Below are 72,089 nucleotides of genomic sequence, written 5' to 3' on the forward strand. Positions count from 1 at the left end.
CGGTGTAAATCTTCAATTACTGTCGTGAGCGAGCACGTTGTGTTTGGGACCCCCTACCTGGCCTTCAAACGCTCGTTTCCCCTATTTTAAAGCTGACGTGCTGACGCGACCACGGCCGACGCGAGGAGCACGGTCGCCGGGAGGGTCGAGCGGCCCGACCGGCCCCGCTCGGCAGTTGTAGGAGGAGCCTGCGCTGCTAAAAAACGCGTGACGAGCGGAGCCAATGACTGCGCGCATCTTGAACCTTGCCTTGTTTCTCTAGGTGGTCTTGCGCCCGGTCGGTGACGTCACCGCTTCCACAGTGCTTTGGAGGCGTGATGAGAGGGGAAGAGCTTCAGGCCTTATTGCTGGCGCTTTTTAAAGAACGATAACTCGGCTAACAATCAACGCCTTTAAACCATTTTTTTTTTTGCGGCAGGACGTTCCTTGGACAGTGCTCCAGCTTTTCCGCGCGTAAAATCGCAACCTCTACAACCCTGTTTAGGGCCCCTTTAACTCGCGATGGTTCGGACGCGTGTCGTTCGCTCGGAGGAACAAGAGTGGGATTTGAAGGAGCGTCGGCGCGCACAGAAGCGCGAATGGGCGCGAAAACAACGGAAAGCTGCTGCCGCAGATCGTAAAGCCGCCGCCTCAATTCCACCTCGTCACGTAGTATATGCACGCGAATTGCAACACCGACGTGAGTCAATAACGATAATACAGTGAAAATCCGATCTAACGAAGCCACCGAAAACCGCGAATTATTTCGTTTAATCCAGAACTTCGTAAAATCAGGACTGTCATATTACAAGCAGTTGATTCCATAAATTCGATGTCTGAAGGGAGGCGTGTCCCAGCAGTTAGCATGACATCGCAATTGCGGCGGCCGCGGCGCTCGCCTGCCGATAATTGAGCAATGCAAACAAGACCGCGGTGAAAACAATAAGAAAGCCGTGGCTTGCCCTGAAGTCGTCGCACCCCAGAAGACGCGCGAAACACAGCGCTTTTTTTTGTTTTACCACTTTCCCACTGAGCGGAATGTTCTTGGCTCTCACATCCCTAAGCGTCATAAACAGGGCTTCCTCCAACTTCTTGTGCGGGGTTGTCAAGTTTTTGCTTCGACGCAATTACAGACGAAGCGGCATGGATGATGGAGTCCTTCCCCTTCAATATTGTGGAAAGTGTTCTGGCCAGGATTCCGTGGTCTGCAGCCACGGGGCTACTCAGTCAATACCGTAGAGCTCCGTATAAAAAACGAGACCAGATGCGTCGTTTTGTACCTTACGGAGCGCAATAATCTTCGTAGCGTTCTTACGAAACGCATTCAAAATTGCTGCTTTTTAAATTGTATCTGTTTCTATAAATTATTGGTTAAATCGGGAATGCCGTTGAATATATTTCGTTAATTTGAGTTTATAAAAGCATTGAGCCGCATAGGCTCCTTCGGGGGAGCTCGAATTTGTTCGTCAGATCGAGAAAATCGTAAGATAGCGTTTCATTAGATCGAGTTCTGACAATATATGAATTTACTGAAGCAAGAAAACCCCACCCTACCTACACCTTCTTATTGATAGAGCTAACAGTGAGACGAAAAGTTGAAGAATTCAGGATTGTGCTGCAGAACCGGAATTCGGCTCTAACTGACGGAGTAGAGTTTACGGCACAGGAAGCCAGCGACAATCTTACACGCATTGTCACGGAGTGTGCGGTAGAAGTCGGGGGCACGATCGCTAGACAGGATAAGGGTAGACTTTCCCAGGAGTCGGCAAAACATGACAGGCTCCACCCCAGCTGACCGAATAGAGCTATCTTTAGAAGTTAATCCATAAGCGTAAGACAGCTGACATACGGAAGTAATATAAATGGAGAGGATCGAGCGTGCTGTAGAAGAACGGAGGCAGCCTGAAAGTAGAGAAGAGGCGTCTAAGCATTGGTTAAAATGAGACGTATGCACTTAGAGACAAGCGAGGCAATGTCGTCACAAATGTGGATAAAATTGTCACAGTAGCCGAGGGTTTCTATAGAGATTTGTACATCCACGATAATACCAAGCGAGGATGTAGCTCAGAGGAGGAACACATCCCAACAGTAATGACACACGTAAAGAAGGCTTTGAAAGAAAGCAAGGGGCAAATATCCTGGTGCTGATCAGATAACAGCAGACGGGAGGGCGGGCAAATTATACTAGAAAAACTGGCAAACCTGTATACGCAATGCGTAATGACCGCAAGTGCCCCGGAATCTCGGAAGAACGCGAACATCATCCTAATCCATAAGAAAGGTGACATGAAGGACTTGAAAAATTACAGGCCGATCTGTGAGTCGTGTACAAGGTACCTACCAAGGTAATCGCTAACAGAATTTCTGTCACCTTAGATTTCAGTCAACCCAATGAAAAAGCGGGGTTTCGTAAAGGGTTTCGCAGATGTAACATTGGACCGTATTCACACGATCAATCAGGCGATAGAGAAATGCCCCGAGTATACTCAACCCCTATTTATAGCCTTCATAGATTATGAGAAAGCATTTGACTCGGTCGAAACCTCAGCAGTCATGCAGGCATTGCGGAATCAGGGTGTAGAAGAGCATTACGTCAGAATACTAGAGGGTATCTACAATGGGTCCGCAGCTACCATAGTCCTCCATAGGGAGGTCAGTAAAATACCTATAAGGAAGGGCGTCAGACAAAGCCTCTATCCAATGTTATTCACAGCATGTTCGCAAGAAGTATTGAGAACATTGGATTGGGGACAGGTGGAATACCTCAGGGGGAATACCTCAGTAACCTCAGATTTGCTGATGACGTTGCTTATCTAAGTAACTCGGGGGACTAATCGCAAAGCATGATTACCGCAAGCAGAGCAGAATCGTTGGCCTGAAAATCAATATGCAGAAAACTAAAGTAGTGATCAATAACCTCGGGAGAGCATTTAAGATAGGTGGCAAGTCAGTGGAAGTAGTAAGTAAATATATCTACTTAGGCCAAGTAGTTACCCCGGATCAAACCCAGGAGGCAGATGTGATAAGATTGGGGTGGAGTGCATTCGGCAGGCATTCTCAGATAATGATTGGCAGCCTACCATTGCACCTTAACAAGAAAGTGTATAACAGCTGTATCTTACCGGTACTCAGTACTACTACTCACCTACGGGGCAGAAACTTGGAGGCTCGCTAAAAGGGCTCAACTTAAATTTAGGACGACTCAGCGAACAATGGGTCAGAAAACAAACGCGCGTTAAGGACATATTAGTAGATATTAAGAAATTAAGGGCATGGGCAGGGCATATAATGCGAAGGCAAGATAACCGTTGGTCATTAAGGGCAACAGAGTGGGCAAGGGAAGCGTGGCAGGGGACGGCAGAAAGTTAGATGGGCAGATGAGGTCAAGCAGTTTGCGGGGATAAATTGGTCGCAGTTAGCACAAGACCGGGATAATTGGAGATCTATGGGAGAAGCCTTTTCCCTGCAGTCGGCGCACACAGATTGATGATGATAATGATGACATACACCTTGCCTGGCTTCCATATTTGCAGAGTGGAAGGGCTCTCAATTCTATTTGCCCGTGCATGTACTTGGCGCAGATATTATCATCCGTGCTAGGCAGAGCGGAGGGGGTCAGGCGACCCACGTGTTTGGTTGTGGTTATCAGAGAACTCGAGTCGGGAAGGGCGTTTCTTAACCCATTTAGACGGCAACTAGGTCTCAGTTAGGGAGAGAAAATGCTCGTGGGGAAACAATAGGATAAGCTAGGTGAAGGATGGTGCAATGGAAGGCTGCTGGCCATTGTGGTAGAGTCAGTTGCCCAAAGCACACTGAAGCACTCGACATCCTGCCGTCGGTTGGTAGGCCAGGCCCAGTGGGAACGGCCGTAACGCCGAAAAGACGGAGCTTGCAGTGAAGAGAAGTGGTCCGTGTGAAGCAGGTGAATGACCTGGTTCCTTGAAAGCAAAAAACTTTATCCACCTGAGATGAACGGTTTTCGCGAGAATAGAGCTGCCATCGACAACGTGATTTCACTGGTTTCGTCTCTAGAAGACGAATTACATAACGGATACATCCCCATTGCAGTATTCTTGGACATAAAATCGGCATTCGATTCCGTTTTCCATGATGCAATCCTAGCATCTCTTGCTGCTCTTGGCTTCGGGGGAAAACTTTATGCGTGGATAACAAACTACCTACAGGGGCGAGAACTCTTCGTGTGCACTCCAGAAGGCTCAACGTCCTACTACGCTATACAAAAAGGAGTGCCTCAAGGGGCCGTTTTGAGCCCTCTCCTGTTCAACCTGACACTCATCCACCTAAAGCGAGTCCTCCCGCATGGCGTACATACCACACTCTATGCGGACGACATCTGCATTTAGAGTGCGGCGCGGTCACGTCGCACCACACAACAAAGACTGCAGAAAGCTCTTGCGAAAATATCAGCATACCTTTCCCCAATAGGACTGCATTTATCCTCTGAGAAAAGTGTTTCGATGGCTTTTACTCGCAAGAACATGAAGCAATATCCATTAGTCCTCGGAGGCCGTACCCTGCAATATGTACGTACTCAAAGATTCCTCGGAATCTTAATAGACCGCAATATTTCGTGGGCTCCGGAGGTGAAAAGGCTCCGTACGAGAATATCTGCGATGTGAAAGATCGTCGGGTATCTTGCCGGTAGTCGACGGGGCAGTGACTGCCGTTCCATGATACTACTCTGTAAAGCCTATGTCGACGGCATACTGCGCTACAGTCTCCCTGTCCTCCAAAATCTGTCACCAACAAGCAGGAAACAGCTAGACGCGGCAAGAAACAATTGCCTCCGTATCTGCCTCGGACTTCCCAGAGGGTCGTCGTGCTTGGATACTGTCGCTGAAGCTGGCTGTCTGCCCTTGGACGTGATTAGGCTCCAAGAAACCGTGCGGATACACCTGCGACATCGGATGCACGCCAAAACCAGTACAATAACCCGACTAATAGAAAATGGGAACTCAAGTTTCGGTCGAACATTGAAGTCGTTGCACCTTTCGACTCCCACCCAGGCACCAAATTCAATGCCGTCTCATTTCCCGCCCTGGACCCTATCGCCATTGCATATTAGATGCAACATCCCGGGAATCGACTCTAAAAAGAATATGAATCAAAGCGGCTTGTTACAGTTGACACTCTGCCACATTTGCCGACTATACTCAGGCACAAAACAAATTTTTACAGACGGGTCGTGTACGCCTGGCCGCAGTTCCTCCGGGATCTTCATCTCGTCCACTGGACAGACGTTCTCTTATCGTCTCGAGCGGGCAACGTCATCTATGTCAGCCGAGCTTCACGCCATCAAGGAAGCCATCCGGTACATTCTCCGCCAACCGCTGGGGCAATGGACCATCTTCACAGATTCCAAGGCAGCCCTCCAAAGTCTACTGCGCAACGACTGCTTCAGCATTCACGAACACGCCTCTCGTGAAATAACTTACTTGCACCACCAGGCCAAAGACACTGGGCACCAAGTGACATTTCAGTGGCTACCAGGCCACTGTGGTGTTCCAGGTAATGAAAAGGCAGATGAAGCAGCTCGCAGGGGCCTTTAAATGCATAATATGAGGAAGGTCTTCTTCACCAAACATGATACCTCAGCTATGACGAAGGCACTTGTTTTAATGGAGCGGAACCGTCTCTGGTCTCTTCCAGAGCACCACTATCCGTTCTTGCAATACATAGACCCCGAGCTGAGGATTAAGCTGGCAGAGCGACTTCCGCGCCGACTAGAAACTTTGTATCACCGATTACGACTCAATGCAGCGCTTACAAAAACTTACCTGTTTCGACTTGGCGCCACCTCGAATCCTTACTGCGATAACTGCGGATCGCCAGAAACCGTGGAACACGTACTGCTAGAGTGCCCCGCTTACATGCTCGCAAGGTGCCGTTTGGAGCAGAAGATCGAACACCTACGCCCAGGACCAATCAGCCTACAAGTGCTCCTTGGCCTCTGGCACACTCCTTCAGCACAACGCAAAGCACTAAACGCGTTGTTTGAATACCTGGACGAGATCGGCGTCACTGAACTGATTTAAACTACTGAGAACATGACGTTCGTCGAACTGTTCACACAAACTACATGATGCCCTTTTTTTTACTTCTTCTCTTCTCTTCCTTCTGCCCTGTATCTATAGGGCCTTTTCTACCCTCCCATACCCATTCCCCCGCCGAGTAGCATGTCGGTGGTACGATTCCGGCAAAGCTCTCGGCTTTCTCCTCTAATAAATAGCTTTCTCTCTCTCGTACTTGAATTTTGCTGAGTGCGTGAGATCCCCCTCTGCATCATCATCAGCATCATCATAATCAGCAGCCTACTATAGGTCCACGGCAGGGCGAAGGCCACCTCCAACCGCTCCTCTCCCGCGCCGGGCGAGTCCATGCTTTGTCTCCAAATTTCCTTATTTCGACCCTCCATCGAGTTGGCTTGGCTTGGCTTGGCTTGGCTTGGCATCGGCTTGGCTCTTTTTTAGACCCGTCTCTCGCTGGCCACTCTGTCACGGGGTAGTGCACCGACTGCCATTTCGCCTACTGACATGGCGAGCCCAAGTTCATTTTCATTTCTTTATTTGAGCGATGATATCTTCTACTCTAGTTTTTCCTCTGATCCGGGAAGCTCGTTAACGGTTTCTAAGTGTTACTCCGATCATTATTCGTTCCACGGCCCGTTGAACCGACCTAAGTTTTCCTTTAAAGCTGTTTAGCGGCAAGTTGATCCGCTCCATATGTCATAAGTTTGTTTCCGAACTTCCGGCTGAAAGTTCTCCATGACTGGCAGGCCCGGACCGTTTCGTCCGCAGGCTTTCACATCTCTCCCAAAGAGGACCGCGCGCTGGAACCCGCGGCCAACGCCCCACGTGTACGAACCCAAAGGAAATGCTTTGCGCCCGGAACGCGGTGATATAGCTCAAGCAGATAGACGCCGGTTCCGTAACGCGAGGGACCCGGGTTCGATTCCTACCACGGGAAGCGCCTTTTCATTTCTTTCTACTTGGCTGCCCCAAATTCCTGGGATCTCCCTAACCACATTCTTTTCTTGATGCTTCGGGGTTTGTGTCGGCCTGAACAGCTCTGGCGATGAAATGGCCCAAAGACATCCTGTAAGCGTGTTTAGACCGCGAAGCCATGGTGGATGACCCAAAACACGTTTGGCTGGGGCGCAGTACAAACCCGCGCAAAGAAGAAAACACAATCTGTTTGGTATACGTACGAATTGGTACACTTGTCAGTTAATTAGCTTATCAAACTTGGAACGGCGACAATTCTACCGTAATCGGCAAACAAGGGGATGTCCATTCCACAGTGCACCACGGCTTTGTGATGTTGATGGTTTATAAGCTAATTAGAACTATCACTTGCAGCTACCCGCGATCTGCGCTGAAATAAAACTTGTCACGCTTGTGCAGTCATCTCAGCAGTCCACTGTCACATAATTTGTTTCCAGAGTGTTTAGATAAAGCGAGAGCTGCAGCCGTTTTTAATAACCATGCTCCTCCGGTAGACGCACATGTACTGACAGCAAACGATAGTTCCGGAGCTCTAATGAGAAGTAATGAGTCGTGATAAGAGTCGTTTTATCGGTCATTTGTTATTTAATTTCGTCTAGATAGTTTCCGTAAAACACGTGTTAGAGCCGTTTTCTGCGCCCGCAGGAAGCCCCCGTTTTGAAAGGCAGCGAGAATTTCGAATTTTTGACAATTCCACGGTGGAGTAATTGCATGGCAAGTGAACGAAATTCGGTGTTTTGATGGAGCCGCCATCACGGCCCATCGCGTTAGGATTTCTTTCCCAAGACACAGGCTGAGAGGTACAGGGCATGAGCCATGAAAGTTGGCTTTGCCGAAAATCTTTGTGGTGTGCGTATGCCGGTCACGATTTCCTTTTCTTTCTTTCTCTGTTTTGTGCGCAGCAATTTGGCGGCCGATGCGGTGTTTGACGTCGGCGTCGTAACCGAGCCAACGAAGACCGTAAGAAAACGGCGGAGGAAAATGTGGCGGAAGTGTGAGGGGGAGGGAAGTATGTTGAGCTGGGGCCGAATTCTCTAAAACGACGGGGCGTCGCTTTGAAACGACGGGGTAGCGCCATGCAAATGCATGTGTTCTGGGGTCGGGGCCGTCGCTTTGGGGTGTTTTGCGAAGGGACTGAGCCGCAGAAAAGCAGTGTGGCAAGGGCGCGAAGCGACAAGCGAAACGGCTGGGGGCAGTGGGTGTCACTTCGTGCCCTTGCCACCCCGCGCAGTTCGACGAACATGCGCTCGAGACAGGCGTGCACGAGCGCTCGGCATATTCTTCGCATATTTAACTGCGGAGTCCGTGACACAAACGATTTGCTGTACAGCTTCGCTGTTAAAATTCACCTTGGTTTCTAGATTTCGCCGCAAGTGGAAACAGCGGCGCCACAAGTACATGTCGTGGATACTCCACCACCATTGCATTCTTCATCCGTATGACGCATGTGGCACGTATCCACCCGGGGGAGTTACCACAAGTGGTCAGGCCATTTATTACACCATCAGGCGCGAACCCAAAATGTGCACAAATTGCAGAATAGGAGATATGGTGATTGCATCCGGAAGGTCTAGGACCGTGCAGTGATCGTCCCTTTTTTCTGCATCGATGACGCTGTGATTATGGCGGGTTTGTCTGGCAAGCAGGAACGCCTTCATTACGAATGTTCTGTTTGCTTTGCGAGATGATGATGCACTCGCTTTCGCTAGACGATACTGGCTTTTTGACAAAGCTCAGCCGAAGAGGAAGACGACGTTGCCATTCGCACGCGCGGCCACTTTTTTCTTCGTGTTTCTTACTTCCAATTTTCATGAAATGGTGTTCGTTTTTACTTTTTTTTTTAATTTCTTTCTCTAATCTCCTTACTTTTATTTCTCCAGTAATCCACTGCTTATCCATTCTAATATTTAAATATTTTTCTTTCCCTACAAAAACTACATAATTCCTTTCGGTAAGGCGCCCATTTCCTGGCCAATCCCCCTGAGTGGGTACGCGCCATTTCACTGGAACCACCACCACCACTGAGGGTTAACCCTCAACGAAACCGCTGAAATATTAGCTAAAACAGCTTTGGCTTTACCGATTGTAGAGGTTCTTCCCCCGTTTTCTTGGGTGTGCTGGCAGGTTATCGCCAATACCTGTTGAATCAAGATGCCTCTGATCACGGTCTGAACACTTCTCCTGAACTTGAACGTGTCAGGTTCCGCTGGAAAAGAAGTCTCTGCCAATCTCGCTTGTGCGAAGTATGGCTGACCTCTTTTCGCTCTGGTGTGCCTCCACTTAATCGGTACCTATATCGGGCAAATCTGAAAACCTCCCCGTTGTGCCACTTTTGCCAAGAAATTGAATCCGAAGAACATTTCTTCCTTTTTTGCCGCCGATTTTTTACCAACGGAGAAGGCTGCTGGAGATTCACCTGCGAAGTGTTGGACTGCATTTGACTGTACCGGTGCTTTTGTCGTTTTGGGGGCACTAGGCTGGGCCGGTGCCATGGGAACGTGTGCAACGCCATCTACTTCTTCATTGCGGAGACAGCTCGTCTGCAGTGTTAAAAATATTCCGATTAAGCTGACATTTACCTAGTTTTCCTACTCTTCCCTCTGTTGTTTTCTCGTGTTTTTCTCTCTCTCTTGAACTTAGACTAAATTCTTTCTTCTGCTCCGTTATTTTGCATCGTATGATTGTTTATAATGGAAAAAGAACTCATCTTGGCCAATACCCTTTAGTGGGTATGCGTCATTTTTCGGGCCAACACCGCCATTACCACAGAAGCCACTGCTTCTCTAGAACAAGGTACGTGAGTTCGCCTCCCGACCACTCGTCACGCTCCATCCCAGCTCCACAGGCCTCAGAACCAACGACAACGAGGTGAGCAACGGGCTCACAGATCCTACCGATCTCTGCACCACCGGAGGTGTCCGGGACTCGAACATGGAGTAGGAATTCGACGTCACCATGCCCCTCGTCCAGGAGGACAACTACGTCACAGTGGACACGTAGTTTCTGGGGGTTCTGGTGAGGCCCGCGAACCCTCAACTCCTCAAAACAGCTGTTCACCACTATACCCGTTGGTGAGGGGCAACGTGACTCTGGTGAAGCTCGTCCTGCTGGGGATTTGTTTTTTCGACGAGAAGGACCATCCAGCACCAGGCTGCTGCCTGCTGCGCACGGCAATTTAACTTCAAGGTCAACATTGAAGAGGACGTCCCTGCGGAGGACTCTGTCCGCTTTATTACTGAATCCGGCATGGAATTTTACAGGCACCAGCGAGGTGGCATCGACCCCAACGAGACTGCTGAGATGTGCGCGACACCCGGCATCGTCCTCTCGGACAGTGTCAAGTACCCCGTCTTTCACGGAGCTCACGTCTTCGGCTACCTTCTCAAAATGCTGACCCGGAAGTATTTGCGGCAGAAAGAGTCTCAATTCTTCCAGCTGCTTGGCATTTTTCGTGTATCTACGACATGAAGTGCACCATGAACGACTGCCCGGCATCTCGAGAAGCCTGCAACATGTGGCTAATACCCTGTAGGTTGACAGATTCGGGAGCCAAGACAGTATGCGTATCGGGGTAGTCTTCTTCAGCATGCAGCAAGTGTATTTTTCGGGCATAATAGACAACACATATTTCGGGCAGGTATCCGACGTGGGTGGCTTCAATTTCAGGCTCCACGGCAGCTCATATACACGGCACTGCACAATTGAGCAGCTTGGACTTGCCACCGGATACCGCCGAGGCTGGGCCCGACGCTGAGAACCTACACTTCCGAGAGAATCTAAGGAACACTGACCGCGATCGCAATGACTACATGTGTACCGTACTGGTAGCTTTTCTCGTTCTGGGCATCCCCACCAAAAATGCATGGCTTAGGCTGTGTACGTGCATGGCTATTGCTGCACACTCTGCATCTTCTGCTTCTAAAGTACGCAGCATAAGCCTCGAGCCGTTCCTTATTAATTTTTTTCCTTTCTTAGCGTCGTGCTTAGGTGCCATTATTTTTTCAGCAGTTTCTTTAGCACTTTATATTTATTGAGGTATTGTGTAATATTTTTTGCAATTTTTTCCGCTTTGCGCGAGGTGTGCAATCCGGCATCTTTTATTTTCACCAAGCGAAAATCGCTCGAAGGTTCTGCGCGAGGACTCGGAGGGTTACTCTGTGTCACAACCGGCTTTCTGGACAGCGACCTCCTCCTTGTTGCTCTTTGCGTGGATAGTAGCTTCACTTATCGTCATCATCATCATCAGCAGCAGCATCCCAAGTGGCACCAAAACATTAGAAGAACGTAATTTTTTTGTTTGGTGTTAACGTTAGAGCAATGTTCTTAATGTCATTTTTTTTAATGTTTAACTAATGTTATCAAAAACGTTACAATAATGTTTTGGAAAACATTATTTAAACGTCCACAAAACATTTTTACAGCACATTGTTAATGTTAGTGTTACATTTCCCTAACGTTGCAGCAAACAAGGTAATATCGTTCAAAAAACGTTAAAAACAATGTAAAACGTTGCATCACATTTCGCCAAACGTTATGCGAACAGTAAGAAAGCATTTCTGCAACACAAATACTTTTGAGTTACGTTTACCTAACGTTGCAGAAACACGCTGGAAAAACATTTTAAGAACAACTAAAAACGTTACGGTAACGTTTCGGCAAACATTATTGGAACTGCGAGGAAGCATTTCGACAACATATGAATTATGTTGGATTTACATTTACCTAACGTTGCAGAAAACACGCTTGAAACGATCTTTTAACGTTGCAAAACCTTTCCAGAATGTGGACGAGGAACGTTACATTGACGTTTTGCCATACGTAAGGAATGTATATCGTTTAGCATTGTTACTGTTATCCTCGTATACCGGGTACGATATATTTTAAAGCATTTTCAAAATAACAAGGGAAAGTGAAATTTCAAATAAAATTTTATTTCATTTTGCATGGTTACATATATTTTTTTATTTACACTTCATTCCTGCTGCTGTGCAGGAGAGGCTATGGATAGCACACTTAGGAAGAGGCTCCATCCAGGGGCTGGCTGCGTCTGCGTGGAAAAAGCAAGCAATTCCTACTGCAGTGCGCTGCAGCAGTAGGCTGTTTTTGCGCGAAAAAGTAGTTGCCGCCTAAGGATTTGTTTAGTTAACGAGAGCGCACACACGCACACACTAAATGGAGAGTAAACGAACAAGCAACTCGTGCTAATCATATGAACAGAAGAAAGCAAGCGCACAAAATTTTGGGTGACCTGACTCGCAACTTGAATCTCCCGAGTTCACTGTTGCTCGCTTGCGAAGTTTTATGTGTTCTGCATGGTTCATGTATTTTTACTAGGCAGAGATTAGGATGAAAAGCATTTAAATATAAATGCACTATTAAATTTTGAGAATATCAGTTTATTGCTTACCTTGTGGGTTCCTATAAGCCCAATATTTGCAAAGCGGAGCCAGTCACCAAAGATGTGTCCCGCTATCGATTGTGGCCTGGGTCACACCCGCAGCAGCTGGAAGCATAGGGCGTGACTAGTTATGGGCTGCATAGCAGTTCATAAATTCAACTACTAAAACAAATCAAAATACGCTCTCAGAAATTTTATACACTCACCAAATACTACTAGGGAACGGACTCTAAGCCTCTTGGACCTTTTTCTTCTTTTATTCCTGTCGAACTGTATATAGATGACAGCTACCTCAATCGGAACAACAAATCTGAAAATTCGCTTGGTTGTAGAAGCGACGTTTGCTCCCCCCGTCCGGCAGATCTTTCACCTAAAAAAGTGCACAAAGTGCTAAAAGGTATTACAGATGGGTCACACAAAAGAACGCACCCATTAAACACGAATGTGTGTAATGGTCCAAGTTTACTTACATAGTAAAAGGAACCAAAGTGGGAACTCATAAACGAACAACTTCGATCCTAGTCTTTCTCAGCACTGAAAAAAGTTGTTTTGCATGTTTTAATACATGCCTGGAGCAGGCTAGGGGAAGAAAGGAGGAAGAATTTGAGCATTTTACAACAACCGGGGCATTCTTTTCTTTTTGCACGAATGCAGAAGGTTCAGTTTTTCAGTCAAAGCCATCCGCATCATTGCAGCCACTAAATTTGTAAGCGAATTCACTTTAACCATGGGTTTTGTTTTTTCACGCTCAGCGTTGTTACTTCGTCATATGAAACGCACCCTGTTATTCATCACTGCTGAGCATTTACAGGATTTTTCAAAAGTTGGGAAGTGCGCCTGGAACCACGGAAGTAAAAGCCTTTGATTCAAGCTGTTCGAAATAGTACCACCGATGGACAGTACTACTAGAATCAGCCTTTTTGCCCGAAGCATGTCGGTTTCATGTCGGCGAACGACGGCTGTTCATGCTCAATGTGGCCGCAATGAAAGAGTGTTGGTTCCAAACTTCTGATAAAGTACGTGCAGTAGACAAAATTCTGTATCCAGAGTGACCTCTTTTGGGCGGAACGGCTCCCTTTAGAGGGAATGGGTGATCGCTAGCATGACCAAGTACCTCCCACACCTCCTACCCCCAATTACCCCCTTCGGATCTTTATCGGCTTATACCCCTGATACACTAGGGTCCAAATGTCATTTGAACCAAATGTCATTTGACTCAAATGCCAAGTTGTGCTGCTACACTAGGTTTACAAATGCCATTTGGCTCAAATGACATTCGAGCCAAATGAGCACCAAGAGAGACATTTAAGATTTCAAATGCCATTTCCAGCACTCTCGGACGCAGCGTCTTCGATCGGCAATAAAAAATACAATACTTTCGTACGTAAAACAAACAAAATATTGTTGTTTGTGAAACTTTGTTAACTGTTTATTTACTTAAAATACAAAATCAACATATTTAATTTTCATACTCTCAAAACCAGTGGGTCAGTTGCAAAAAACACAAACAAAAACAACGCAAGGCAGCCATATTTAGAGTCAAAACTGGTGTCTCTTCTAATTTGATATCATTTTACTGCCTCGGACTGCTCCTAAGTTTGATTGTTGCATTAGTGTACGAAAACGGTACGGGGCAACAACAGCGCCACTACAGCACAGCGAACAGTTGTGAAAGCTTTCAAATGCCATCGAAATTGTTGTGTAGCACGGCGGATTCTGAATGGCATTCGAAGCAACCCATTTGAGTCAAATGACATTTGGTTCAAATGACATTTGGACCCTAGTGTAGCAGGGGTATTAGTTGAAAGTGGCACCTGCCCTGGTCATTCCAGCTCCTCTTGTGCTGTGCGTTATCGATTTAATTCGCTTTTCCATTTTGATTTGCTAACCCGCTAGCCATTTACACAATTGAGCAATATGTACTTACCAATTTCTATGGTTTCGGGATTGGCACTCATCGTCGATGAACTCCGCGGCTTTCCCGGTTTGAGGGTATCTTGAAAACCATAGCCTGCAATGAAAGTGACTTCGACTCTTTACCAGCTGCTATTTACTAGCCTTTTAGGGTGCATTTCTCACAACTCAAGAACGCGCTATGCTGCTTAATGCATTTCAAAAATGTAAGTCGCAAACGAACGTATCTGCTCGAACAGCGCACTTTTTCTCACCCTCTGTGACACCTTCAGCCCTCAAAGTCCCCTTTCTAACAAAGTTGGCACGCAGGTTGTCTCGTTGCTTATCGCCAGCGAAGAGAGCTACGACAAACGGCTCAGGTTTGCAGCTTTTGACAATAGCCCAGAAGTTGGACAAACTTTTTGCGATAGGTACACCGTCATACTGTCTACGTTAACCAGCAGAAAAATAGGCTACCAAGGGGTGCATTCTGACCTGTTCATTTGCATTGGTGTCGACTATATTTCGAAGTAGCTTGCACCTCCCCCCCCCCCCTTTTTTTTTCCCGTTAAAGAACCCCGGCGTTCCCAACATGATTATCGCATCGCCAGGCAATTAGGGGCAAACGTAATGCTTTTTTTTTTCAAAATTTAACACAACGAACTAACGTAAGACGCTAATTATTTTGTTTCGCGTGCCCATGCCACTACCTCACTTGCCAGACTGAAGTGAAAATCATTCGAGTGTGCGCGAGGTTAGATTTCCGAATTCACTTTGCACAAGGCGCGCAAAAATTGTTTCCATGCAACGAACCCGTAACATCGATTCTTCCATCAATACTGCCTAGGCCCGTTCACACTTGCCACGAAGCGACGCGATTTCGGAAGCTTTTGCCGCCCGGCGACAGTTTTGTCGTTTAGTCTCGGCCAATTTGTCGCCGCGAAAGAAATCGCGTTGCTTCGTCACAAGTGTGCACGGGCTTATAAGCAAGAAAATACTCACGAGATGCTCCTGCACACCTTCCGCAATTCTTGTTTTCCTTGTATGTCGCTCACATTGCCCAAACGCCGCCTCTGGCGCTTCGTTTTGAATGTCCAGCGATTAAACGGGTCTCGGTTGGACAGACCAGTGAGAAAGATATAACTCCGTCGAACAGACTACGGCTGAACAAGCATGTCTACAACTGCAGTGTGCCAGGTAAACGATCCGGTGCAACGACTGGAGCTGGGTACGCACGGAGTCCTCTTGGCAGTGGTGAGAAAAGACCCCTTGGGCCCTTGCCCTTTTTTTTTTCCCTCTCATATGGGGCGCGAAGGCAGTGGATCTCGAAGCAACTTTCCGCAGCCGCTGTCTGCGGCTCAAACCTGTCTGAATGAACAAAAAGCCGTGGGGGGATGCTACACAAAGAAACGTCGCACAATGCGACCGGACACTTCACCCGCCCTTGGGGACAGCGCCGCGGGGTTCGCCTTTGAATGTGAAGACAGCCTTACCTGTTCGTCTCGACGAACCGAATGAGGACGACTCGCGAGCAAGATTTAACGTTATTTCATAAGGCATGACTTTGAACGAGACTGATCGATCGTGATGCACGAATCAAAAAACGCTTCATAACCAAACATGAAATACGAGTGGCTACACGTCTAATTTTATAGTAGTCCGGGATGTAGGGAGAAAATGTGTCAAAAACACCAGTGACATTTTTTTTGTAAACTTGAACTTAAACGTTTTGACTCACTAGTCAGAAATATGATGCTTCAATGAAAAAAGAATTCTGGGCAACTTGACTAGTCCGGCTGGTACGTACAGAATAACTACTGATGTGAGGTCACATAACTACAAAAAGAGGTGTTTTTTTTTTCGCACATGTATGCTTTAAACAAGCGAGTTACCCCTGCAGCTTTCAGCACTGTTAGCGAACACGATTACGTAATTTCTCGCCTGATCGCCGATAAAGCTTGCCTTCGCCAGGAACGCCTTCGCACAAGGAGTCCCTCCCCCGTTAAACGGCTCCGACAATTAGTCTCACGACTAGGAATAATAGGATATCATTTCACAGTAAATCACTGGATGTTACGTAACACGGCTAGAAACTGCTCTTTCTAATGCTTTCTAAAATGTTTTCTGAGTGAATCTTGAGCAATCTCTCCCCTGCCCAAAGAACCACAACTTAATAGGAAATAAGCCACAACGAGTAAAATCAATCGGCTTTATAATAGGTGTTGCTTGAAGTGTATTAAAGAAAAAACATAACAATAGACACAAATCGTAAGATAAACTTTTGAAACGAGGTATTAATAAAAAAATTCAGTAAGTGCAGTAAATAGTCTACCAAAATCAAAATACAACAATGCGTTCAAAGCAAGTAAGGCATACAAGAACCAGACAGAAGTCAGTGGCTGGTACCAACAAATATATTTTACATGACCTGCTCAAGACAGCGCACCGCTGGCGTTGTCTTATTACCGCGGTTTCCAGAAAACTGCACGTGCACTGCTTGCGTACTCAAACGTAGAGCCGCTAGATGAAGCGTAGCTTATTTAGTGGCTCTACTCAAACGCTTCGTCGTCGTTCCCTACCGTCGTTGTCTTCTTCCATCGTGGCACGTTAGGAGCACACTACGACTAACCATATCGGTTCTTCAAAATGTTTTCGCATCGAAATGCGTGTGAACCGAGAAGTCCGTGCATCGGAAAGCCGGTGCACCGAAACGTGCTTCACCGAAATGTCCCAGACCCGGTCATAGCAGTAACAGGGAGACACTGTGATCATATGATTCGTTTCATATTAGCTCGATGGCATATAGAGCCAACCAAGTGGGCGCTGAAAGGCTCGATCTTCCCGCCCTCTTCCCTCCACCCTCCCCATTTTTCGAGGGCTTCGTGTCTTTGGGCCGCACACGAGGATGGGAAAAATATGGGTATGCAACTTTTCAACAACAAACGCAACTCAAGGTGTTAAACGAAGTTCGCGTAATTCGAGACTAAATATTGCCCTTCGGCTAATTATCAGGAACGAATACTGCCTAATCGTCTTGTCCTTGCCTGTGTGAAGAAATCTGGCTTTGAGTTAGCAGAATGTCTGCAAGGCACAAAATGGAAAAAAAAGGAGTCATTTCAATTACATTTGAACCAGGATGTAACGAGCTTCCATGTGACGAATTCCTGGATTTAACAACGTTTTTCAAATCCCCATTGCCAGCCCCATTGAAAACGATGCGTTTTCGACCTGACCTTTACATAACGAAGGCATGGCAGCAGTGACACCTTGATGTAAGGAATTCGCTACGCTGATGAGCCATTGTTTTTTGCACTTTTCTGAAAAATTGGCTGGAGATATGCACTAACTTAGCGAACGTTGCCCGCACCGCAAACTACCGTGCGTTTGTAATGTGAGTGGGGTGTCGGTTAGGTGCTAGGCCCACCTGTCGGTGCTTTCTGAGGTGTAGGTTCGTTGGGGATAGGTTCTACTACTAGAAAGCGAAACGCTTTGTCTTTTCGAGACAAGCTAGCAATTTCAGGTGCCGTCTCCGCCGGCAAATAGGATAAACGTTGTCGTCCGGTACAGTATCCCAGCTAGCGCCTTCTCAAAAAGTTTGAGTGCAGCAATTAAATAGCATCAAGTTCGCGAAAAGGCGCCCTTTCAGCATACATTTGCTCCTTGAAACTGGTTAGGGCAGCGAAGAATTTCAAAAGGCAAAATTGATACTTAAGTTACGCTAGCGAATACAGGGGTAAATGACCTTGATTTTTTGGACTGCCGTGTACTGAAAAACTTCGTGGGAAAGCAGAAGCCGCAAATAGCGCATTTTTTCACTGTGAAATAAATTCCAGAAGGGAGAGTTCACGATCCCTGATGTCAAGGATTTTGATTTAGTTTCTGCTTCATTTACGCGTGCCCTAAATCGAAACTTGCATATGATACAGACCTGCATGCAACGAAAAATTAAATTTTTATCATCTTCGTTACCTCCAGGTTATAAACCTAGACTTGCATCAAAATTGACGAATTGGTTACGCCTGCCGCAAAGGAAACTTTTCAAAGTTTCAATTTCGTCTTCTAAATATTTTTATGAAATTTCATCGAAGGTAATGCAGTTGTCAAACATTATAGCTTTTGCAGTAAATTAACAAGACCGCAGCCGCAGTCATAAAAATATTTAGGCAGCCATTGTGCCCGCCAGCGCAGCGCTATGGGGAGGAATTGGAGCGACAGCGGAGTGCAGTTTATATACGTAGACGTTAAAAGTTGAAATCCACTTTAGAAATACAGTTATGCGGCTACAAGGAAAGGCTGTACAGCTTGGTTGATACTTCGCAAGGGAATAAAAATACTTCGCAAGGGTTCCGGCGCTTGATCGACTTCACCTTGGATCCTGTGCCCGTCGACATCATGCAGTCTATTTCCCGACTAAACTTATAACCAGGAGGCTAGCCGTTTGTAGCGCGAGCGTGAGCGTAGGGTATCATCATTTGTGAGCACTTACGCGCTCGTATAGGCTCGAGGGCGGAGCACGGATGTATGGTTAGCAACCGCCATCAACATGTTACGGAGAGGAAGACGAGAAACGAAGATGTATTTACAAGGCGTATTCACACCCGCTGTGGTGGCTCAGTGGCTAAGGCGTCGTGCTGCTGGGCACGAGGATGCTGGTTCGATTCCCGGCCTCTGCGGCCGCTTTTCTGATGGAGGCGAAAAGCAAAAACGCCCGTCCGTACGAGATTTTGGCGCACGTTAAAGATCCCGAGGTGCTCAAAATTAATCCGATGCCCTCCACTACTGCGCGACTCCATCGCCTGCGTTGCATCGCCGCGTTAAACCCTACAATCTATCAACCAACAAGGCGTATTTACAGAACAGAAGGCCCCGCGCAGACCAAGAACGCCAGAGCTTCGTCTACTTCCTTTTCAATACATGTACACCTCAGAGTCGACCTCAGCGCGCCCAGCGCCTTGTTTTGGCTACAATTAAGCACATGTCCGAGCAGGCTAGGCACTGGCGTTCGTGTATCCTTGCTGTGTGGCTGACGCACCATAACAATACTGTTGTACTTTACATGGCTAATACGAAACAAAATAACGCGAAACTGCGGTGTCGCAGTTTCGCGTTGCATGCGCAGGGCAACTCTGACTTTCACTGTACGTGTGAGTTCGTTGCAAATCTACCAGATAATCCAATGGGTGTTAATTCGATCTCCGCATTGATAACAAGTCGGTCTCACATTTTGTTTTCTGCTTCAATAGCGCAGAATTTGCGGTGCAAACGTGACAGGGATGTAAAACTTACACATAAAACTATCAATTCCTATTCATTTTTCCAGTATTACTGTTTTTTAAAATAAATTTAGCTTTATGATGCTTACTGAAAATAGTTAAAAGCGTGTTTTCGTGTATATTTGATGTAACCTGCATTTTACTTGCAAATCGTTGTTTCCCGGCAACAAGTGTGTTTCTCGATGAAGCAAAGCACCTTCTGCTGCTCTGTATTGTCGCTCTTTCTTGCGCTCGGTGCAGATGACAGACAAGAACAGCCTTTTGACAGACTTCCCCTGGGGGTCGTGAGAGGGGGAGCAAGCCCCCACCCACCGCGCGCACCCGCATGAAACAGGCCTCGCAAAACGAGGGGAGGGGCCGTGGGCAACACTTGGATTGGTCATGAATGGGACCGGTTGTTGAGGGAGCTATTCGGGTCCTTCAATGTCTCTGATTGAACTGAGGGAACAAAGGCAACTGAGGGGAAAGTCGCCTTGCCTGGGAAATGTTTAGCGCGGACTCGCAGCGGCCAAAAACCACAAGTGGTGCCCGATTGGGGCTGTAATTAACCTCCTCAACATGCTGGCGGCTGGGCTCATAACACAAAATAAACACGCGCGCATACACACTGACAACCATTGTCTCAGCACATCTCCGGCGTCAAACTGCAGTCAAGCACTGAAATAATGTGGCTGCGATTTTTAAAAGCATTCGCGTAGCCAGGATTTTATACCGGGGGGGGGGGGGGGGGGGGGGGGAGAGGTGTTTGTTAGCCTCCCTTCCCGCCCTCACCCGTAAAGCGTACCCACTAAACTGCTTTTCTGTCTCTACGTCACGATGTCTGCTAAGAACAGAGAGTTGGTTTCATTCGCCTGAAGTTGAAGAAGTGGATGGGGGTTCGGACACAAGAATCGCGGCACGTTTACGCATTCGGACCAATTTCAAACAGCTACCTCTCCCTGCATATTGACTAGAGCTCTGATCTTTCTAATGTCAGGGGCCCAAACAGACATCTGTCCTCCTTAATTGTCTCTCCAGTCATCGACCAAGGCTTGTGATACTTCATCGAACCTAGTTTCCGTGGCGCAACGCATGCTTTAGGAGCTGTGACGGGAGGTAACAGAGGTTCCGTGAAGGCTGCGGAATAGATTAAAACAAAAAGCTGGGAGAGGCACGCGTCGATCGCGGAAAAGAAGATAAAAAGGTGGCCTCTTTGGTGCAAAAAATTATATACGTGACTGGCTGAACGAGCATGTGGCTTCCAGTGGTCTGTCAGCTTAAGACTGGTAATATGTTATTAGGAATTGTTGGCCCAAGCTGCCAGAGCTGCTCAAATGAGCCGCAAGTTCGCCGCGGAAGACACGCCAGAGATAGCAGAATCGGTGGCGACACGCCGACGGCACGAGATGCAAAGTTCCATATATGTGAAATAAGGAAATAACCCGAAATATCCTCATCCTTTTAGTATGTCAAAATGGTGAAGAGGGAGCCAGAAGAACCCAGCGGTACGTGCTGGAGCCTGGAAGCGTTATCTGGCGCGTGCGATTCACGTCTACACGAAATACCCGTCCTAGATGACCCCCCCCTCCCCCTCCCCACCTTCCTCACGAGAAATTTCGGGGGGAGGGCGTGTTTTGACCTCCTGTACCCCTGAGGACTTTGGTAAAAGCCAGTTGCCGTATTGTGCAATTAGTTTGAACATTTCGTTAATGCTTCAAGCATAAAATTACCCTGCCATTGTAATTTAAATGTTATGCTTACGTTCAGATTTATAATGTTACCTGACAGTATTACATCGAGCATTTTAATAACGTTAAGTTTCTACAGTTACTTCAACGTTATGCCTTGAACATTGTAATAATGTTGCAATAAAGGTGTTACCTATAACGTTGCTGTGCGGTTGCCTCCTAACATTATAATAATGTTTACATTTTTACATTCCATTAATGTTCTGTCGTGAACATGCTCTGAAAGTTATTATAATGTTTGAATTTTTACATTACTTTAATGTTGAGTTCTGAGCATTGTAATAACGTTACCAATTCTAACATTGGTCATAAGTGGTTTCCTGAACATGCCCTGAACGCAGTGGCGGATCCAGAGGGGGCCCTGGGGGCCGCCCCCCCACCCATTCGTTTCATCCGCCAACAACGTAATGTTCCTCCATGTGTGCATGGCTTTGGGCTCATAGCGGGCCCATGTCGACTTCGCGTCGCCTGACATATCACCCCGCCCCCTTCTTCTCACCCCGGCGGCTCGTTCAATGTTTCCCATTCCCGCGGTTTTCGCTGCCAAGCGCTGCCCCACAGCAGCCGGCAAGGTCATGAGCAAGGGAGCACGGCTCGGCAGCGCCCATGCAGACGACAATGACTGATCAAAAAAAAAAAAAAGAAAAAGAAAGCTCCAGAGATTTGTGCAACACCTTCGGTCTCTTTGCCTGTCCAGAGCAGTTTTTAACAGCTCCTGGGCAGTCCAGAACTGCCCCCGCATAAGGCAAATGAAATATGTGCAATTGGGCAAATGAAGTACGGAGCTGGTTTGGGCAGTTCTGAGCAGTCCAAAATGACAAATAAAAACTCCCACCTCCCCTCGCGGGAACTTCTGTGTAGATGCGACGCATAGGCGGAGCGGCGAAGCTGGTCCCAGTCGATGACGACGTTGGCGTACTTGTAAAGCGGCGTGGACTCTAGGTGTTTGAGCCAAGCGTGGATGTTGCTTCGCCGGAGAACGGCACACCGGTTATATGCGCAGCGCGCCCGAAGGAGAGGAAACGGCGGAAGAGAGAGTACTGCACATGCGCCGGCCCCAGCGCGTCTGCCGCGGCTATGACGCAACGTGCCGCGGCTATGACGCAACACAATCCAACACAATCCACTTTAATCCAATCCAATCCAAATCCAATCCAACCGAATCCAAGCCAGGCCAAGCCAAGCCAATCCAATCCAATCCAATCCAATCAAATCAAATCCAATCCAAAGCCCCTCGCGAGAGTGTTCGTTATCGGAGAGGAGAGGGGTGAGCGACGGAGAGCGGCGGAGAGCGCAGCTCGCGCGGGGAGGAGAATGGCAGAGGGGTGGACAACGCCGACAACAACGACGACGACGCCGGAGGGACAAGGCGAGTGAATCAGATGCTCTGCATCTAAAAAAGAGACCTCTTGTTTCTCGGGCGGACGCGGTGGCGCGGCATTCTGCGTATCACTGCGCATGCGCATCTGCAGCTGTAGGCAACTGCGCCTGCGCCGTTCCGGAGCCGGTTGAAGAGACAGAAAGGAGGCGATGGACAGACCTAGCTGCGCGCGGGCCGTGGCCTTTCTTTCCTCCATGGCCGTAACGAGGCATCGCGGACCTGGCGCCAGTGTTGTACGGAACGGCGTTACAAGGAACGGCGTTCCTGGAACTAGTTCCTTTTTGGAGGAAGGGAGGTACGCCACCGTTTCATTAAGGTCGTTGGAACTGTAACGGTAACTCGTTACGTTTTTGAAGGAACGGCAGGATTGGCGTTCCTGCCATTGCATCGCTAGGATTTGGCTGTTTTTGATGCCAAGGCTCGAGTACAAAAATCCACAAAGCGCTACTGCGTTTCTCTTCCTAGATGGTCAATTTGCCCGCCCTTCAGCCATATGTGCTTCCTCGAAGGTCAAAGTCAGAAGAATAACCACGCAGCAGGCCGCAGCTTGTGTTTGCTTTCATGCTGGTTGCTTGCGCGGCGTTCCACGGGTGAATAGCGTAGCCACGAGAATGCTTTTCACCCTTCATCGTTTGTCTGGGGAGGCCAGAATGCGCGTCTGGCCTATGGAATTGTTCCCTGGCGGGGAAAGAATAGAGAGTTTTAGCAGTCCGTCGGTTCTGTCGTTTGCGTTGTTACTGGGTTGACCCGGACCTGGCTGGGCACTTGGGCATTCGTCGCGGTAGGGGAATTAGTTCCGCGGGCCTGCCTTCGCCATGTCCGTGCCTCCGCATTCTTCCTACTCGCCCTTCCGCGCGCTCAGGAGCAGACCGATCCTGGCCAACCCGGTAACAAGGTAGCCAACGAAACGGACGGACTGCTAAACGGGATCCGGACATTTCGGTGCTGGACATTTCGGTCCAGCACGTTTCGGTGTGGAGATTTCTGTACACGGACATTTTGGTGCACGACGTCTTGACCCAGACATTTTGAGTGAGTGGATGTCCCAAGGATTGTTTGAACATTTTAGATTTAATATTGTAATTTCGTGACTTGATATGATTTTACGTTCGAGACTTGTGCTTGCGCCGCCGTTCGTGGAAACGAACGGAGCATTGCCACGTGAAACCCAATTTCTGTAGCAGATGGTAAAAATTAACGTTGTTATTTTGGATCCGTTCAACCATGTTTCTGTTATTTTAACATTCATGTGAACAACCCTAATACTTTAAGTGTTACCAAAGCGCTTTCCTTTCACTTCACCCAACGGTGCAAGACGCTGCTGCTTTTAGTCTATTCCCCCCCCTTCCCCCCCCCAGGAAAACTTCCGCAAAAAACAACAGAAAAACGAGTTCGATTAGGCGCGTGTGCATTTCGGCTTAATTAATCTCTCAATCAATATCACCGTCGTGATAACCCATTCGGTGTCAGTTCTACTTAAAACTAACAAACCAACCATCGCACTTACGGTGGCGTTACTTAGGGGAGGGGAAAGCTGAGCCCCGCCGGCAATCACCCCCCTAAGTAGAGAGAGAGGGGTGTCACTTGTGCTTCACCATTGCGTCGACTGGACTTCGAAAACTTGAAGGCGACTGTTGCCGCTCTCGTCACACTAGCCTATTCATTTTTTTTTGCTCCTTATAATGGGAGGAAGCGATGTATGGCTGGGGTGTCCATGATATGCGCGACTTGATGAGTTAATTCATAAGGGGGCGACTGAAGGCGTATAAAGAGCGATTCCTGGAGTGGGGGCGCCGTCGATATCACAGCGGCGCGCGGAAGGGCGTAGCCAGCATACGATAGTGGCCATTGTGTTCTCAGCGGCTTTATGGGTGCCTTTTTGTGTCACATTATAGAGGTTTCGTGCGCCCATGGTGAATGTAAAGCTTTTTCTATGTTTTAAACGCGAAGTGTGCTATCTAATTGTTCTGAATGTATCACCCAATTCCTGCAAAAGCCTCCACTAAGAGGCTAGCAGTATGTTCTAAATAAAAAATAAAACATCACTGCGGTGACACTTCGGAGACAAAGAACTCCACCACGCATGTAGGATTTTCAGGGGAACCGAAAATAATACGGCTGAAAAAGAAATCTGGTCGAGATTCGAGCGTACAGGCGGGAGGTGGAAGGTGGGGGGGGGGGCGCCAGAACAAAGAATTAAAATGTGGTAAATGTAGGCTTGTAAACATTAAACAAAGGTTGGTTGTCCCGAACACAATGGCTGGATTTTGTATGCACAACCGGTACGTGCTTAATCAGCATTTAGGACATTAGAACCTGCGGCTGCTTTCCAAAATGCCCGTTTTTCCTCCCCGACAATATCCTAGACCAGTGTTCGCGAATTCATTTTAGCAAGGCAGCCAAGCCTACGTAATACTCTTCATAATGTTTTCTTCATTCTGATGGGCTAGCTAATGTTTGTTACTTTTTGGATATTGAGAGTGTGCATGTAATTTTTGTAATTTGAGGGTGTGATTTAAAAAAATACAAAAGAGGCGGTAGACCATCGTAAACACGGGCAATTGTCTTAGCTAAAAAAGAGCGAATATAAATTAACAATCTCTCATAAATGCAAAAACAAAAACGTGTGCTAAAGATTTCAATCGGCTGCATAACAGGTGCCCCAGGAAGAGGTATTAAACAAAAATATAGAAATGTAGAATTTCTAAAAATACCTGGCAAAGATCGAACATGGCATCAATAAAAAAAATAAATTCACTGCTCCAGATTGTTGTCCATAACCCACGTTAAGCGGAAATAAAAATATAACGGCTGTCGCAAACAGGCAAGCACCGGATAATTTGGTCGCCGAAATTTGGACACCGAAATTTCCGCACCGAAATATCCTGCACCGAAATGTCCCCGAGCCGTCTGGAGTTTGTCCAGTGCTTCCTGAAAAAATTCGCCTAGGAGCGTTTCTTTTGATTATCTTTATCTCCACATAATCTGCTGCCGGTGGTGTTAATATTCTTATAATATACGTAGTTCGATGTGAGTTTTAAATGTCCCACTTAATTTCTACCCAGGATTATCCGACACTATATTTTAATTTAAAAACCTAATTGTAACGTTAATGTAACGACACGTTCCAACTTTCGAAGTGGAACTGGAACGCGTTCCTTTCGCAATAAAGGAACTTGTAACGGGAACTCGTTTCAAAATTGGCAAGGAACGAGGAACGAGCTTTCGTTCCTATTTTGGAGGAACGTGTACAACACTGCCTGGCGCGCCCAACCACATGCAGCGTATTTTCGGCGTCAACGCGCGGGCCCGCAGGAGAGGGCGAGTAACCGCATGGGACCGGCGAAATCACGCGCCGGCGTGCGCGCTCGACGCTTCTTTCGGCGTCCAGCACGAGATTGAACAGTCGCCGGTACTTGTCGCGCAGGGACTTCGATTTTTTCTGCAGGGTTTCTGTGGCACAAACACACGAAAACAATGACGACTTGTTACAATAACTATGCGCACAGGCTGCAGCGCAGGTAACAAGTGCCTTACCTCCGTCCGCAACACCAGGCGCCACGGCTGCTGCCACTTCATCCCACAACGTCTGTTTGCAGGGTTTGTTCTTGTTATCTTTGTGTTTAGCCTGCCATAGAGCGGGGTGGGCTGCGACTACAGTTATTAATGCCGCAGCGTCGATGTTCGGCATGCCGGCCACCAGTAAAACAGCCATGGAGGAAATAAAAGTTTAGGAGGGAGCGTCACGTGACTATCGTGAAGCCAAGTCATAAAAAATAAAAAGGAGACTGCTGGGAGATGCCCTGCCTCACGTTACAGGCAAGCGGTAGTTCTTTGCGCCTCACGCGGCCGCCCGCCTGCCGCGCTATGCTGCGTCGTTCCGTTTGGTTGCCGGGCCGTCCGGGTATTCGGGTTTCGGCGACAAGTCCCCGTCCGGGCGTTGCGCGCAGCGCTGCCTGCAACCCTAAACGCGCAGCGGGCTGATCGTGCAGGCAAAGTGTTCGGACGGGAGAGACAGAAAACATCTTTATTTATTGAGCTCTGGGATCCGTCGAAGTGCACCGCAGTCGAAGTGTCGTGTTCCGCCGCAGTGCAAAAGCGGGTATGTCAGAGTACGACATCCGTGCCTCACATTTTATTTCACAAACACACCTCACTTCCTTGATTCTGGTAATTTTATATTTTCACCTCCCAGGCGTAATTTAGCGTTCGTTACCCATATACCTATCGCACGGATTGAGCAGTTCTCGGACAACCAGCCCGTGTTCTGCCTGCGACGCGAGGCGGAAAAGGATTTGTTCTTCCCGCGCCCGCACCCAACGTCAGTGGTTCTGCACCTTTTCTTTTCTAATGCCTGAAGGAGACAGCAACGCAAAACAGACATCGTCACGACAATTGTTGCATGTACAACGTGCCACCGTGCCGGAGCACCGATAAGGCGAATGTATGCAAATGCGCACGCGAGCGAAATCGAAGCTTCTCGCACAACCTCTCAGCTGATGGGACACTCGTTACAGAGCTATGATGTAAAGGAAAGGTGGCGCGATAACTCCCAGCAAAATTGGAAACGCAATCGTCAAAGCACACCTGGCAAAAAAAGACATCCCCCTCGCGAGGGGCACGATCAAATGCACAGCATTTCCGAGGGGGTGCGCCGGCACGTCGTATCTCTTGATCGCGGGACCCGTGTCGCCATCTTTTGGAAGCGCGGGACAACTTGTGGCGCTTTCGAAACAAACGAGAAATGAGTGAAGGATATAAGGCGCGTTCGGTGCATCGAAATCTGTGTCGGTTTCGTGGCTCGGTCGGTTGTGCGCCGGGCACCTTGCGTTCCGCCCGCGGCGTCATGGGTTCGAAACCGGGCGCCGGAAACTGTTATTTCTTCCTGGCTGCGGACTACGACAAGGCGCGCCTGCGGACTACGACAGGGCGCGCATGCGGACTACGACAAGGCGCGCATGCGGACTACGACAGCGCACGCCAACGCCGCGTGACATTGTGAGTTACTAAAATGCTATGCATTTAAAACCACGCACCCGTAGGCCGCTCCGTGCTTGTGAATGTTTACAGCGGCGCGTTCGAGCAAAGCCGGTCGTGGTTCCAGCGGTAAGCGTCAAAGTCGGCTCGCAGCTCGTGAAGGTGCTCCGTGAGCATGGGATCTACGTATCGTGTAGCTTTGAACAGCGACAGTACTTCCACGATACGAGGGATACGAGGGTGGGAGCGCAACGCTGGCGGAAAATCACGTACGGCGCCTTCGGCAACGCCACTCGCCTCCTCCTCCACCGGCAGCCAGCCGGAGCCACTAAATGCTACCGCGGGCCTGAGAGTGGTGCATCTTCCACAATGCATTGCGCGGGAGGAGCCCGAGGAGTGGAGAATGCGGCGTCAGAGGAGGTTGGCTTGCCAAAGCTGAGCCGCCTGACGTCATGCTCCCTACTAACAAATTTACTTCCTCCCTGAAAACAGCGAGTGGACCTGACGTTCAGGAACGGTGGACGAGCCCTACCACAGAACAGGGAGGATTTTAGAGAAGCAAAGGTCTAGCTTTGCCTGTAGTGCCAGAAAAAGCGTAGTGGCGGCGTCGTGAACTACCCAGTACGCCCGCTTGATGGCGCTGTAAACACGGCTTTGTAAACATGGCGGATGCTTTTTGCACAGGCCGCTTGAGCTCCTTAATAACATGGCTGCCCTCGCACGGCGGCCGCCGGCTCGCTGCTCCACGGCCGGACTCGACTCTCCTCCTCCCGCGCGCGAAAGGGGCGTCGAGTCCGGCCGTGGCTGCTCCTGCTGGTTCCTGGCTGGCACGCTGGTCGCGTGTTTACTTGCGCCGCGCTAGTGAAGTGATGTTACGCCAGGTGACCAGATGGCCTCGACTGGCACAGACCACAGTGAGCAGCAAGTGAGAACAAATCGTTTATTGACATCCGCAAGTTTGCAGAGGCCAGGACATCATTTCATTTCGATCGCTGCAATTGTACGTCGCTTTCATGACTTTATTTTTTTTGCCATAACAACTCGTTCACTTGCGCTAAGATTTCGAACGAAGGTCACGAATGAGGTATTGACGGCGACAACGGTTTCATTTGCGCCGTCTTTCTAGCGGAGTGCATAACACTCACCTTCTGTTGGAAGAATCAAATATTCTGGCCTCGACAGCTGTCTTCCGATGCGGAATTTCCCACATTTGTCACTCAACAAGCACTCAATTACCGTGTTTTGCCAGTCCTCTCAACAGCGGATGGACGCAAAAGCACATAACAGCAATAACAGACACGAAACCAATGCTCCGCGCACGTAGAAACGGTGGGCCGTTGCAGCGGTTTCAATTTGAATTGGCGGCTTTGTGGTTGCGAATTCAGAAACGAGGTGGTGCACCAGTCGGCTGTTCGTAAAAAGTTGCGCACATTTTTGCCCAACGGATGTTTTATGTGGAACTTGTTAATAATATTTTTAAATAACACATTGTAAGCGAACTGTGTGGGCTCTTTGAGTCACGGAATGAATGTTTTGTATTCTATACCAAAAGTAACCTTTCGCTTGCGTCGTCTGGTGGACTTGATGGTCGAAAACAGCGCTTTAGGTTGGTCACGTGGGGCGTCGATTTTTACGCCGCCTATAGGGAAACCAGGGAACGTCCAAGCTTGCGAGCCCTGGCCCTACTGCGCATGCGCCAACTAGACATCAAAAAACAAAGAAAGCGACTTTTTTTGCCGGATGTGACGTCATAATTAAAAAAAATGGCAGCTGTTGTACGTTTACTAGAGCAACGCTAGAGTGAACTAGAATTCTAGTATTCTAGTTCACTGTACGTTTACCTCGCTGCGATCTTCTCGGCGTGATTTTTGTCTGCCGTTGCAGCGGTGCATAGGTGTTCGGCTTGCGATTGTGATAAGGGCGCTCTCAAAGAACTTCTGGAGAGCGCTCACGGTGGTGTGCAGCGTGTAATGATTGAGACGCTGAGTGTGTGCGGCCGCCTTATTTGCGCGTAGTGCGTTACGACGGTGAACACGGGCGTTCTGCATCAGTTGTGCCGCCTCAATTTGCGAGAGTGATGAGTGCGCTCGCGACAAGCTTCTGCGCTGCATTTTATTAGAGCACCGTGTTGAGGCCGCTGGGCGTTTCGTCTCCGATGTGCGGGTGCGCGTATGCCTTCAACATCAAACGGTCGTGCTATCATGGCCAGCCGCGAACGATCGTTCGCACGAAACTCTTATCGCTCACCACACGGTCATTGACTAAGAAATATCAAGACAAGACTATTGCGACCGGCCAGCCACAAACGATCGTTCGCACGAAACTCTTGGCGCTCACCACACGGTCGTTGACTAAGAAATAACAAGACTATTCCGACCTACAGGCTACAAAGGTGATTCCTGCGCGTCGCTTTGGTTCGTCGAACCCCGTGTCTTGTAATAGCTGCGTGCTGTCATAAGCTCTTGACATTATATTCAGGAGGTCATGGTCCTGCTGCATGTTGTTAAATCGTTGCAGAGGACTCTTGGCGCGCAGAAATGAAAAGTTTGTAATTATCCACGTTAGTTTCGTTGGTCTCCAGAGGGTTGCTTTCCTGACGAGCGTATTGATGCGTATATCGCGGTATGGGAGCTGTACAAATGTGTTGACGGATGTGGACGGGCACACTTTGTAGCTGTTCTTGGGGCGCTGGATATACGAGGAGTTCAAGGGTGTCTCGTCTGGTAGGTGGTTGAGGCGGGAGGTTTGGGAGTGATGGTAAGCTTCGTGCAGTTTATCCAGTTCGACCAACTTGCACGTGGGTGTCGAGAGGGCACTGTTCGGTCTGTGAAAATATTTATTTCGCCCACCACCATATTTGGTGCCCGTTTGTGCTTCTGCGATCAGCCTTCGTCGTGTTCTGCTTGAGCGTACACAGTGACAAAGTTTGATAACCGTAGCGGGACCCCGCACGGCATGCGGCAATGGGCCACATTAACATTCTCAAATGCTATTTCCATAACACTGTTGGACACGAATTCTTGTAACTTTGTTCCTCCTGTGGCTACACAGCCCGTCACCATGATGCACAGCATATACTGAAAGTCACGTAGTTTGTTGTTCCTATTTCAATGTATCTTGATGGTACATAGGGCAGACAAGGCCCTAACAGGCGGTGGTGGGAGCATGCCGCATTGGTGACGACTTGAACAGAAACCGATTTGGTGCTCCACTCCAAGACTCAATGCACGCCAGGTGGCTGCATGCCAGAATTTGATACGATGAGAGTGCTGAAGTTGTATGGCACAAAACAGGAACGAGAAATCTTTGAGGCCTATGTGATAAAGGTGGGAGACAGATGCACTATAGAATACTGAATAATTAGTGTGAAGTGTGCAGCAGCTGTAATTGCTTTTTATACATGTGGTTTTAAAGCAGTGTCACATGAGGGTTTTGTTTACTTTGTAATCACTCTCAGAGGGAAATGAAGCTTTCCTCTATCCTTTCCTTGAGTCATGCCTGACATTTGACCAAAATTTCCAAGATGAAGTCTCAACTAACCTGCATAGCCACCTCCATTCAGTTCACTGTTTGATGCATATTTAAGCACAAAACCCTGGGACGTCTGCCATTAATCACTCATAAGAAATCCTTGATGCCCGCCACACTCACCACTACCACTTCCACAACTTTGCAAAAAACAGATGCAAGCACAGCCATGACAGATTCCACCGTGCTTCCCAGTTAGCATGTCCCTTTATCAAGAAGGATGCATCACACCTCAAGTACACTACGACGCATACAAAAGCTAGTGATCATCTACCTCATCTGGACATCACGCCTTTCTACAAGGGAATGAGGCGGCACCCACTGCTGCCCTCAAATTTACTAGCCACGGATTCGTAGAAAGCAGAAAAGACCTGCCAGATTCCCTCGCCAACCTCTAAGTATAAAGCCGTTTTACAGATGCCTACAAATCCACACATACTACAACACAACATATTACCCAACACATGCCCCTATGAATGCCCACCCTGTAAAGGAAGGAAGGAGAGAGAGAGAGAACAAACACTTATTTCTAAGTCCAGGTCCTAATTTGAAAGTTCAGTTTACCGGATCCGCGTAGTACTCCTGAATGCCTGGTCCTAATTTGAAAGTTCGATTCACCGGATCCACGTAGTTCTCCATAATGTCCGTGCGGATCCGGTGCACGTGTTTGTAGAGAGCTTCCTGGGCAGCCTAGATGTTCACTGTCGGCGGGGGAGACAGCCAGAGCTCCCAGGAAGTGATGAAAGTGAGGGATTGGGTAAGAGATGGTGGGGTGAAGTCCCAATTAGAATGAGGGACGGATGGGTAGAAAGAACACCTGGGGCAGGAAGGATGGCCAGGGCGCCGATAGATGCGGTGAAGAATGTGATGGGAGGGGAGTGAAGAGGTTTAAGCCTGTCGAATGAGGCACGCAGCCTCACGAGTTACGACAGGAACTGGGGGGTGGGTACAGGGTGCGTGATAGGCATTGGGCGTTTAATTGGTAATGGTGGGAAGCGCGGTGTTGAGTACGAACCGTCGGCGGGTGGTACAAGGTTGGCCAGGACATGGGCGGACCCGGGAAAAATACTCGGGTGAGCGCGTCTGCTAAGGCGTTTCCGCACATGCCAGCGTGGCCAGGAACCCAAACCAGTGTGAAGCGTGGCCAAGGATTCGATGCAAGTATCGAAGTGACGAAATCAGTGGTGTGTGGGTGGGTCTCATGGTTAGCGAAATTACGAAGGGCTGACTGACAGTCGGAGAAGATATATACTGGCGTGGTGGTAGGAACATTAAGAGTAGCATGCTCTATTGCAAGGGCAATGGCGTATTCTTCGAGGGAGGTCGAATCCGGTGGAGGAAGAAAGGAAAGCATAGCAGTGTTTAAAGAAGGGAGTAGGAGAAATGAAGCCATGCCCATTGAGTTTGAGGGTATGTAGGAGATAGTAAAGGGAAGACAGAGCGGTTAAGCATCCAATCAACTGCACCCAATGCTTATCAGTGATTTCAAATAAATGCGTCAAACTTGCATGAAACACCTTACTGCATTTTGAACTCTCGTTCGTGAAATTATTTGTGTAAATTATACACTTATACTCAAGTGACCAGGCAGTATGTTTGAAGGTGTGTGAACATTCGCAACTTAGAATACTGTGCGAGTACTTTTTGATATTCGATTTGCAGCTCTGTTTCAAATATTTGAAATTTACAAATAGTAGAGGAACGAATGTTTGCTCTATCTGAAGATGTGCAAACTTTCAAGCTTCACTACATGGTAAGACCTTGCGGGTTGGTTTTTCTGCATGACACCGAAGCCGTGCCAAAAGCCTAATGCAGAAGCCTTGCACCAAGCAAGTGTTCACTAACTGTGGTGTATGTTAGGTCAAGTGCCACACTACAAAAGCAAAATTTATAATCTAAAATAGCTTTCCTATAAATATAATAGCAGAAGTGAGAAATAAAACGTTATTGCTGGCTTGTTGGTGAGGTCCCACCAGCAACTAGCATGCCCAGCCTCCTTTCAATCATTGAGGAGAGTGGGGGCACTGCTGCCTATCATATTAAATATACCTAATATGCTTACTGTCTTCACAGTATTTTGAGGAACCCATATTTCTTTATCTCAATATATGCAAAATTCTTGTTGCACTGGTTTGCATGTCTATGTTTTATTTTCTCTGTTATATTAAATTTTTTGTATGTCAAGCGCAAGTACCTGAACAGAGATGTGTCTAGTTCTGACTGCCTAAGCTGTCTTTTTTGGTGTAGTTATGTTTTATACACTCTAGAAACACCAAAACAAAGATAGTGTGGTTTGAAAATATTCAATTCGCAGCCCTATTCGTATTCAAAAATATTTTATTGAATTCACAGCCAAGTTTAACTTGTGTTCAATTCACAGACGCAAAGTTGATAATCACACACCTCTAAATATATATACAAAAGGTAAGTTGTCGTTTGTAGTGACAAGAAACACTCAGCTGCAGTGGCGTCGCTAAGGGGGGGCCGGGGGTCCCTGGGCCCGGGGTACCAGCCCCTCGGTGAAGGGGGGGAGGTGCCACTTGTGCCCCTACAATGTGCAATGCTGACGTCGAAAACTGGAAGACAACTGTAACGAGACCAAAGCTTTGGCCTGTTCAATTTACGTCCCCACCAGTCTATTCAAATTTGTTTCCTGGTACAATGGAAGAAAGCGAGGAGAGTTTTGGCATCCAGAAATGTCACGGTAGTCGAGGATGGGTGCGGCTTGAGGAGTTAATTGGCTGCAGGGTGAGCGGAGGCAAACAAGGAACGATTCCTGGAGAGGGGGTGCGTCGGTATACGACTGCGACGCTCGGAGGGGTGTAGCGAGCGAGCTTGCTTTCCAATGGGACAACAGGGGCCTAACAAAGCCCCTTCATCACGTCCAGGACCACTGTTGGGGCGGCGGACGAGATCAGTAGGGGGGAGGAGTGAAGGGGGAGGCATCCAAGCCTACGAGACTTTGGTCATGTGTCCTCGGCGGTTATTTATGTGACTTTTTTTACGCACATCAGATATTGTGTACGGGTCATGGTGAATGTTTAGCATTTTCTGGAGTCTTCGCAGTGACGCGTTGAAGACCGTGTACCCCGGTCCGGTTGTCATATTTTCAGAAGGAAACCAAGGTGAAAATGACCTGAAAGAAAAAAATATGGGGAAGATTGAATCTTGAGGAAGCGGGGACTGATAATTAAAACGAAATGAAAGTAAGTGTGAAACATGCAATGAAGGTTGGTGCGGGGGAGCTAACTGTACAAATTAAGCCTGTGTTGGGAGGAGGGGTGGGAGCTCAGGTGTCCAACATTAGGTGAGACAAATGGGTTGTCGCGATTTCCCCTTGGTTGCACCCGATTCCTTCAGTGCTTGCACTAACCAACCAATTCGCAATTTAAGCAATTGCAAAGGATCTGATATCGGGTGTTGATAGCTCATTTTTTATGTCGTTGACTTTCCTTCATCGTGCCCAGCGACGCAGCCAGCACATGCCAATTATATGGAAGGGGCGTATTCCATGCGGCCCCGTGTAATTAAACTAAAAGAACAACGGACGAGTAGCTTGTTGAACAAATTATGCAAGAAATAGAACAGTTATGTAGGCATTTATTTTATTTACCTAACTTTTAATCAGGTAAATCTACGTTTTTTTATTTCATTCCCCTGTAAGTTAAGGGCAATATAAATGAGTATCTGCGTTGCGCACATAAATAAAGTGGATAGCCGTGTGTTCATCTTCTTTCCATTTTACCATGGTTTCCGAGTGACCGTCCCAAGGAGTTCCAAGTGAAGAAATAGTTGAAGCTGATGACCTAAATATTTTGCTCTGGTAGGTTCATCATCTAGGTGGAGGGTGAGAAAAAAAAGGACAGGACAACGAAATTAAGTGCATAACAAAAAGTTAAACACCAGGTATGTCACCCACTTTCTATCATTAGGCATTCGATCCGCTGAGTGCTCCCATCCCGGAATATGGTCGGGAGACCCCACGCTAATTGAGGTGGGAGTGAGGGGCAGTTTCTGTGTTAGTGAGAGCGTTCTGCTGAGTGCTTTGTGAACATTACTAGAAAAAAAATTTTGAAGACTGTGCGACAAAGGACAGGACGCCCCGTGTCGTATAGAAGATTTTTGAGCTGAGCGCCCCTCCGCATGCATTGGGGAGGAAAAATCTACTGGAACAACTCCGGCAGCACAACGACGACGTCTGGCTGCAAAACATCAGACCACAAAAGAGACTTCGGTGAAACGCTCCAGAAGCGTGACCAACTGGAGGAAAAGTTGCAAAGAACATAAATCCTTCCCTACGAACCCTCCACTTGTGTACATGCAGGCACCGCGCTCCACAGCGAGGCACTTCGTGAGTGACTGGCGCTACAACGCGACCCCAGTCACCCCTGAAGGAAGAGGGAATCGAGATGGGTCAACACCACCTAGACTATAAAGCCGAAATTCTCTTTTGCGCGACGCGGCCTACGTCATCGTGCTGGGGCGGGCGGGGGCTGATTGAAAAAGTCGGCTTCTTGGCAAAGCACAGGGTCGTCTTCCCTGCAAAGCCCAAATACTTTTCTGCTGGCGTCGCCTGCAAGCTTTTCCGGGGGCCCTGCCACCCCTTCCACTGTCCCCTGCAGGAGCAGAAAGACGGCCATTGTCGCGAGACACGCTAATTGCCTCCCGATGGGGCCCACAAAAGCCCAACGAGAAGGGGGCGAAAAGAAAAGGCGCGCCCACTCAGCATAACTTCCCGGCTTATCCTTTGTAGTGGCTGGGCGGCAGGGTTCACTAACCACAACTTCCCAGAATTTTCATAGCCACCCCTCACAACAAGTTTCCTTCAGGGTAAAGAGGTACAAGTAGTGCCACACATCATGCCCGTGTTTGTGTCAGTTCGCGCAGTGACAACAAATATCGATGTATATTTTGCGGTAGAATGAGGACAGATTGTTCGGTAAATTGTCGACAAAAATAACTTACAATTATGCGAAGTGGTGCCGAGAAAAGGAATATGGTGCGCGCATTCCGTCGACAGTCATTGAGGCCTTCGGCGCTTGCGGTAAGGACATTTTTCCAACGATTCACACACTCCTGCAGGTCCTGGTGACGCTGCCGATCAGCGTTGCGACAGCAAACAGGTGCTTTTCAACTCTTCGCAGACTGAAGACGTGGATTCGGTCCACCATGTGCGAAGATAGATTGTTAGGACTTGCTTTACTGTCTACGCACCGGGACATTTTCGTCGACGTAAATAGTGTAATTGAGCGATTTGCTCATGGTGGTAACCGCAGGTTGCTGCTATCTCTGTAATCCGTCTATAACGGAAAAACGAATGGCTGTAGATTGAGTGCTGTTATCTTTGTAATCCGTCTACAAGCGAAAAACGAATGGCTGTAGATTGATTTTCTTCTGTCGGGTGCGTTAGTGTATGCCTCTTTTTGTATCATTCACATCAATCATTTGTGTGTTTAGAAGCTGGGAAATTTATTTGAAATGTTTATTTAGGCACAGTATGCACCTTCAGTTTATGCTGTCTGGTGCTTGAGCGATTCCATGTGTCTGAAAAGATGTGATATGCCTTATTGGAATTTTCGTTTGTGCTTTTTCGGCGTTGTGGTTCAGTCGCCGACGCTCCCTTTGCATTAAATAAATTATCAGAACAACGTATACTGACACTGTTTTGCTTTTTGCTTGACATTTCCCTGCGATACATAGCATATATAGAGTAAACCCTTCCTTATTCAATGTGTCGGAAAAATTGTACTTCCAGCTCTGACTAGAACTTAACGGCAGAAATCACGACGGCCATGCTAGGATTTCTCTGCACTGCGACTAACTGACCAGTCGCACGTGCACACTGCGTACTTTTCGCTAGTTTCTTCAGGACAAAAATAGCTCAGCGCATTTTCAGAACATTATGTAGTGCCGGAAGGGTTGTTTTCTTGTACGCCTTTAAATAAGCATGCTTAGAGTACACAGGTTTAATACACGTACCAGCACGAAAAAGCATTGAGTATTTGCGTGGATTTCTTCAAGGGGCAACTTTCATCTCGCTCTCCGCGCCTTCCTGTTTCCTGCTATGCAAATGTAGTGAACCCCACCCCCTTGGTGCCACCCTGGATCCGCCCCTGCCGGAACGTTATTATAATGTTTGTATATTTACATTACTTTAATGTTGAGTCATTAGCATTGTAATATGCATTAGCATTTCTAACATTGGTTTTAAGTTGTTTCATAAACGTTAAATAAATGTTGGGAACAAAACGTTAACATACATGCTTGTTTTCAACGTAAAAATAACGTTTCTAACATAGCATAAACATTGAATGTTTTTTAAACGTTACATAAACATTGCCACGTAACATTTAACGTTATTTAAACTTTCGCAACTTCCAAATAACGTTATTCTAATGTTCTGTGCTACTTGGGAAATCGATCAAAACCCGCTTTGATCAGTGGTGACTGACAGCTGCCTCAGCGATATGTCGCTGCTCAGCTTGGGGACGGAGATTCCTCAAAGCGTCAATGATGAGGATATCATCAAGAAACTAGCGAGTGAAACGGAAAAGCATGTAGAAACATGTAGAACTTTTTATCTATTCTTAAAACACGAATAAAAACAGAAAGCGTGCTAAAACGTACGCATGCCCCATTTCAAGGTTGGATTTCGGCGAAACGCGCGTAAGGTATAGAAAATTTTGTTTATTTATTTAGTAATTTAAGAGAAAAAAAGCCGCATGCAATAGGAATGTGTTTTTTCTGTTAAATATATATATTGCCTGCAAAAATGTGAATCTGTTACCTGTTTACCAGTGAACTATGTTTTATTATTAAAATATTTTTGTCATGTTCGGTATCCATCTCATTTACTGTAAGCGCCACTTTTTCTAAAAAAAAATTAGCTCCCCGCAGGTTCCGAATATTTTATTAATAAACCATTCAAATTAAATTTCGCGCTCAGTCGGCATATACAATATACTGCCTTAGGACAGCTTAAATTTGAGTTTCTTGATGAAATCACAAAATAGCCAGGCGATTGGTAGCTTATTTACTGTAAGGATGGGTGAACAGTTTCTGAAAAAGGACTACCTGTTTACTTCGGTAGTGCTCACCCGCCGCCGACCAAAGCGTGGGCTGCCGAATACGCCGCCGCTACAGAGGAGCTTGGCGGCTTTCATGCACCCTCTCGCCGAGCAGCGCCCCTTGCGGCCTCTGCGCGCAGTCATCGCCGGCGGGGCCACCCCCTCCCGTAGAGAATGCGCGCGCTCTGCACACTAGCCAGTATATTCTAGGCGCTATACTAATCACGTTCGTATTTCTGTTTCTGTAGCTGCAGCGGCAGATTTGAGATCTTTCTTGCGAACCACCTTTGTGGTTGTTGGTGCCGTTTTTACGTTTTCAGTCACACCGTCACTGCAGAGTGACGTAATGTTCTGTTGTGAAAGTGAACGACGGTAGGGGAGATAACCGAGATAAGGCATCGTACTTTTACATGTGGTGGCAAAAATGGCGTTTGGATCCGAAGAAGGTAATTCAGAAAAAGTGCTTCATTGAAATGTGAATCGTCTCGCCGACGGTGTCGTGCATTGCGCTTCTGTCTGACAGTACAAATTCCGAACGCTCCGTCGACAGGGGCACTGGGCAGAGCTCTGATGTTAGGTACCCAGGGTTTGTTGTCATAAAGAAACTATGCAGGGTGCTGTTTTGGCCAGTGGTTCTCAGCCATGAGCGCGCCGGGGACCCCTTTTGGGCTTGCGAAAGTGATGGGGGATCCCACGATGAAACGTACGTTGATCAGTGTCATAATGTCAACAATTTTCTCTTGAATAGCCTTCCGAACATCCATATGCTGCTTTTTCTCTGTCTTTTTTGTTCTCGTTCATAGCTGGCGTGTTGCGCAAAAAGCAGATACGTGCTACGCAGAAAAACTAAACGTACAGGTCACTCGGCGAAGCCAACTTTTTGCATTGCCAGTAAGTGCTGACCAAATGAAGCAAATAATTGCGCGGGGGGAAACGTTTTGGAGGAGACTGCCCTCATTTCAGAACCACTGCGCTAACTTGCCGTACAGCAAACGTTTGAGGGAGCATAGCGTTACCATGTTTACGTGTGTTTCCGGGAGTCGACTACGAATGCGCGAGAGCTACCGCGAACAGTAACTGCTTGATGCTTGGCACAGCCGTTCAAAGTATTCTTGGTTGATGTTGTCTGTTACATTTTTTCTGATAAATAATGATCAGGAGCAGGACAAGCGACTATTTTACTCGAATGGGCGAGCAAAATGGCCATCCCTACTTGTGCTAAGCCTCGCCCGCTTTAAATAGTTCAGTTAAGTTTCTGAGCTCGGAAGGTGCTTTTACGCTTCCGAAATTGTGCTGGCCAAGGCAGTGTATTGTAGTATCTGGGGTTTTTGCATCTCGGTGTTTCGGTGGTTCTACCACCAGGGGGCTAACCCCAAGCTATATATATGACGTCACTGAATAAATTATTCTCTTTTGGCTTGACTCTTTCACCGGGCGTTTGTCTCCTGCTTCGCCCTTCGGGGCCGTCGCCGACGCGACACTACATGTATGTTATTCAGTAATTTACTACAAATTTTAGTCGTTTCTTGACGACATATTTAGTGCGAGCATAAATTCTAGTTTACTTGATTCCCTCTATGCTCAGTGAATGGCGCCACCATGTTTTCTTTTTTAAAGCTCTTCACGTTATGGCTACAGTGATGTCATAACAACTGAAGTTATTGTGAATGCTTCATCCGAAAAATGAAACGTTCAAGCAACTTTAGGCGAAAGCAAATAGATGTGAGCAACAAAATTTTGTGGGATTTGCTTTGAGACGAATTTATCGGATGTCGTTACCTGTGCCGGCGTGGTTGGAATACGCAAACTGACAACAGTGGGCAAAGCGTGTCCTGCCGTTTTCAGCGGTAAATGGAAAATCCTGCTTACGGTAACGCAAACATTGAAACAATATGCTAAAACTCTCTAGTGTTTCCACTCCTGGTGCAGATTTTTAGTGAGTGCACGCTTTTGGGAAGCCGCACTTTTGTTTCTCTATGGTGAAAAACAGCTGCCGTGAAGCGGAAGGCGATATTTTATCCGCAGAGAGATCTGAATGGCCTTGGAAGGGTGTGGCCGCTAACCATTGAGAAACGAAATTCTGAACGTGCCAGAAATACACATATAGTTATTTTTTACTTCTTTCTTCACTGCAGACTCTGGGAGCTCCTCAGGAGACTCACTGACCACTCAGGAGTTGCCGGGCAAAGATTGGAAATGTGCACGAGCCAATTCCACAGCCAACCTGGAGAGCCCAAACGGATGGTTTATCAGTCCAAGCCTTAGTTACCAGCTTCCCTGCACGGCATCCGAGGGCACCACCTGTCAGATCGTGGCACACCTGTCGGCCTGGAACAGGTTTCTCTGGCCCCTCTCCTGGCGGCTTCGAGAGATGCCAGGAACAGCTGGAAAACTCATTGTGTCACTTTACGAACCACGTGAGAGGCATTGCTCGCCGCAACTGCAGTGCCAGGCTACGCAGCATGTGTGCTGGCTTCTCAAGACCCACTGCTGTGTGACGCACGTCGAATGGCGTGGCGCTCCCTTCGGTTTAGTCCATTCCCTTGGTGAGCTCCTGGTAGATGCCATTCGAGCAAGTGAGTCTATCACAAGTGTGAAGCTTGCGGATTTGTCTTCCCGCCTTGATAAAGATCTAGTTTCTGCCGTTCTCTCTCTGCCACATCTGTTGGAGCTCGAGTGTGGAGAACACACACAGGCCATTATGGTCATGCTTCCTACTTTTCGCCAAGGTTCGACGTCTCTGACAGCCCTGATGCTTCCAGATGCATACATTGATGATTCGATCTTGGAGGACTTTTTCAGGGCAGTTGGGCAAAGCTTGTCCTTGAAGGAACTTGTGCTTTCGGGTTATGTCATTGCCCGTGCCCCACCCGTGGCAAAGGCAGCGCTCACGGAATGTCTGAAGAACAGTACCTCGTTGACAAGCTTGACTGTGGCACTGGATGACAGCGTAAGGTACTTGCCGCTCGGGTGCATTCTGGAAGGCCTCGTTGAGAGCCGGAGTGTTCTTTCTGTGGACGTAACATGTAGTAAAATTGGCCATGCTGATGTCCAGTTCATCTCTCAGATCTTTGAGCACAACAGCGTTCTGCAGAGCTTTAGAATAGCAAGGGATTCTGAGTTTTATTCAGAGGGAGCTTTTGCTAAGGTTGATTCTGACCGCTGCCTCAAGGCGCTCGTTGGAAATCGCACCCTTGAGCAGGTCGCCTTGCCCATTGAAGTTTGGAATGAGGGCCAGTGGAAGGAGTTGTTTGAGGCACTGCCAAGCAAGAGGAACCTGCGGAAGGTGATCATCGGAGTTCCCGACAGAGGATTTCTTTACGAAGAATATCCTCCTCTCGTGGGTACTCTCTGTGTTTCCCTCAAAGGAACGGCTGCAGAGGAGAAGGTTTCCTTTGACTGCCCCTTTGATAACGAAATGCTTCACGAGAGCTGTATGTGCAAGGCATTTTCAAGTGTCACACTGTCTGCCACTGGTGAAAACAGGGAAGCAGCTTGTGGGCTTTTGGATCGCATGCCGTCGCTTGGTCACATAACAACGATGCACCTGGAACTTCGCGGGGTTGATGACCAGAATCCAGTTCTGTTCTCAGCTCTCACCACATTTTTAGGAGCAACTCGTAGTCTTAAGACCCTCACTTTCAGCATATGGGTAGACGACTCGCTGCATTACTGGCAGGACACCGTGCTTCGGGGCTTGGCTGTTAATACAAGCCTGAGGAAATTGGGAATCGAAGTATGGCGAGTTTCGGAGGACATCTCAGTGTTTGCCAATCTTCTAGCAGCCACCATCAACACAAGCAAGAACATCTGCAGGTTTGACATGCACACCGGAAATTCACGTGTCCGAGAACGCACCTTGCAGATACTGTCCACAGGAATTGCAGACAACTACAACCTCCTCAGCGTCACCCTGCCAGCTATGGATTCATGGGCAATGGCAAAGACGTTGTTCTGGTTCAAAGTTTTGGACACAACAAGGCGCAACTGTGGCTTGTTGACCGCTGCTGCCCACTTCGCCAGGGGAACGCGACGTGACAGGTACGTACCCCCTGGCCCAGAGAGGCTCAGGATTGCGGTTGAGTTAAACCAGATTTTAAGGCAAGAGCCTTCAGTTAAAAACTGTCGTTTTCCGGTCAAGAATAAGGACGCCACTGCAACAAGCAAGGGTCTCCACTGGAGAAGACTGATTACGCCGTGTTGTACCCGCACCTTGCGAGCAGCAGAACAAGTTGGCGCTGTTGTTCCTTTCTTCATGGCACATATCCACTATTTTTTTACCAGGAATTGGGAACTTTAAGGAGATAATAAAATTGACATAACTGTGAATTGGAAATGTAAAGTTGTAGGATAGTGCATGCGGCCTGACACCTGAAAGTGATGTCACGTGAGTAGAACAGGCGCATACTGGCGACGCAGAACCCCGATACTGAGGAAACGGGTGTGTTTGCCAGTCTATTTGCTAATGCGATTCACGCCACAGGACAAAGAAACGGAGGCGAAAAAAGTCAGGGAAGCTTGCACGCACGCGCAAGATTTGAACGGCGAAGCTGTTGTAGGGGTTCATTGACGGACACAAAGTTGCCTTTTAGTATCTTTGCGGTATCGTGGTTAAAGTTGGTGGCGTAGCATTTCAATGACTGTATTATTTTGAGCGGGGCCTGAATGAGCTCGTCGTTTTGGCCAATGTTTTGGTACGCCATTTTCGCAAGTGTGATGACAGACGGTCTCCAGCGGATGATGCTTTGCACGCCAAGCTTCTCGAAGCGCGGGCTCCTTGACAGTCAAGTCTGTGGTACGGAGCGCATGCGCACAGTCGCACGAGGAAGAGCGAACGAGGGGCGTACGCTGCTATGATGTGCCTCTCGTTCTGAGCTAGTGTTGCCATGATACGGCGAGCACTGGAGCTTTGTTGTGGCCGATGTCGGCCAATCTCCTTAAAGGGGCCCTGAAGACAAAATGCAAGTTTGGTTCATTCAAAAGATTGCCTCGTTAGAATCGCACTTTTATAGTGAACTTCGCTCAAATAAGCTGTATAGTTAGGAAAAAAGGGAACGGCCGTGCGTCCCACTATAGCTCATTTCCCGCAACAGAACCTGTGATGTCGTACCAGACAGCTCTGCGATTGGTGGAAGCCCGAAAAAGCAAACGCTAGTCAGGCAGAGCTTATAAGCTTGCCGAGCGAGCTATTTGCGCCTAAATTTAGAGAACATTCTTTTTACATCAGTAAGAATGGTGGGTCAAATAGTGGAAGTTACGAAAGCGCACGTAAACATAGAAGTACCGATGAGTACTGCTGTTGGTACTGCGCACAATATGCTTGGTTAAGATGCACAGCAGTGCGGGCTTCGGGGTTGTCTCAGACGACACCGGCCAATTGACGCAAGCGACGGTGTCTTACGTGACCATATTTGTCGAGCAAGCGCCATGTTTCACAAAACGATTATTTTCTCCATGAACAAAAACAAGCCAGGTTTAATTACCGTCACAAAGAAACTAGAGGTAGAAAACGGCTTGCCGCAGTGTGGCGGCAACATCTAGGTTGGCTAACAGTAAGAAAGGCTCAGCTCCACACCAAGTTTAGCAAAAGGACCTGTTCTTATGATGTCATTGCAGTCGTCGTTCAAGCACTCGTTTTGGCGCGAGAATCAAAAATTTAGCTGAAATTGAATTATTTCGCAGTGAATAATTAAGCATCGTTTGCTTCCGGACAAGCTGGGCGCTCTATAGAAGACGAAATCTTAAGAATAAAACAAACTTGTATTTTGTCTGCATGGCCCCTTTAAGTGGGTATACTTAGCTTGACATATGTGCACTTAAAGCATGCGGTTAATATTTTTGCCCATATCGGCCAATCTCCCCAAGCTTATCTTGACGAACCTGCGCTCAAGGCACGCGTGCTCAAGTGGCCAACATTTTCTTGGTACATAAAACTGTGGACCCTGTACACTATTTGCTCAATAGCTTCGTTGTTAAAAAAGGAAAAAAGGAAACATGGCACGGCAAGGAAAAAGCTGTTGAAATCGTTCACGCTGAAACGAATAAATGAAAGTAATGAAAGAGACGCCAATACGATGTAGCGGGAAATAGTTTGTTAATAAGTATTGCCAGGCTTTCACATTCAAAGCAAGCAAGCAGACCTGAGTGCCCCCTAGAAATTTTTTTGTTTTTGGAGAATTGCAATAACAGCACTGGCTAGTGCATAATAGTGTGGCAGCATCGAGTCTTGTTGAAAATATCTAGTTTTCATCGAAAGTCAGCATTTCTCGGGTTTTGCAGTCTTTTCTTGTCTTGTCTACAAGCAAGGTTTGTTGAAGATACCGATCCCTTCACTGCATCCTCCCTGCTGATTTGCTGGCATCTGCTGTAATGGCAGAGTAGCTAACCTGCAGATTGCTAGTACCGTATTTTCCAGTGTATAAGTCGCGTTTTTTTGTGTGAAATTTTCGTTGGTGCGTCTTATCCACCGCTGCAACTTATGTAGGGAATAAACTTGGTAAGTGACGGCCGCGGGTTGTCCGTGCTCGAAAAGGTGCCTGTGTGCTGCGTGATGTCAGCGCACGTTAAGAGACATAGCTCTACTACGGTCTAAATGAATTAATTATTTGTTAGCGTGTCGGAGGAAGAAGGCTTCGATGGTTTTGCCTAAACGCTGTCTGTAAGTACATGACAACTGTGTGTATCAGTAAACCATTTTTGAGAAGTTAGTTCTGTCAAGACTTGGGACAGTAGATGCATGTGTCTAGCGCTTGTGTCAAGACTTGGGACAGTAGATGCATGTGTCAAGACTTGGGACAGTAGATGCATGTGTCTAGAGGCGGCGGCCACCGCAACCATGTACTTTCCGCACTTTCTAACGAACTGATCCTCTATGAGTTTACCTGATTAACAAGTGCATTTGTACACTGGTATGACCTATATACATTTTTTTCGGAAAAACTGCCTTTTTGAGAAGGGGGGGGAGGGCGAATTATACACGGGAAAATACGGTATGTTCAACCTGTCAAATCAGTGCATAAACAGTGTTTGTGTTAACCGTTATACTGGGGAAAATCAAAATTTTGAAGGCTGACATAGATCGAAAATGTGTTGAACACCTGTGTGATGTTGTTGCAGTAGTTAACACCTGGTTTGTGTATTCTGCTGCACATTGCAGTGCTGAATGACCACATAATGGTACCAGTTAAACAGGGCAATGCAGCCACAAGTAGGTCTTGAACAAATTGTCAACATCACTTCAGTGCATCCTTAAGCCGAAGTTAGAACTGCGAAGTAGCCAAATGCCCAAGACAGCTGTAGCCAGCGGACCTCGTTTTTTTTCTTATACTTGAGAAGGTGAGGAAAAGCAAAACATACTGGCCTTTCTTCTTGCTTGCGTGCACTATTGTTGTTGACAAGACCAAGCCCCTTTGTTATAGATAGATGGTTAAAACGTGAAGCTTTCTTTCTTGCAACCTGAGATGAAGTTGAAAATCCAGACTGCTTCGACTGTGCCGGAACAGCGCAATGGGATAGGCATCAGCTCCGTAACGCAATGCACTCAGGTGTGATTCTGATCACTGGAAGCGTTTCTTTTGTGAGGTGTTTGTTGGGTTTTTGTTTGTGTTTGTTTGTTTGTATCATCATCATCATTTCGTGAAACCCGTTGTGCCAAGTGGCTTTCCTGCAGTGCGTTTTGGCACGACATTGAGGGCCATCAGAGAGGCGTAGAAAGCTTCGCTTCAAAATGAAACTTTTCTCACGAGTGATTTTTTTGTTTGGAGACGCACCGATATGGTCACTCCAGCCAAGAACCTAAATGGTGCAATCCTGTGCGTTATGTTGTCTTGCTCTTCGCTTTCTGTGTCGGACGCGTGACGACAGATGATAAAGTTCTTTCTGCGACAGCGATACAGATGGCGTAATGGTCTTTTAATCTGTCAATATCCCGGCAGCCTCCATTGTTCTTGTGTTTGATGTTTGTGGTGGTACATTTTAATACTACGTAGTATGTCATACGGCATTCAATAATAAAATGTGAAAACCTGTATCTGGAATGCAGGGAAAATATTTATATAAGTAAGCAAGCAAGCGAGTACCTGAAATTGCTGGTTCAAAAATGCGTGCATTGCCTTGTGGGTCCTCATGTAGCTTTGGGTGCTTTGTTATCCACCTAATGCGATTTGCGCAGTTTGGCTCAAACTTAACGAGTTCATTGAAGTTTTATTTCCTATTGAGTGTATTATGGTAGAAACATCCGTTTTCATGTAACCATTTCCACATTTTTCTCACACTGGCGAAAAGCGGACTGGCACCGACATCCTCGTCAAAGATATGTGTGTTCGTTTAGCTGTCGGGGCTCACCAACCAGCGCAAAACACAGCTTCACTGGATTCCCCGATCCTCATAGCCGTTCCGCTATGCCACAGAACGAAGAGCTAGTTGGTAACCCTTAACAGCTAAACGAACAGCGCATATTTTTCACAAGGACGGTCCACCAGTGCTAGTCTCCCTTTTCTCGTTGTGAGAGAAAAATTATCAGGACACACAGCGTTCCTTATGATGCAGGTACTGCAAAAACTTGAGTGTCCAACTGCCCAACGTGTCCTATTGTAATTGGCCGCAGCGGCGGCTTTTCTGATGGAGGTGAAAAGCAAAAATGCCTGTTTGTGCGAGATTTCGCCGCACTTTAAATATCCCCAGGTGGTTAAAATTAATCTGGAGCCCTCTGTGCGCCTCATTGCCCGCGTTGCGTCGGCGCAGTAAACCCTACAATCAATCTATCATTTAATCCTCTTGTAATTATCAGCATCCTCATTTTGCGTCTCTCTTGCTTAATATGACTCAGCACATACTCGTGTTGGCATGTCCAAGCGGGGGGGAAATCTTGGCGGAATGTGACTTTGCCATTTGCCCGATTCAGCTCCTCTAATTAGCATGCTCAAACTACTCACATAGGCATCAGTCCCATGCTTCCAAGACGTGTTTCTACGTCGAAGGCCACACCGCATTTACTAGGAAATAGTACTGAACTGAACAGCCACCTGAATTTCTTAGTTCAGTGCTACTGTGTTTGGTGTTTCTCCCTTGGGCCCTAACCAAGCCAACACCTGCGTCCCAGCTGGGCGTCTCGATGACTGCGGCATCGTGTCTCTGAGATTTCATTGCTACAGGAAGGCTTCCTGCGAGCATGCAGTGCCACCTAATGGTTCACTTCGAACACTCCTTCCATTGTTTTGAGCAACTGCAACGAGGGCCCAGCTGTTTGGCCTCAGTAGTCCAGTGGATGGAACCACATGTTTTGGCGGGAATTGCGTGGGTTTGAACCGCAGAAACGGAAGAAATTATGCAAAAGCCGTGATTTTTTTTTACTCTAACATGTTCTCTTGGCTCAATTCTGTTCACCGTATTCGTGAATAAGGGCAGCTCGGTATCACGTAGGTTGGCTGAGTGGCGGGGAGCAGCAAATCTTCACATTTAATTAAACTTCTACATCGCACCGAAGGTGCCCGGCCTGTGCCTATCTTGGAACAGAATACGCTGTCCCGTCCGCAGGTACTGCGCGCTGGCACTGGACCGAATGCGCGACCACCCGGAGCTGGTGGAAGAGGTGGCCAGGCTGGAGAAGGTGGACGAGGCACGAGCAGCCACCATGGTCTGTGATGGCCTCCGGAGAATGGAGGGAATGGATGACTTCATGCGATTCGCCGGGGTCGTCAAGGAACGCGTCTCTTGTCATCCGCGTGAGGACGGCCGCACGCAGTTGGACGCCTTGAACGAGGACTGCTGGAGCGCAGTGCGCCGCTACCTGAAGCTTTATGACATCGGGGACACCACCGGAAATGCCCCACCTTACTGAGGCATCCTGCACGGCTCCCTTAAGCATACCTGCCCTCTTTTTTAATGAGTGTGATAATAGTTGTTTGATATAAATCTTTGATGTTTTTTGTGAAATAAATGCAGTTCAAGTTGAGCACCCTCTTTTTTTAATGAGTGTAATAATAGTTGTTTTTTATTTTATTTCGAAAAAACCCTAAAGGCCCTCTGGGGAGGGTATTACATAGGGTAGGGGGGGTTACAAAGGTGTCACATAAACTGGAACAAGAACAAAATAAACACAAGAACTAAAAAATGGTAGAAATAATTAACATTGCTAGAGTGAAAACAAATACAAAAATTCGGTAGAACAATAAGAACAGCTATTGGTACAGTAACTAGAACAAACTACACCGATTATAACCACATGGTATATTACCACATGTCATCTGACAACGCAAGAACTGAATGAAATGAGGCAGTGAAATGATACATATTATACATTGATATTTTTGCTCAAGGCATTAGTAAATTTTGTGGTATTCGGTTCAGTAACAATGTTTGATGGTAGATTATTCCAGTCTATTGTGGTACGAGGAGCAAATGATTCGGCAAAAGCAACGGTATGACATGTGATGCGTTTGATTTTGCATGAATGATCTCGACGCGGAAAAATGGCGGCGGGTTCACACATAAATTCGTTATGAAGGCATGCATGGTAGTACACTTTATGAAATAATGTTAAACGAGATATGTTGCGACGTTGCAATAAGGTTTCAGGTTCAGCACGATTTTTTAATTCGGATACGCTGGTATAGGGTGAGTAATCAGATAAGATGAAGCGGACAGCACGGTTTTGTAAAGCTTCTAAGTCATTTATTAGATATGCCTGATGAGGGTCCCAAATGGCTGCCGCGTACTCTAGTTTAGGGCGTATTAATGTAATATATGCTAACTTTCGTAAACGCGCGGGTGCATGTCTGAGGTTACGTTTAAGGAAACCAAGCGAACGGTTAGCGGACGCGAGGATATGGTTAATGTGATTATTCCATGTCAAGGTACTGGTTAGATGTACACCAAGGTATTTATAGGTGGAAGTTCTGTCCACGAGGCTGTCGTTTAATATGTAGGATGCTGAATTTTGGGAGGCATGATTAGTAAAGGACACTAGTTTTGTTTTAGCAAGGTTTAGAGGCATTAGCCAGGTTGAGCACCATGTGATTATAGCATTAAGGTCAGATTGTAGAATATCGTGGTCATGGTTAGATTTAATTTTACGGTATAATACGCAGTCATCCGCAAATAACCTTATGTTAGATTTAAGGCAGTCTGGTAGATCATTAATATAAACTAGAAAAAGCAAGGGCCCGAGTACACTTCCCTGAGGAACACCAGATGTTACGGGGACTAGAGAGGAGTTGTGATTGTTACCTGATGTAAATTGCATCCTGTTAGAAAGAAAGTCTTTTATCCATGTTATAACAGCCGAGTCGATGTTCAGTAGCGTAATCTTGTGAATAAGTCGATTAATCATGTGAATAAGTCCATTAACCATAAGTCGAATAACCATTTTAGCTATGGTCTCTAGCAATTCATGGCTGGAAAAGCAAGAAAACGTGTTGAAAAAGTCTGATGGAGACACTGAAGTGAATTTATCAAAGTTCTCTTTTTGTTTGCAATTGCTGAGACTGGCTCAGATAAACACAGTTGTATCGTTTGTACAGTCGATAAAGCAATATTTAATTTATATAGCCGGACAGAAGAAAACAATACCATGCGACATTTGCGGAAGTCGCAGCAACTGGATGTGATTGGACAATGTCCAATATTGGAATTCAAATCAATTTTGGTTATGTGAAGCAACATGCTTGGCATCCGACGTTACCTTTGGCTGGGCCTCCTCAGCAGGCGACAGCTACGCAGTACCCAAGGCTGCAACAGCAATTGCCATCCGGTGTTGTACTCAGACCACTGAATGGATCAACCTGGCTGCCCCAGAGGGAAATATTATCACGTTTTCATTGATGTATTATCAAGGACTTTTGGTGAAACGTTCTTACACTTCCCCAGTTGGCCCTGAAATTGTTTTGCTTTTCAATCTCGTTTTGCACTTCTCCACAAACACCCTTTTGTGTTTCAGCTCGGCTGTAGGCTCATCTGATGATTTGCAGGTGGGGTTTAATTATAACAAGGCGTGCACACAAGAGAGGCAAAAAACAAGAGGTGACACGATTTTCAAGGAAAGCGGGATACATTTAGGTTAGGGGTTAAACACTTGGCACGGTTGGGACAGAGGAAACAATAATGAACACAACGAACGACTTCACACTGAAGACTAAATGCCAAGTTCGTACTAGTGAAAGTGTAAGCTCTAGGACAGGGTAAATGTCACTAGTGAGAATAAGTAGCTCACAGCTCTTCTGCAGGGGCATGGGCACGATATTCTCTGATAACAGCGACGTGCGGGCAAACGCGTTCACAAGAATCCCACCTCAACAGAAGGCAGCGACTTGCAGCAGTGGCTACAAAACCCAGAAATAGACGAAGGGCAGGGAGATGTCGCGGAATCCTGCCCCGCGACTGCCATCTCGTCGGCTCTGATGCTCGCGTTGCAGGAGCTCCGGGAAGGAGTCGTCTCGTCCGTGCTGATCCGCTGCGGTCCTGTTGTTCTTGAGTAGGGCAGACAGACAGAAATTGAACCTATTAAGTCGGGACAGTCTAACCTAGTGGCCCAGAGAACCGTCCATAGTAGACGCCGGCCGTACCTGCGGGGGTGGCCGCCGGAAGTTTAGGTACTTCGCCCTAACGCAGGCCTTCTGGACAGCCCGGAGTTGAGTTGGTTGAGTGTAGTACCCTTCGCTATGGAGCGCCATGGCCCATTCTCCCTCTCTGGTGAGTTCGGCATACTCTTGTGACACTGGGCACTGTCATAGCATATGAGCTAAGTTACAGTAAGCTGCGTCGCAGAGGGGACAGTGAGGGTTGTTACGAATGAGCCCGCCGCTGGGCTTTGTTCCAATACTCCTCAGCTGTGCGGCGAAGCTTCCACTACGTGCGCCTTTCAAGCAGGCCCTCCCTGTCGGTGACTCACGCTTGCAGCAAGCTCCCACAAGCATGGGTCTCTGGCTCTTATCTATCGGCGCGATCAAACTGCGGTGGCGTGTCGACGCAACACGTAGAGACTTGCCCCAAGGACGCAGAATCCCCGCGTCCGCGGCGGAGAACTCCTCTCTCCCCTCTCTCGGACTCAGCGTGCGCCGCTACTACCGACTGCTCACGAACTCTGGAAAGTGGTGTGTGTGTCTGTGCCGTTTGTGTCGGGTGCACAATCTAAAGGGAACGCTTGTTTCGACCGTTAGCGCTTTGGGTATAAATACGAACCCTCCAAGCGCTGTAATTCATTCCTGTTTGAGCAGTGAATCAATGCTGTCACTCTGCTCGAGTATACTGTACTGTAACCTCGCCCGTCGGGGCATTGTTCTTTGGCTTCGGCTCATCTCTCGCTATGAAGTAAACGAGTTACGTTTTGTCTACGGCTTCTGGACTTCTTCACGGCTGCAACATTGGCTGGCCACTCGCTTCAAACCACACGTATGTCGGAGGCGACGGAGCTCGGCTCGGGTCAGCCTTTCCGTACGCAGCAACGGGTTGTCAGCGGTGGGATGACAACGTCGCCACAGGGTCTATGTCCGGGTGAAATACCGTATCTACTGACGCAATGATCGCACTTTGTTTCCAAATATATGATGAAAATTTAGGTGTGCGTTCATTACGCGAGGTAAATTTTTCTGGAAAAAAGTGTCAGCGCAGAAAACGCAAGTTGCAGGTCAGAATTTGTACCACAGGTCTCATGAACATAATAAACATATTAAAACTCCACGGACCACCGCCAGTCACGTTGCAAAATGATGCAAAATGCAGTGTTTTCATGAATTGCGGAACGCGCCGGAACGCGTTTGCTGCGAAGGTCGACCAGTACAGTAAAGCCCGCTTATATCGCACAGCGCGAGGATTGTAAAATAGTTCGATATAGCGAAAATTTCATATAGAAAGTGAAGCAAAAAAAACTTAGATGAGAGCAATCCTGCCGACAGAGTTACGAGCTAACGCTGATACGACACTTTCTCGGAAAGAAAACAATCATTTATTCGGGCGGAAGAACTGCGTGAATGTAGCCGCATGCTTCTTGGAGCGCAACGCGTTGCTGGTGACTGCTTGTCCAACGGTATCTAAACAATCGACAAGCACAAGACCGCTGCCTTTAATGGCACTGCAGTATCGCCGTAGCAGGCCCACGGCAGCGACGGCTTCGCTCGTGCTCGGAAGTGGTACGGAGTCCTCGGCGTCTTCGACAGAGCGGAGGCAAGCATGGACAGAAGCGAATAACGGCGAACCCAGCGAACCATGCAAGTGCGGGCCGCGAGTGGCGCGGGCTTGAATTTCGCTGACACCGCAGCCCGCGCGAACAATGTGGCGCTTTCAGAGCCAACCGCATGCATGCGGGGAGCTGGTTCAGAGTTGGATATGAGTAACTCTGTAGCTGGTCCACCCTGCCACGGCCGTTTTGGACGCTCTCGAGCTCGCGCGGAAGTTGCGAGCGACACCCGCGCCACCGCTGCACACAAAAGTATTGCGGGAAAGCCTGCCGCATGCCTAAGGAGATCGAAAAATCCGGCGCGGGAGAGTTCGATAATCCATTGTGAGCAAAATCGCGTTCGATATAAAATGTTTGAAATGCATGTAGTTTTTATCGGAATTTTACAAGGGTTCAATATAGGCAATAATTCGATATATCCGTGTTCGATATAAGCGGGCTTTACTGTAAGTAGCTGCTGCTGTCACAGTGTGGCACATCAAGACACGGCTGCCGATGCAGCAAGCCGAGTACGTTTTTTTTTAGTTGTCTTGTGTGCATTGTGGGCATTTAGCGCGAGTTTCTTAGGCGCCAATAATGAACTCATGCTTGCCAATATCGCTAATATCGGCAAGTCCGCGGCAATAACGTAGCCGTGTCCGCTTTGAAAGAGGAGGAAACTAAGGGGAGCACGATCATCGTCATATAGACTTAGCACACATACGACATAATATGGCTGCGGCAAGTTCACGGGGCGATCATTGCGCGAGAAATAAAAAAAGTCATACTTTGACGACGAACTTTCAGGGGTGCGATCATTACGCGAGTGCGATCGTTATCCGACTGTGTGTGTGTGAGGGCAGGGTGGGCCAGCGGAAGTGTTCTTCGTGTAAGTTGGTAGTGTGCGACTTAGGTACGTGTAACTAGAGTATTACTCGTTGACAGTGAATGACGTGTCTCGGAACTCTCTCGGGGCTTCTGGAGCTCGGCCTGTTTGATCGCCGCAGCTGACGGTTTCTCGCGCGTAATCGTTAGCGAACTCGTTGGCGTTGGGGAGATTGTCGTGGACTCCGTGGCCCATGCGGGCCGGGGACCATGTGATGTTATGGAACGTCTTTTCTTTTCTTACCTGTAGAATCCTGACCGATTTTTCGGCAATATTTCCTTTGAGGAGGGCTCTTGCCGCCGAATGGGAGCCAGTGTAGATTTGTTTTTTGAACCATGTTTCTGTCGTGGCTAAGGCGATTTGCTCGGCCGTAGTGGCCTAATTGGTGCATAGAAGGACGCCGAGGTGACGAGGTTTCCTTTGACATCCATAGCTGTCATGCCAAACCTGCGAGCGGCCATAGGCTGGCCGACGTCCACAAACAGGACCTTGGCCCATTCTTTATTGGCGACCTGTAAGGTGCACGCTCGGGCCCTGGAGCTCGCCTTCTCCCCTCGCTATATTTGGAATGTACGTTTTGAGAGAAGCGCAAGAGGTAAAAGTGCGCCTAACCTTCCCTGAAGCATCAAAGCACTTTGACGGGCTAGTTGGTGTGACATGATCGAAATAGAATTGCGCAAAAATGACGGGACGACAGAAGAAGGCACACCACACAGCGCAGACTAACAAACAAAGATTAACAAACTGAGACTAACAAACTGAGACTGACAAGATGATAGACTAAAACATTTTATTCTCAAGCAAGCAAGGTTGTACTGCTACCTATTTGTGTAAAAGAAGCCATACTCGGTCAGCTTTGTTTGCTGCACATGAAGCTGGCGCACATCTTTATCAAGAACATCTATAGGTGCTTCACCTAGCTGAGCGAAGGGTCCTTGGTGGAAACGAATTCCCTGAGAGACTATCATGCGTTGGGCAACTTGGGCCTCCTGCGATGATGCTACCCGAGTAAGGTGTGCAACCGCGTCGTCAGAGTTGCCAGCCCGGGCCCGAAAAATTTTTAAAATGTGAGTCCGAGCCCGCCCGGCCCAAACCTGAGGAATTTTCAAAGTCTGGACCCGTCTGTAGAGTGGTGGACCGAGACGAAGGACAGGTACCATACCTTTCAGGGTATCACCAAAAAATTAGCAGTGGCTTAGCTCGGCTGTGCCAGCATATACGTAGCTAAGGTTCAGCTGGTTATTCTTAGGTTTCCTGGTTGTCTAGGATTAGCTGATTGTCATGTTTACAGCTGCTAAAACGATTTCCAGTCTAATCTAGTTTAATAAAATCCAATACAGTCCAGTCCAGTCATTGCTCCTCGCGCATGTGCAGCTCGCCTCTCCAGGAGCCACGCGAAACGGCTATCAAGCGGCTCCGGCGCACCGTCAGACTTGGCTACTGCGCAACGGAGGCGCACAGCTAAGCACGCCCCGGCGCCAGTGCGTCTGCCGCGGCTATGACGTCACTCCTCTGGAATGCGCAGACCAGCGAATGTGCATACACAATTCTCTACACACCCGTACTCCAATTGGATTTGACCTAATCCAATCCAATGCAATCCAAACCCAATCCAATCCAGTCCAATGCCCCTCGCGCTTGCGCAGCACGGCCCTTCAGGGTTCACGCGAAACTGCTCAACCTCGGCCTGTAATAGCTTACGCTACAATATTACAGAAACAACAGGAGGGTGCTGGCACTGCCGTACTCCGAGTTATAACCAGGGTGGAAGCGTCCACGTTCAGACAGCTGCAGACGAATTCAGTGATGACCCCAGTCGTCATGGAACACGTACAGCCAGAACTCTATACGGACGACACGTGCGTGTTGTGTGACAATGCTAGGGCCACGACCGCCCACTTGCTGTGGAACTGTGAAGTGCGACCGAACGAGGCGGCAACCAGGACAGACCTACCGCCGTGTATCCGAAAAGCAGTGCGCAGTTATGACAAGGACACCTAACTATCAGCCGTCCAGCAGGCCCTGGCGGCCCTCGAAAAGCAGCACCGGAGTGAAAGCTGTGGGGCGACGTCTTCCCTTACGGGGCAGCGGCGCCCAACCCCGTAGCGAGTAGCCAGGAGTGGTCCGAGTAGGGGTGACGTCGGGATCGACGATTGGCTACTTCCGGGCGCAGTGAACACACTGTGTTTGTTGCAGGCATTCAATAAAGTCTTTATGCCATTCCATTTGCTCAGGATTATTATCCGACACTATATTTTATTTAAGAAAAATCAAATGTAACGTTAATGTAGCGACAAGCTTCAGTGTTGGAAATGTAACGGGAACGCATTCGTTTCGCAATGAACTTGCAACGGGAACTCGTTTCAAACTTCGTAAGGAACGAGGAACGAGCTTTCGTTCCTGTTTGAGAGCAAGCTGAACGCGTTCCTTTCGCAATGAACTTGCAACGGGAACTCGTTTCAAACTTTGCAAGGAACGAGTAACGAGCTTTCCTTCCTGTTTGAGAGGTAGGTGTACGACCTTCCTGTCTGGGAGGTAACGGTACGACACTGCCGCCCGGCCCTTCCTTTTTTATCGGGCGCCGACTGCCAGGTGCGGCATCCTCTGCTCCTTTGGGATATTCCGGATCGCCTACGTGGTGTTCCGTACTGCCGACGTGCTCGTTTTATTTTTGTATTTTGCACTCGTTTTTTTTTACGGTGAAATGCCTGGCTAGGCCGGACATAGCTGAATTCATTCGGTTGAAGTTATGTCGAACGTGTCTTTACCTGGAAATTTTGGGTTCCGTCGGACGTAACTGTAGACACTGGCTAAAATTCCGTAGGAAAAAAAAAACTTTTGTTTTCAATTTCGGGATCCCTCGGAGGTAACTCTAGACACTGCGTAGAAAAAAAATAGTGAAAGAAGAAATGGAGCTTGCTGGTCAGCTGAATTGTGGCCTCGAATAAGGCAACGCTCATAAATTATGTACAAACACACAGAAGAAAACGACCGAATACGCATGTACACAGTTGTTAATGTTAGGGGCGAAGCTCCTTAAGGCGTGGGTCTGTCCATCCTCGACGTATGTATGTAGCCACCTCTAGTTTAGTTCTTGGATTGTTTACTAGATGGCGTGGCTACCTCTAGTTTAGTTCTTGGATTGTTTACTAGGTGGCGGTACTTGTATATGATGAAAAGATGCGCTTGGATTGTTTACCAGATGGCGTGGCTACCTCTAGTTTAGTTCTTGGATTGTTTACTAGATGGCGGGGAGCGTTGTAATAGAATCCGTTCGCTGTTGGCGCGCGCTCGGAGTCGCCCGATGGATAAGGCTGCAGATGTGCGAGCCCGCGAGGCAGAAGCGCTCCGTGAAGCTGCGCGACGCCGCTGCCAAGATCCTGCCGTACGAGAGCGGGAGGCCGAAGCGTGTCGTCTGGCTGCGCGACGACGCCGCCAAGATCCCAGCGTTCGAGAACGAGAGGCCCAAGCGTCACGGCAACGGCGCGAGGACCCTGCCGTACGCGAAGCGGCACGGATGCGGCGCGAAGAGGATCTCCAAAACGTCAGAGAACGGGAAGCGGCGAGAAAGCGCGCGTATCGGCAGGCAGACCCCGATGCAGTGAGAGCTCGTGAGGCGTCTGCAAAACGCATCAGGCGAGCTCAGCCCCAAGGTGCCGACGCGCGGTTTAAGCGAGACTTTCTAGACGTTACGTTCGGACACAGATGTAGTGGGCGAACTTTCACTGAAGAGTCACGGTTTTACCGATGATTTCCCCTCAGGAGCTTCGCCCACTCATCATCATTCACCCCGTGGATATGCTGTGAATTGTTTTCGCTGCCTTTACCGTTAAACGGATTGCTCAGAATATTTAAGGCATACTTCAAATCTGCATACTGTGCCCACATTTTGTTATCGAGGCTAATGATGCATTCAAAAACTCCTTCCTCCAATCACTGTTGTCTCCTGGTAGCATATCATTGCCTCTTGTGACGCCAGCGCTGATATTCATCGTGAACAAGTTGCCGAGAAACGCATTCTTTGAGTTTGAAACGCTTTAATTAGATCAGTTGGATATTAATAACACAAATATGAAAAATACTTTACACTACGGCACTCCCTAAAAACTAGAGCAGCGCTTTTCTTGCTTTCGATAAAGAAAACTATTCTATATTGTCATCAAAGTTTGTTTTTACAGTTTCTTCTTTTTTCCACACTCAGCAGAGCAACATAAAAAAGTCTGTCGTGGGTCCTTGTGTCCCACAAATAGGAAAGTATTAATTTTAGCTTGCTGAAGGATTTTTCACAGCCAGCGATATGGAAACGGAAATGGCTAACTTTATCTTAATCGCGACGCGAAAGTTGGAAAATACGTTGTCATCCCCATACTGTGGGAGGTTTTGATATTCTCCGCTCAACGCGCCGTGAAAACAGAATCTAAAGTCGCTTCACAGAGGTCCTGCGCGCTACCGTCGGGACGATAAAACTCGCCAAAGGTGTAACAATTTGTTTTAGTTCGTTCTTGTCGTCACTGTAGCAGAACTTGTTTATGTCCAGGAGGAAGCCAAACTTGGCATCGGTATCCTGTAGGCGAGTTAATCTCTCGTCGATTTCAGAATGAAGACGGTCGAGTGGGGATTTCATGACCCTCTGCGTTTTCTGCTTAGCCGCTCACGCTTCTCCTTGCGAATTTTCACCAGCTATCTGTTTTTTTTTTCGTCTCGAACGCCTTTCTGCATTGACATCCCACGGATCACAGAGACCAAGCCCTGCATCGAGTGACTCACTCCCCAGCGTTTCCCTTTCGTCATGAAACCGTTCTCTAAAAGCGTTCATGTCTAAAGCAGCCTCGTAAAAGTTAATTTTTGAGTCTTGCGGCCTTCAAATACGATCTATTCGAACAAGTATCTTGTTCCAAAAGCCGAGCTAAATAAAAAAAATCATTCGCTGGTGGAATAGCTAGTGTGCGACCACTACCCGTTTCACCAGTTTCTTTGTCGTTATTTGCCATAACATAGAAAACTTCAAATATGTCGTCTTCAAGGTACCTGCTGACCACGACCGGCTTTATATATAAAGCCGGTCGTGCTGCTGACTGGCTTTGCTGCTTTGATCCTCCTTGCACTCCGCCTCCGACTCGTACTTGACAACAATAGGCATCAGGATCTCTACGATTTTCTGCTCGTTGTACACCTCCCCTTGCAAGAATAAAGGGCTAATCGAAATTTAAGAGCGCCCATATTAACCTCACCGCCCCCCCCCCCCCCCCCCCTGCCGCGGCTTGTATACAAACGAGAACACATGAAAACACATGCGAACAGCATGCACGCAGGCACACTGGATATCATCCCTTGCTGCATCCCGAACTCCGTCATCCGGGCACACCTAATTAGAGAGTTTTAGCAGTCCGTCCGTTCCGTTCGTTACGTTGTTACCGGGTACCGGGACCGGTCTGCGCCAACGTGCGCGGAAGGGCGAGGAGGAAGAAGGGCGAGGAGGCGCGGACATGGCGAGGGCAGGCCGGCGGAACTAATCCCCCTACCGTGACGATTGCCCAAGTGCCCAGACGGGTGCCGGTCAACACGCTAGCTACGTACGCGATGGAACGGACGTATACTGCTAAAACTCTCTATTCATACATGTGTACAGCGCTCCCGACACGGATCGCAGTTTCGCTGTTTGAACGGGGGCATTGTAACACAAGGATAGCTCTGCGGAAGACGAGGACGAAGAGGGGGCAACACTCCCGGGGCGCTTTGCCGGGGGATATGCGGGTGGTGCAGGCGCCTCGTGTGTGTCCCCTCTCTTCGTCCTCGCCTTCCGCAGAGCTATCCTTGTGTTACAATGCCGTACCAATAAACTTTAACTAGAACTATCTGCAACAGTGACTTCTGCTGCTGCGCCGCCCTGCTACTGAAAGATAGCCCCGCTGCCCCTTTTCCCCCTAGGGAACAAGTTGGGCAGACTCGGCTCGGCGCCCCCTCCCAAGTGGCGCCCGGGGCATACTCCCCTGACCCCCCTTAGTTACGCCGCTGATTAGAGGAGCCATGAAGAGTAAAGACAACTTCGTTTAATTTGAAAGAACTAGGATTCAGTATCTCACTCAGCTCCATTACACCGCAAAAGAAGTTTTTTTAACGAAAAAAAAGCAAGATGTATTTAAAAACTTTCAAATTTCGCGCCACAGTGACGTATTATGAGCAAGAATGACGTCATGCGGGCCAGCAATAAAACCTAATTTTCAGTGCGTTAACTGCACCCCAGCAAACCACGTTACGTCGTGCAGATATCCCGGAGACGTCAGCAATAGACATTGCAGATGTCCAGGAGACGTACTGTTGAGGTCAGAGTTACATATAATCAACGTCCCCACAACTGCAAAAAACCCATCCAAATAACACGGAGGATCACGTACTGTAGACGTCTCATGGTACTTTTATACGCTGTTTGCGGGACGTTACCTTAGTGGTACGTCGTATGGATATTGTAGTGGTACGCATGCAAGACGTTTATAGACGTCTGTTCTACATTCTTTTTCTGTCTTCGGCACAAGCATTAGTTTGTTATATTCATGACTAGTGTACGTTAGTATGATATTGTAGAGATGAACCTGTATAATGGAAATTTACATTCTTTATAGATTATCTGGATGTTTGGCCAGCCCCCTTTTCAAGGCTGCCTACGTGTTGTAGGCAATAATATTTCAAACACATGTCTTACTAGCTATTCAGCACTGTTTGCTGTTACTTGTCACCTGGTTTCTAGAATAATGTTTCCACTTTTGAAGTGCTGCATACTGCATGAAGTCATATGTGAAGTAACAAGCTGACCACACACTCTTGCAGAAGCACACGAAGCACTGCTCTAAACAAGAAATGTCGCATCGAAACCAAGTGGCAGTAAGTAACAGCAAACCAGTCCTGATCAGCACAAGTGACCTTGACACTAAGGCAACAACAGTAGCGTCATCGAATTGTACCAGCAGCATGGCTGTACAGGCCTTCTGCAAATAAACTATCAGGGAAACAATTAAAAAATTAAACTATAAAATGACAGTCTTGCCAACCTAGATGTAAGTAAGAGTAGCTGGGTAGTAAGAAAGCTTTCAATACACACATAAAACACAAGAATTCAATAACACAGTTTATATTGACTTCACAAAATTATGTAATATGCTTTCGCAACACAACCACTTTATTTTGATTCCTATTTGCCCTGGCCCACAGGGTACACATTGTATATTTGCAAGAATAGTAAAAATATTCATGACAAATTAAATAAGTCAAACACAGCAAAAAGGTTGACAAAAATAGAAAAAAAGCAAACATGTAAACCCAGCGTACAAGCACAAGATAGTTATGCAACTTGAAGTATCTCACATTAAGTGAAATGGGTGAAAAACAACAGTGTGTAAAAAAAACAGTGTGGAAACAAAAAAAATGATTGAATGGTGGTTACAAAAACAAAGCAAATTTACGGAACTAAATAGTTCAAATCTAGTGAACAATTTGTGGAACAATACACCAAAAGAACCTTGGAAACACACACGTGGTGTTGAGTGGTGGGTGTGAGTGCCATACAAATTTGAGATACTTTAAACAAACCAACATATAGGGAAATGGTTATAGACACTAGAAAAGGTGAGTATACAGAAATGAGTGTACGGCGGTTACAAGAGCAGTAGTAATTTACGTGATGAAATAATTCACACTTAGCAAAATGACAAGACAACAATAAAACAACAAAAAACTTTAGCAACAACTTATGCAAGTCTGGATAGGAAAACAATACAATGTTACACTATTTCAATATTTCACACAAAGTGATATGATTTGGCAACAAACGAAAAAACGCGGAACACGGAAATGATTGAATAATATTTACAACAAGACGGATATACACAACTACATGATTCACACCAAGTGATACGCTCAAGGAACAATAACCCAAAATAAAAATGCATCGAAGCAAGGAAATAATTCAATGGTGGTTCTATGGTGCATGCCTCCATCATCAGTTATGGTAGGGATTCTTGAACAGTTTTCATTCTTCGTTGTGGTGCCAGAAACTGTCAAAATAGTTGCGGACCGGATTGGTTGGAAAGTGAGTAGAAATTTCACGATCCAAAGGCTGAAGGAAATTAAATGCCTCTTCTAGCAATAAAAACTAAGAAGCCGCCGGTTGTCGACAATGTTGATATTTGCGCAGGATGTGACTGACAATAAAAATTTGGGCCCTATACATCGTCTAATGAAAGAATTTGATGTCTGTAACAACACGAAGATATCTAGTTACACACAATTCAGGATGTCGTTCGCAGGTGGAAAAAAGGGTGCTTCTCTTTTTCCCAAACCAGGAGAACTCCTGCGCCAAGTTGACCGTCAAAAGTAGCTCGAGCAGGCGCCTTGTGCACTGTTGCAGTAGCACCTCCGTTGCAATCCAGTTCTTCAATCTAGGCATGGGGACAGAAAAATCTATGTTGTTAATGCAGATTTTTATGACTGGTTTAATACAGAATGGCCGCCTACCATTGTCCTTGAAAACTACAGTGTATGACAGCTGCAGGTTACCGGTACTCACCTACGGGGCAGATACTACCAGGGTCAATAAAAGGGTCTAACTGAAATTAGGGACTACTTAGCAGGCCGTAGAACGTTAGATGATGGGTGTAACATTAAGGGAAAGGAAGAGAGCGGAGTCGATGTAATTTAATGCCAGCATTGGCACTACTAAGGCAACCTTAAAATTATGACTGCTAATATGAGGTACCACTATTTATACGCACTATATTTCGTGAATCGGGACATTTTAGCCCAGCTACGGGTCCGACCTGAACTTGTAAAATATTTTTCTGTGTCTATGTTAACCACTTTTTTGAGTGAAGTGACAATATATACACCGATGAAGCCATGTCCACAAAATGTGGCAAAAGGAAACATGCACAAACCCGGACAGCGTCTCTGCCATGGACGTACATCCTGCAGCACAATGGCGAGGTGGGCTAGTTGGTATATATGCATAACTAAACCTTCAAAAACCACATCACTGAAAAACTCGTCCTGTTGTCCTGTTCGCTTGTCTTGTTAGGCCTACATTTTTATTTGAAATATACGTTGTACAGCAGGAAACATCAAGGTAGTGCAAGAAATATTTACTGCACACTCAAATTTAAACATAGACTTCCCTTAATTTAAACTCTATGTAAAATTTCCAGTGGCCACTGTATTCGAATTTCTGAGGTTAGAATTCTATTGTAGTGAGTTGTTTTGGCAGGCTTTCATTAAATGAAGTGCATTTTGCTTATGTTCGTTCAGTGGCGTTAGCGTTTAAACCACAGACATGTGACAGTGGTGGCTGCGGCATTGCTTAAAAACAGGTAGGAATGAAACCAAAATAATAGATTCCCCCACTCACTTTACTTATTACTGCACCTACTACGCCCTGAACACAAGCCAGCCGAATATTTTTACAATTCAACTTTGCATCAATATACAGTTAATGAGGCCACACCGCACGATCCTACAATGCAGTGAAGGGTGGGGCATGGATGGCATTGGCTTGCACCAGGAGATAAACAAGTTTAAAAATATTCGTCTCAGCAATGAAGCGCATGCAAAATATAATGACTTAGGTGGCATTTAGGCGACCAACAAACATGACTGGTACATGGGATAATCAGGACGCAAACAAGACGCACGTGAAGTAAAACATGATACACGCAATCTGCAATTGATACTGGCTCAATTTTACGGCATACAGCATGCTTTGTTCGTTGCATAGGTGGGATGAATTGACTGTATAGCAATGCTATTGGGGTAGGCCTTCCCCAAGTGAAAGTTGGCAGTCAGTCTTGTTACGAGTTAGGTGTTGCATTTGCAGTTCAGCGCTAGACATAAAAGACACACCAACTTGCGCGCAAACAAGGTTGCTATATTCAGCAGAACGGCGTGTTAAAAATACAAAAGTTACAATTGCATTCTTTGAGGCTGAGCTGAGATTTTTGCGTTCTTTTAGGAATGAGTCATCATCTTCACCCACCAATCTACGCTCACTGCAGGGCAAAGGTCTTTCCCATAGATCGTCAATTATCCCGGTCCTCCGCTAACTGCGATCATTTTACCCCCGCAAGCTTCACCTCATCTGCCCATCTAACTTAATTTCTGCCGCCCCCTGCCACGCTTGCCTTCTCTAGGGATCTACTCTGTTATGCTTAATGACCAACGGTTATCTTTCTTTCGCATTACATGCCTTGCCCACCTCCATTTCTTAATTTCTACTAATATGTCATTAACACGCGTTCGTTCCCTGATCCACTCCGTTCTCTTCTTGTCGCTTAATGTTATACCTGTCATCTTCCGTTCAATTGCGCACTTAGTGGTTGGGCGCTTCCGTTCCATGACGTGCTGAGTATCATCGCACAAATTTTGTATCAGAGTTTTCCCGTTCAGGTGCACAATCTCTCGTTCTGTTTTTTTACTGACTGTACAAAAGGCGCCTTCTACGGTGCGAACGCAAACAAATCCCGATGACACTTCTGAGGCGTTGTGCCTTCACGCACGAGTGGGAAACGAGGCTGTGCTAAAGAGTATGGACCAAACCTCCACACAGCTAGTCCACTTTGGCAAATCAGCATTGCGGAGCCAGTAGGAGCAACGGGTGTAGCTGGCAGGGCGCAAGATGATGTTTACGCCAGGTTGTGTTGCCATTCCTATCGGATGTGTCCCGGTTTATGTCTTTCGTGTCTGAATAAAACTCAGAGACTCAGAGTTCACCGCTTTGTCCTTTTTCTCTTCTTATGTTCTCGTCTGCGTGCGCTGTAAATCCATTGAAGATCGCGTCGCCAACAACTGCTTTTGTTGAGGCACGCTTCACAGGAGTTTGAACTTCGACTGGTAGGTTCGAGGGAAGGCGTAGGCCAATGGAGCGTACGGGGCGGAAACTAGAGAGTTTTAGAATAACGTACGTAACCGTATGCAAAAAGTTAGCGAACGCTTATTCTTTGCGTCGTTCTCACTGCGCATGCGCCGTACGTTAAGCCGCTTCTGCATTTGGCGAACGGAAGCGAAATAGCGTGCCTACGTAAGGCCGCTTGCGTTTCCAACAGGCGGCAAGTAGCGCGACAAGCATCCACGGTTCCGCCTTTCTGTCAACAGTAATTTGCCTCCGATGGAGAAAGTTCCTTGCTTTACGAGTGCTTAGCACATCTCCCTCGCACAGCTCTGTATCGTCGTGACATCGCTGACTGTCCAAACAAAGCTTTGTAGCCAGGCCAGCGAACGAAGTGGTGTGGGTGTGTGTGTGTTGTGGCCGCATTCGCGATGAGATGCGACGTTGTGCTTCTGCGGTGAACAAAGCGCAAGTGTTTATCTGCTTATCGCTCCGCCCCGTCTGTAACGCCACCTAGCGTCACTAAATAAAGGCTTTTAGAGTATCGGCACTCTTTTCTCTCATTGTTATGTGCCGCCGGGATTTCCATTGGTCGGTCGGCATCACGTGATGTTTGTTTACATATGGGCGCAGCCATTTTGTTTTTGGGCGCCTCTCCTCTCTCTCTCTTTGCTGTGCGGGCGCTTGAGCGGCCGGTCGCACTCTGCCCGTCACAACCGGTGGTGGTTTCGTTCGGAGAGATGGCAACACTGCAAGCCAGAAACAAAATGGCCCCCAGACGCCTCCGGGTGCGCGAAGTGGCGGTACTCTTAAGCGTAGCTTATTTAGTGACGCTAACGCCACCGCTTTATTTCGAAGGCACGTTTCCCACAACGCAGCAACAACGTACAACCCATATGCCTTTTCAGAGATATGCTGGCAAAACTAATAAACCGTGATATTTCATTAGTAATGACGTTGAAATGCACAATACTCACGAGGGGAAGGCGATGAACAAGGTCGCAACTGCAATGGTCTAAATAGCGTTGCATCGGTGACAACTGTCGTCGCGCTTTCGGCTCGCTGAGCTCTTCCAGACGAATTGAGTTCACAACACAATTCACACGGCTGCACACAGTCTTCTTTCATTCACAGTAGTAACAGTAGACATTTGAGTAACATTCAAGGCTCTCATCCTGTAACACGTTTAAACTGAACGGCGCAGCACGTGTCTGGCCGTTGCACTCGTTGAAAACCTTTTCTTTCCTCCATGTTGAACGCCGAAGGTCATGACTAGTGGATTGGATTGGCTCATATGATCTGGCTTTATAGCACCGTCGTTATTTTGCGATCTGAAAACAGCATATGCAACAATAAACTTTTCAATAGTTCGAACTGTAGCATTAGTACACATTTAGTGTATTTTATGTAGTTTTTATCTTAGCGGGAGGAGTTTACACTCAACTTTGGGCACTGCGGGAAATGACGGTGAGATATTTGAGTGGCGCCCCCTGGATGTGACGTCTGAGGGACCCGCTCCTCTGTCGTCTGCTACATTCGCGCCGCGATCGTCCGGTTGTGACTGCCAGCAGTGCCTTTGCTAGAAATCGCCCGCTTTGATGCTCTGGGGCCTTAAAAAGCGTGCTTTTATTCAGAATCCGACAGCTCTGAATAATTTCAAGGTTTATCCCGCACACACGAGGAGAGCGATAACGTCTTTCAGAGAGCACCGCTCAGACGATCGTGCGTAACGCGTCCTACCTAGCGTATCTGCGAGTTTCAGTGCTCAGAGCTCCTTGGTAAGTATTGAAAATGCGTAAGCTTCCCCGAAATATTTCTGAGATGCTCTTATGAAGACTCAACAGTGTAATGCTACGTATGAAGCAGCGGGGCGCACGGCAGGAAATAAAACGGGTGTTTTCCATTTCTTTCGTTTTTGTTGACTTGTGTTAGATTAAAGTTTTTTTTTCTGTGCCCAACGCATTCAGTTTTCTGCACCGTCCCAAACGTCCCAGGAGGTTTGGAGATGTTTTCAAGGCTCACAAAGTTCGTGTGGATATGCAATGCAATCAGATTTGTGCTACGCCGCAGATAATGTTGTCCACAGTACTCGAAGAAAGCTTTTGCGCACCTAATTTCTATCGAACCATCGTTATCGTAACGGACTCAATCTCAACCCGAACAGTTATGCCATGATTACGGTGTTGAAAACTTGATATACTCGCCAACGAACGCAATAAATAGTGTACATGCCAATTTTCAGTATAACACAACTCGAAACCAATAAATATGTCCAGGCAGCTTTTTATTGTTTTCCAACCACTTCAGGCGCAAAGAACAAATCCTGGGCAACTCGGGGTGACGTTCGGTGAATTGAAGAATGAATCTTTCTCTCTCGTCTGGGACTGAGGAGCCTGCCCACTAACCAGCTCGATTTTACTGTTAAAGTTTTCTCCTCCGGCTGGTCCTCCTCCTCTTGATTGCAGTTCTACTATAACGCCTATCTGAATATTGGGATAATATGGCTGTGGCAAATGTACCAAAATATCCCTCCAAATTTGAACAAAAATGCCTTACTGTATGTTTGCAATACCGGTTACTCGTCTTGCTCAATAAGCCTGCATACTGCATACTCAATAAGCCTGCATACTCCCTGGTATAAAACCAGCACGCGCCTATACACACAGAAGTTTGTTTGGAAACCAACCTACATTATTTGTGCCCCATAGTGCATGTCGGCACACTCTCATGCCGTGACAACGTAGAGTGATTTTATACAATAGTTTCGAGCGTTAGGCAAGGTTGCCAAATATGTTTTACCTTACATATACGATTAGCTGGAATTGTAATGCCTTCTGCCAAAGCCGACAGCCCTGAAGGATTGGAATTTGTTTTGGTCCTCCATTTTCGCTGTTGTCGGTTGTCAGCCTCCGGCTTTTAGGTTTGTTCGAAAGACTGCTGCATACAGAGGCTGACGCCTAGCTCAGACTCTTCGCGCTCCTCACGGGGCCAGCTTCACAGCAATGCATGGGCGACGCCGGCAATGTTTTTTTCCGGAGCGGTATCACAAACTATACTTAAAATCACACCTTGAGGTAGTTTACGCTATTTTAAGTCTTTTGTTACGTAAAAAGTTGCGCATACGCGAGATCTGCTGCTGACAAGCACAAAATCTCAACCGCGCGCAAAGAAACATCGGAGAGAGCGAGCGCAAGGACCAAGTAAAATGGTGGTTTCAGTGAATGAAAACTCCTTTAGGCATCAAATTTTGTTCAGGCATATGTTGAAGATAATTTATTTATTATGTCCTCCGCATTTATATTTCTGTAAAAGCAATATTGGTGGAGAACAAAACTTGCACAAAACCCCTCGGTACAAAACCCATACAAAACACATACAAAACCCTCGGTAACATGAAAAGGTTACGGCTGCGGAGAGTTTGAAAATAAGGTATAGCAGATATAGCTAAAAATATGTAACTGTGATAGACATGTACGAAGTAACAAGCAGACATACCAGCAACATCTGAACAACGTCAGAAAAATATGTCTAAATACCGTCCACAAATGAAGCAGCAGCAACATCTAGAGTACGTCTTCAGCATAGTTGAAATAACGTCCCACATTAAGGTACCAGCAACGTTATCTCAACATCCAAAAATTTTCAGAAAAATATCGCACGTTGTACGGATGTCTAATAGAGATACTGCTGGGACATAGACGTTCGGATCTTTTTGGGACGTCGCAGAGATGTTAGTGGTTTGCTGGGACGTTAGTATTCAAGTGATGCGGTCAAATGGAACTAGAGGCCCCATTACAGACGTCCAGTCATGTGTCGTCGCGACAGGTCAGTTAGGCGGCCGCCAATCGCACAAACAAGGTTCCGTGACGTCATAGAAAAGTTGCGGGAAATTGGCTAGGGGGTCGCGACTGCTTCACATGTTTTCTTTATTACCTCCGTCATTTGTTCGAATATTCCGATGGTATTGGTATCATTGTTATCGGGACTAAGCAGTCTTTCTAATAAACGCAACTGGTATTTTGTCTTCATGGCTTCTTTAAACGTATACCAATACGTGGTTTATGAGACAAAGGTGTACTATTTATGACCGGTGCGTGCACCGTCTTCTCTAGAACTGTTCGCATTTCCCGATTTTCAAGTAACCGCTTTTGACACAGGGGATCGAAGCCTGCGCCCGTTTGCCCGAACGCGATAAGTGTGGGAATAAGTTCTCAACTACGACTTCAGCTCTGTCTAGGTAATAAGTCGTTTGCCCGAAACTAATACAAACGCTCGGTTAAGGTAGTGTTTCCGTCGGGTTTTCTGTCAACCGGCTTATTTGCCGTGGCCGACTTCGTCTTATTGGCGTCTTTTTCGTAAGCGGGAACTTATGCGTACGGGCAAACGGTCCCTGCTTTCACGCACGCGCCGTGGGTCCAGGGCTTTTCGCTCGGCCAACCGGTAACTTCACTGCGTGACCGGTCGGCTAACTGCTCACGCAGCACTGCGTTCCGAAGGGGTCCGTGGACTGAGACACGACGTGACGCAAATTTTAAAGATTTGAGCCTACTCAATTGCTTACGCATGGAAGAATTACCGGAGGTCGTTATTTGATGGTAGGTATAGTCAGCGGCGTCGTCGCCCCCTTTCAGGTGAGGCCGGCCTCGGTTCCCGCAAGCGTACTCCAGTATTTTAACTGGTGTGTTGCTACGGGTCATGATTTTAAGATGGTCACAATTTTTGCAGCAAAGCTGTATATGCAGGATTCCGGTTTTCTCTTCCAGAGGCGAGGGTTTACTCGATACCGCGCTGTACCTCCTCCTCGCCACCGTGAATGCCACTTCCACAGGTTCCATACGTTAGCCTCTGCACTAGCGTCACTAAATAGGCTACGCTTTAGAGCGCCGCCACTTCGTGCACCCGGGAGCGTCTGGGGGCCATTTTGTTTCTGGCTTGCAGTGTTGCCATCTCTACAAACGAAACCGCCGCCGTTTGTGATGGGCAGAGTGTGACCGGCCGCTCTAGCGTCCGCGCAGCAGGGAGAAAGGGAGGGGAGACGCGCTCAGAAAAAAAAAAAAAAAAATGGCTGCGCCCATATGTAAACAAATATCACGTGGTGCCGACCAACCAATGAAAATCATGGCGGCACACAACAATGAGAGAAAAGAGTGTCGATACTCTAAAAGCCTTTATTTAGTGACGCTACTCTGCACCACCGACGCCTCTTTCACAGGTAGCGCAATCGGCCGATAACGGCGCTAGCAGCGTTATAAGTAGTTGCACTTGAAAGGGGCCCTACATAGCCTTCCAAAGGTCGCCATTTCATTCGCGCAATCGCTGGAGTACCCCTTCACGACAACGAATACCAAATATCACACCTCTGCGTAAAGCAGCTAGGGCCGCACAAACACGCAAAAATGGTCGTTTCTTTCTTTCCTTGTTTACCTACCGCTTCCTCGCAGCCATACTGCCTCGCTCTGACGTAATTCTGGCTCTATCGTAGCCTAGTGACACTAGTGTATCCTTGTAGGGACGAATGTCGATCGTCGCTATCCGTCACACGAACTTTTTTACAAGGTTTGCAACGTATGAATAACGCTGAAAAACAGCTGATATTATCTGCAGGCGGAAACGCCGCTACATGCGCGACCGCGGCAAGCATCTGCCTGCACGGCGGACAAGGAGCCCACTGCGCGGTGTATGCACGGTGCGGCATACACCGCGGTCCGCAGCAGCTAAAACTTGTCACCGCACGGCAGAGCGATACTATTGCTGAAAAGCAGTTTGTAAATGCAAAATCAGTTTGTAAATGCGTGACAGGAGGTGATAGTGCAGTAAAAGATTGCGCTGGTGATCGTCGTCGGCGCGGCTTCGTAAAACGGTGACTGTATAACCGCGGCGATGCTAAGCCTTTTCCGAGAGTTGGGGCCTCCCTGTTCGCCGCGACAGTGCCGCATGAGGAAACGCTAGCATGCCGCTAGTCGTCGGTGTAAATCTTCAATTACTGTCGTGAGCGAGCATGTTGTGTTTGGGACCCCCCTACCTAGCCTTCAAACGCTCGTTTCCCCTATTCTAAAGCTGACGTGCTGACGCGACCACGGCCGGCGCGAGGAGCACGGTCGCCGGGAGGGTCGAGCGGCCCGACCGGCCCCGCTCGCCAGTTGTAGGAGGAGCCTGCGCAGCTAAAAAAAGCGTGACGTATACCACCGAGCGGAGCCAATGGCTGCGCGCATCTCGAACCTTGCCTTGATTCTCTAGGTGGTCTTGCGCCCGGTCGGTGGCGTCACCGCTTCGACAGTGCTTTGGAGGCGCGATGAGAGGGAAAAGGCTCCAGGCCTTATTACTGGCCCTTTTTAAAGAATGATAACTCGGCTAATACTCAACGCCTTCAAACCATTTTTGCGGCAGGACGTTCCTTGGACAGTACTCCAGGTTTTCCGCACGTAAAATCGCAACCTCTACAACCCTGTTTAGGGCCCCTTTAACTCGCGATGGTTCGGACGCGTGTCGTTCGCTCGGAGGAACAAGAGCGGGATTTGAAGGAGGGTCGGCGCGCACAAAAGCGCGAATGGGCGCAAAAACAACGGCTAGCTGCTACCGCAGATCGTAAAACCGCCGCCTCGATTCCACTTCGTCAAGTATCATGCATGCGAATTGCAACACCGACCTCAGTCAATAACGATAGTGAAAACCCGATATAACGAAGTCTTCGGAAACCTCGAATCATTTAGATAAATCGAGAACTTCGTAAAATCAGGACTGTCATGTTACAAGCAGTTGATTCCATAAATTCGATGTCTGAAGGGAGGCGTGTCCCAGCAGTTAGCATGACATCGTAATTGCGGCGGCCGTGGCGCTCGCCTGCCGATAATTGAGCAATGCGATCAAGACCGCGGTGAAAACAATAAGAAAGCCGTGGCTTGCCCTGAAGTCGTCGCACCCCAGAAGACGCGCGAAACACAGCGCTTTTTTTTGTTTTACCACTTTCCCACTGAGCGGAATGTTCTTGGCTCTCACATCCCTAAGCGTCATAAACAGGGCTTCCTCCAACTTCTTGTGCGGGGTTGTCAAGTTTTTGCTTCGACGCAATTACAGACGAAGCGGCATGGATGATGGAGTCCTTCCCCTTCAATATTGTGGAAAGTGTTCTGGCCAGGATTCCGTGGTCTGCAGCCACGGGGCTACTCAGTCAATACCGTAGAGCTCCGTATAAAAAACGAGACCAGATGCGTCGTTTTGTACCTTACGGAGCGCAATAATCTTCGTAGCGTTCTTACGAAACGCATTCAAAATTGCTGCTTTTTAAATTGTATCTGTTTCTATAAATTATTGGTTAAATCGGGAATGCCGTTGAATATATTTTGTTAATTTGAGTTCATAAAAGCATTGAGCCGCATAGGCTCCTTCGGGGGAGCTCGAATTTGTTCGTCAGATCGAGAAAATCGTAAGATAGCGTTTCATTAGATCGAGTTCTGACAATATATGAATTTACTGAAGCAAGAAAACCCCACCCTACCTACACCTTCTTATTGATAGAGCTAACAGTGAGACGAAAAGTTGAAGAATTCAGGATTGTGCTGCAGAACCGGAATTCGGCTCTAACTGACGGAGTAGAGTTTACGGCACAGGAAGCCAGCGACAATCTTACACGCATTGTCACGGAGTGTGCGGTAGAAGTCGGGGGCACGATCGCTAGACAGGATAAGGGTAGACTTTCCCAGGAGTCGGCAAAACATGACAGGCTCCACCCCAGCTGACCGAATAGAGCTATCTTTAGAAGTTAATCCATAAGCGTAAGACAGCTGACATACGGAAGTAATATAAATGGAGAGGATCGAGCGTGCTGTAGAAGAACGGAGGCAGCCTGAAAGTAGAGAAGAGGCGTCTAAGCATTGGTTAAAATGAGACGTATGCACTTAGAGACAAGCGAGGCAATGTCGTCACAAATGTGGATAAAATT

At 47.5% G+C, this 72,089-nt stretch overlaps 1 protein-coding gene across 1 annotated transcript; it reads left to right on the top strand.

Moving 5' to 3' along the window:
* Positions 1-9,959: 9,959 nt before the first annotated feature.
* On the top strand, positions 9,960-48,203 carry LOC144161603 (uncharacterized). The gene is made up of 4 exons (XM_077692241.1): positions 9,960-10,000; positions 10,139-10,405; positions 41,279-42,289; positions 47,783-48,203. The coding sequence occupies exons 1-4, from the start codon at positions 9,960-9,962 to the stop codon at positions 48,084-48,086; spliced, it is 1,623 nt and encodes a 540-aa protein (XP_077548367.1). The 3' UTR covers positions 48,087-48,203.
* The last annotated feature ends 23,886 nt before the right edge of the window (positions 48,204-72,089 follow it).

Source organism: Haemaphysalis longicornis, unplaced genomic scaffold (assembly GCF_048455015.1).
Source record: "Haemaphysalis longicornis isolate Haplotype H1 unplaced genomic scaffold, Haemaphysalis longicornis Haplotype H1 scaffold_12, whole genome shotgun sequence".
Classification (NCBI taxonomy): domain Eukaryota; kingdom Metazoa; phylum Arthropoda; class Arachnida; order Ixodida; family Ixodidae; genus Haemaphysalis; species Haemaphysalis longicornis.

Bases quoted from the DNA above. Each gene is read 5' to 3' on its own strand.
- LOC144161603 (XM_077692241.1), top strand. From the start codon at position 9,960: ATGCCCCTCGTCCAGGAGGACAACTACGTCACAGTGGACAC. The intron at 10,406-41,278 runs GTATTTGCGGCA...CGTAACATGTAG, and splicing joins CTCAAAATGCTGACCCGGAA to TAAAATTGGCCATGCTGATG. The intron at 42,290-47,782 runs GTACGTACCCCC...TCCCGTCCGCAG, and splicing joins AGGGGAACGCGACGTGACAG to GTACTGCGCGCTGGCACTGG.